At 40.9% G+C, this 72,089-nt stretch overlaps 3 protein-coding genes across 3 annotated transcripts in view; all 3 read left to right on the top strand.

The window, feature by feature from the left end:
- The first annotated feature begins 22,576 nt into the window (after positions 1–22,576).
- LOC143702903 (adhesion G-protein coupled receptor G6-like) lies at positions 22,577–35,274 on the top strand. Its single transcript, XM_077196835.1, has 7 exons — positions 22,577–22,610; positions 24,605–24,705; positions 24,794–24,921; positions 29,695–29,960; positions 30,350–30,440; positions 34,522–34,805; positions 34,995–35,274. Exons 1-7 carry the CDS (start codon positions 22,577–22,579, stop codon positions 35,138–35,140), a joined length of 1,050 nt encoding a protein of 349 aa, XP_077052950.1. The 3' UTR covers positions 35,141–35,274.
- Positions 35,275–65,238: 29,964 nt separating this feature from the next.
- cyp1c1 (cytochrome P450, family 1, subfamily C, polypeptide 1) lies at positions 65,239–68,276 on the top strand. Its single transcript, XM_077196809.1, has one exon. The coding sequence runs from the start codon at positions 65,415–65,417 to the stop codon at positions 66,993–66,995; it is 1,581 nt and encodes a 526-aa protein (XP_077052924.1). The 5' UTR covers positions 65,239–65,414; the 3' UTR covers positions 66,996–68,276.
- A 3,093-nt stretch (positions 68,277–71,369) lies between these two features.
- The window catches only part of cyp1c2 (cytochrome P450, family 1, subfamily C, polypeptide 2), a 2,322-nt gene continuing 1,602 nt past the window's right edge, over positions 71,370–72,089 (top strand). Inside the window, exon 1 of the mRNA XM_077196808.1 lies at positions 71,370–72,089. This exon is cut by the window's right edge and continues 1,602 nt beyond it. Coding sequence (XP_077052923.1) covers positions 71,518–72,089 — 572 coding nt within the window. The 5' untranslated portion in view covers positions 71,370–71,517.

Below are 72,089 nucleotides of genomic sequence, written 5' to 3'. Positions count from 1 at the left end.
CCCCCTCTTCAGTATAGCGTACATACTAGGGGTGTAACGATACATGTATTCACATTGAACCGTTCAGTACGAGGCTTTCGGTTCGGTAACGTTATTCGTACCGTTCAGTACGAGGCTTTCGGTTCGGTAACGTTATTCGGTACACATTCGAACGAACGGAACGATTCGTTGGACCATTTTTCCTGCTGACCAAAATCCACCATCACAACGTTGCGCAACATCAAATGGCAAACGTAATGAAAGCGGAACGAAACTGCGCTACTCATTATTTTGTGCTTCACGGATCGTTTATCAGTTCGGACCATCAACATCAGATATAGATATAGAATGTCATTCTATATAGATCAGTGAGAGCGAGCCGATCTTGATCAAGCGACACTGTTACACAGCGCTGAGAGATCCAGTAAACAAAGCATTTGAATTCGCCACTGAAGGAATAACATGACTGCGAGATCTAGTGAGAACCATTAAAATTTCTCTGTTATCAACGGATCAAACAGCGCTGACGTGGAAACCAGGAGAAACATTGTTCCATGAATGAACTAGTTATAGGGTTTAAGTCCACAGATCAGCAACATTCACCATGGATTTACTGTAGTATCACTCACTGTAACCCATGAAGTTTGGCAGAAATAGTAAAATGCTGTCAAGTACATCACACATCTTTTTCTAGCACTTCAAAACTCAAATATTATCATATTTACTTGACTTCAAACTTGAACTATAAACTCTTATCCATGCTGTATTTACACTGATTATTATAAACTTTAAACATTCCATAGTTGCACTGACTTTAAATTAAAAACTCTTAGCTCATTGCTATTTTTGCACTTTGGCATATTTGCACCATTGGTTTATTAGGTGCCCCATGTGGGCACATTTTTGTGTTATTATATCCTATATGTTGTATATGCATGCACCTTCCTGGCAAAGTAAATTCCTTGTCTGTACAAACATTCAGGGCGAATAAACCCCGTTATGATGCTGATTTAAATGTTATTTTTAATCTGATGACCAAAACATTATTTGTTCATCCTTCAAAGATCACCCCCATTTATAAAACTAAAAGTTTGTAGGAAAACTCACACTTATTTAAAAATAATTTTTCTTTTAATAAATAGGAAATTTCTCTGGCATTTTTCTTTTTGCTGTATTGTATCGAACCGAACCGTGACACCACTGTATCGTATCGAACCGAACCGTGAATTTGTGAACCGTTACAACCCTATTACATACATTTTGCATTCGCCAAATCTTCCTTCAGGGTTTCCGTAGCATGCTCCCTGCGGCACAGCCCATATATTTACAGTTCGCAGTTATTTTGTTTTAAATCGAATCGAATCGTAAATAGAGTTTTTGTTAAAAAAATCACAGATTTTTTTAGGGGAAAAAAATCGCCCAGCTCTAGTCCAAGCACATTAATAGAGAGGAGAAGGGAAGGAAAAGATGTGGTAGAAAAAACTGTACGAGCAATAGGGATAACCGCACCCTGGAGAGGATTGTGAAACAAAACCCATTCAAAATGTTGGGGAGATTCACAAAGAGTGGACTGCAGCTGGAGTCAGTGCTTCAAGAACCACCACGCACAGACGTATGCAAGACATGGGTTTCAGCTGTCGCATTCCTTGTGTCAAGCCACTCTTGAACAAGACACAGCATCAGAAGCGTCTCGCCTGGGCTAAAGACAAAAAGGACTGGACTGCTGCTGAGTGGTCCAAAGTTATGTTCTCTGATGAAAGTAAATTTAGCATTTCCTTTGGAAATCAAGGTCCCAGAGTCTGGAGGAAGAGAGGAGAGGCACATAATCCACGTTGCTTGAAGTCCAGTGTAAAGTTTCCACAGTCAGTGATGGTTTGGGGTGCCATGTCATCTGCTGGTGTTGGTCCACTGTGTTTTCTGAGGTCCAAGGTCAACGCAGCCGTCTACCAGGAAGTTTTAGAGCGCTTCATGCTTCCTGCTGCTGACCAACTTTATGGAGACAGATTTCATTTTCCAACAGGACTTGGCACCTGCACACAGTGCCAAAGCTACCAGTACCTGGTGTAAGGACCATGGTATCCCTGTTCTTAATTGGCCAGCAAACTCGCCTGACCTTAACCCTATAGAAAATGTATGGGGTATTGTGAAGAGGAAGATGCGATACGCCAGACCCAACAATGCAGAAGAGCTGAAGGCCACTATCAGAGCAACCTGGGCTCTCATAACACCTGAGCGGTGCCACAGACTGATCGACTCCATGCCACGCCGCATTGCTGCAGTAATTCAGGCAAAAGGAGCCCCAACTAAGTATTGAGTGCTGTACATGCTCATACTTTTCATGTTCATACTTTTCAGTTGGCCCACATTTCTAAAAATCCTTTTTTTTTGTATTGGTCTTAAGTAATATTCTAATTTTCGGAGATACTGAATTTGGGATTTTCATTTGTTGTCAGTTTTAATCATCACAATTAAATGAAATAAACATTTGAAATATATCAGTCTGTGAGTAATGAATGAATATAATATCCAAGTTTCACTTTTTGAATGGAATTACTGAAATAAATCAACTTTTTGATGATATTCTAATTATATGACCAGCACCTGTATAATGAAATGCAACTAGAGCTCGGGGAGTTTTCTGTAATCAAATGAGCCCCTGATGCGAAGTGCACCAAAACACTTCGCATCATGCAGTTTTTATAATGTCAAGGGTTACATCTTCTCTCTTTATTCTAGAGCATTTGATGTTTGTATCTATTAGCTATCTTTGAACTGATTATGCAACTGGCGTGATACATTTACCTGACATGATAAATTGTAAACATTTGATTTTATTCTAATCGACTCTGACATTATTTTCAGTAAAGAGTTAAAAAGAATAGTCAAACATTCGCACACACTTCATGATGTAGAAATATCATTAAAACCTTTTTCATTTATGGAGTCAAATGAAATAAGTGGATACATATCAGGGCTCGCATAATTTCGAAATTGCTGGTAGCCCTTTGGGCAGGCACTCTTCAGATTTTGGTAGCCTGAAATTAATTTTACTAGCCCAAATAAAAAGACAATTTTTAATGTAGATAATTGGTTAGGAGTCAAAACATTAATCAAAAACTTTTTCAAAATACAAATATCAATAAGTGTGTAGCTCCGTTGATTTAAAGTCTGACAACTCTAAAAGTGTTAATTTTCTGATGGAATAATTCACATATTGAAGTGTAGCAATAAATAATAATAATAATACCAGACTTTTTTGAGGCAAGTAAATGGTGCTCTAATAATTTTATGCTGTTTATAGCAGAATATATGATGGTAAAGTCACCTTTATTTATGTAGTACTTTTTACCATTCAGATTGGTTTGATTCAAAGCAGCTTTACAGTGATAGTGTGTTAGCACATGGATTCAAACATTCTGACACGCAAAGTAAAGCATTCATGTGAAAGTGGAGCTTTAATTTTTATTGATTATAGGCGTAATTTTTGGGTGAGACATTCCCCACCACTTTTTCTCAGGGTCGATATTGTCCCCCACCACTTTGTGAAACATTTCGAGGCACAGACGTACCCAATACAAATAAATAAAACATCTCCAGTTAACTAGCAGAGCATTAATTTAGTTCGTTATTAAATAAGAGACAATCTAGCGCTAAAATGTGTTGTTTTTTTAAATCAAGCTGAGTGCTCGTTGCCGCGGCGATCAGTTGCATGGATGTTCTCCTGTGGCTCGCGCAGTCTTCACTCGGACGCGCGCTTCAATCTACTGCCGTTGCGGAGACTCTATTCGTTCCGGTGAAATCACAAAACAAAATGCACACAAACGTGTCCCTGCTTGATATACTGTAAGCACGGTTGAGCATATTCGGTTTTGGTGAGAGAAAAAAAATCTATACGTGTGCGGATTAGAACACAGAACCTCTGACACGCTTGGCAAAAGTTTTAACCACAAGACCATTAAGGTACAAAAACAAAATTGCTGATCTTTTAGTAGAGATACAGTAAAGATATTAGTAGATCTCATTAAAAGACTAATTAAACCCAATGTAACATTACTATTTAAATTGATTTCTAGACATCGCCTCACACACACCTGTCCCACCCACTTTTTAAAACAACTTACGCCACTGATCATGTGTTTCTCTTAAAACAGGCACGGAGATTCATGAGAAATTGCGCTGCGGATAAATCAGCATGATCAAAAACTTGCGCTGTCATATTTTTCTATAAAATAACTAGTCAAATGTGAATAAAGGGAGCAATTTGATTACACCAAATCAAATTGCATCATCAGGGCTACACCATTTCAGATAGCCCGTCGGACAGGCCAGTTATGCATTTTGGTAGCCCGACTGGAAAACACAATTGCCCCGGGACGTCGGGCTAGCGATTTTGCAAGCCCTGCATATGAGAAAATGTAAATTCTGCATTTACATAGCGCTTTGGTCAGTCCTCTGCACAGTACATCCATGTGCAACAGATGGAAGAAGCCTGATAGAGTCCCAATTGGCTCGAGATCAGGTGGGTGGAGCTAGAGGTTAATAGGGAAATTAACAGGCTAAGAAGGGTGTGGCGCATGCTTTGCATCTTAAAAAAAAAAAAAATCCCCAAATCGTGCAGCATTAGTGAATACTCTCCAAAAAAGCATTTTGTAATTTTTGTGTGCGCACAATTTTTGAAGCTCTAGTTGGAGGGATTGAAATCACGGAGTCAAATATCTGTGACAAAAATCTGTGATGATCATTACTGAAACCGTCTGTTATTGTGGGAGGATTGAATTGTGCTGAATATTAGTGATGTTAGATTTATTAATGTTATAATCATCCTGCTGTCCTGTTTGTTTGAGCATTAGCATATCAGAGACACAAACTATTCTCAACCTCTTTTAGGAAACAAATTTACATCTTCAGAATGAAACTAAAGGCACATGCCTGCGGATTCAAATATTTCCTTGATCACACACACAGATGTGGAACATATTTGGTTAATGAAAATGCAAGACACGCAAACACTGTCAAAATCAGCTAATGACTTCTGCATTATTTAATGTGGTTTTAATGCGTTAGCCTATATCTCTGAGAGCCTCTCATGATTGTAATGAAGTTAGTACAATTTCTTCATCATAATGGACTTTCAGTGGCTCCAAAAACATTTATTCAAATGAGTCAAACATGTAAATATGTGAATATAATTAATTAGGTGACAAAATATCACAGAAAGTGCCATTTACTGAAAGGAAAGACAGTCACAAACTTTATGAACAACATAAAATTACGCTTTTTCTGTTAAAACAACATTTTCTGTATGGGAATCTGAATCTAACTATAGCAAAACAATCTAAATATTGTCTAATAAATATAAATATTGTATACAATTGTATACATACAGTAGTTCTCTGTGAACAAATGTGACTTGATAAACTGGACCTGAAAGTAAAGAAATACTGAAATTCACAGTTAAAGGCCATCTTTCAATTTAATTGTATAACTTAATTTATACAGAATCTTGTATGAAAATGTCAATTTAAAAAGACATACATAAGAATACATATGTTTTACAACACTCACAGGCAGAAATTGAGAAAAAAGTGTACCTATTCTAAGCTAGGCTCAAAAAAACCGCCCTTTTCCAGAGAACGCGTCATATGGCGCAACGACAGGCAAACAAGTAGGCGTTGCTGCCCTGGTTCTCAGTGTGGGTTTATGTAGTCTGAGAGGTGGTAACAGAAAATAGAGCTTGTAGTTATCGTTGAGTTGGTTTGAATTGTCACAATGGTGAATTCTTGTGTTTGTTTTGGATGCAACCACTCCAACTTGTCTGGTCATCGGGTCCACCGATTTCCAAACAAGAAACACAAAGATTTCCGTGTTTGGATACGTTTCGTCCAGGCAAAGAAAAGCAATTTCGCTGCCTCCTCGGTGACAAGACACACGGTGGTATGTGAAAAACACTTCACACCGGACAGCTACAACCAAGGAGATCTTATGGAATTTCGCATGGGATTTCGACGAAGAGAGTGGGTTAGGCTGGCAAATGGAGCAGTGCCATCGGTGCATGCAAGTCCACCAGCAAAATCTGGCGGGAGTGAAGAACGTTAACATTAGCACTAGCAGAGAATCTGCGCACCGAAAACGGGAGCTTTACACAGTAAGTCTTATAATACCTTATATGTTGCATCGAAATGTAGCTCTGCATGTAATTTCTGCAAATATATTTTTCTTGACGTTATAATGGATTAGTCTTGGCATGACTTTTGCCGACTGTAAGTTAGCTGTTCTGACTTGAGAAGTTGGCACCATGAAGGCACACCGTCAGCTTACTCTTGTTACGTTAACCCCATGAATCTCTTTAATCATAGCAATACAAATACGTATTTTTTTCCTGCGGGACGGGATAAGACAAAATCAATGCATCTCTATTATTGTGCGGTAATAAATTTGCGGGCGGGAGTGTAACACATACGTTGCGGGAACGGGTGGTAATGGTCAGAAATTCGGCGGGCGGGAGCGCAGGACTCTAAGTTACCTCCTGACACTTATTTTATTGAGTTAATAAGATGATAATGAAGTCTTTCTTCAGAACCTCCGTCTGTCGCAGCCTAATGTCGTTAGCTCCCACGTGCAGCACAACAGCTCCGACGCGCTCGTCACCGTTCAAGATCTCAGTTACCCGCGCAGTGATATCGAGAACACGAGCACCACGAAAGCAGTGACTGTGCACCTTACTTTTACCTAACGTAGCGTGGACGTGTCGGACGGTGGAATCACCGATGATCACAGCATCGCGTTCCGTTTCACGAAGGAGAATCGGTTCTGAGTGGAGATCTCGAAAACCGGGAGGGGCGAAAAGATTCTTGTCCTGGCTCGCGGCTTCCGCGGAACCACCCAGGCTTCGTGGTGGTGTGTTGGAGCCGGAGTGAATGAAACCATGGCTGATCGTGACCTGGACGCTCGGGACCAATGCTGAGAAACGCACGGAGTGGACGAGGTCAGCGTCAGCGGGTTACTAACGTTAATCACTGATCCGTGTGCATCAGCGCGTGATGTTTCAAGAGCTAAACGCCGGTCTCTCAGCTCAGCTTGTCTCTCTAGAAGGTCACGGATCTGCTTTTCTACAGCTTCTAATTCAGACTGCACCGCGAGCAATTCAGATTTATTCTCATCTGCACCAAAAGGTAAATAACATACACCTGATATGTTCGCCATTTTAACAGATGGACAGTAAGTTAGCAATGATGCAACCAGTGATGCTATTAATATTTATACTAATTTATGACTCAAGTCTTGGGTAAAAACCGTCTTTTTAGTGGTATGGGTGTAATGTAGACGCACGATAGACGGGAAAACAAACAAACTCACAGCAGGCAACGAGGCTGACAAAAGCAGTCGATCGCAGGGCGAGCAGCAGTGAAGCAGTGTCTTGCTCTACGACCAACAACCAATGTTCAAACCGTATTTGCGGTTCCAGCCGTATAATGGCCAACAGTCCGAGTTGTAACAGTGACGCACGATAGACGGGAAACAAACAAACTCACAGCAGGCAACTAGGCTGACAAAAGCGGTCGATCGCAGGGCGAGCAGCAGTGAAGCAGTGTCTCGCTCTACGACCAACAATCAATGTTCAAACCGTATTTGCGGTTCCAGCCGTATAATGGCCAACAGTCCGAGTTTTAATTATGAGTTAAATGATGGTTCAGAACAGAATAAAGAGAGAAATACGGAAAAACAGAAGGAAATACGAAACTAATACGAGGCTTAGACAGCCACGACGCAAACAAACTCACAGCTCACAGCAGGCAGCGAGGCGGACAAAAGCAATCGAGCAATCGATCATGCAATTATAGTCAGACAGTGAGACTTTACAATATTAGTTTGCTGAAGACAGAAATGAGACATGTTTGCCGGATAATGGATCTCATCTAAGGGGTCCAGCCGGTGGGTGTCATCCTACAATAGACGCAGTGTTTAAGGTTGTGGTGGTGTTGTTGTTGTTCCAGGTCCACAACATCCCCACCCCCCACCCTCACCCTAAACACAACACAAACACAAATTAACGTTTTATTTTAGTGATTTTATGATCCTAACACACCAACAAAAAGTTTGGATGAATTTAGGGTTATGCTCAGTTGTTCAGTACGATAACGATATACGTATATCACGATATAGTTATTTTTGCTTTAAATAAGGTTATGACATACATTTTTGATACCACTGAAAGTTCATAATTCTTATCCCCATTTTCAATATCATTTAAAAAAAATAATAATAGCCTAAAAAAACTCAAGCTTACTGAAGACAGACATGTGGGTAACAATGTAAACATATATGCAAATATAACTGTAAGAGAAAATCTTGGGTGTGTGACCCACAAGACATCTACTAGCTATATAATTACTCGCATAATTCTATTATTTTTTTGCAGTGAGGGGAACGAGCCTGCATCCCAATTTACACACTATCCATCCTAAGTAGTATATAAGAAAATACAGTATTTTCTTTAGTGTGATAGTTGTTTTTAAAGAACATCTCTGCTGTGAATGTTTTTGTTTAAATAATTCCAAGGATATGAAGTAGATTGATTATTATTTTAACATTATTACATTGCATTTCTATGTTTATTTGATGGCTTTTTTTATTCTGATGCGAGTGATGTACCGTTTTAACACACTTATCTCATTAAAAGGGGAAAAGTCTGTCCATCTTCATTTCTGAAAATGTGTAACATCTGAGACCCCAGCTCGGTCACATTCATATCACTAATGTTAATTACATAACTTGCAGTTCAGAAAGAAGTTAGAACTACCACTTGAGGTGTAGGAAACACTGGGACATGCCATTATGTACAGTAATAGTATGATTTGATTAGACATTTGAACTTAAATTGAAGTGTTCAAGCCATTAAACAAATTAAACAAACATCTTCCACCGTGTATTTTTCCTCTTCCACAGTCGGTGATGCACGGAGTCTTGTGATTGGTTGTCAAGCCAGCCAATCAGAATTTAGCAGCCTCATCTCTGATTGGCTGGAATTATGGCATATTGTAACGCTGGGTTGTGTTGAGCAAGCGAGCCGTCTGCGCTTATGAGCGCTCAGGGCTGGTATGAGAGGAGCAAGAAAGTGAAACTTTGCACATACAAAAGAGAACGTCTGCGCACATCCAAATACTTATTTTAAATGCAAAATTGATTTTCATTCGCTCAAAATATTTTCTTATCTGCGAGACGAACATTTCTCTGCAAAACTCAGTTCACACGCATGCGAAATGCCCTTTTGCATGCTCAAAATGTGATCTTGCGCATGCAGATTTGTAACCGAAATCTAACCCCATACAGTACTCGGGTACAAGGGCGCCGTATAGGGGGGAAAAGTTAGAACAATTCCAACAAATAGGTAAAAACTAGTGATCGACCGCTATTGATTTTTTATAACCGATACCGATACAGATTATTTACATGTGTATGTGCCCGATAACCGATATGCAGAACCGATATTTATTTACTGTTATACTTCTGTTTTTGGCACAATTATTACAACACAAATTAACTGAACAAACCATTTTATTCATAACAATCACTCCCTCCTTGCATACAAAAAAACCTTGATATTTATACACAAATAAATAGAGGGGTCTGAGTCCAAAAAATAAAGTGCACTGTTACTAAGTGTCTTTGTTTAAAAATAAAAGCTTTGATGAGGTAAAAAATAAAGCACAAAAACTATTCTAACATATTTGGATATGTTTATTTGTTTTCATAAATGGTAAACTAATCAAATTACAATAAAAACATTTATATTATTACATTATATAATTTATATCTAAATTATACATATCATTTATAAGCATCAGCAGCAACAATGTTAACAATAGGCAAAATAAATGTTAAAAGTCTAATGTTTTCATATGGAAAAAATAATTGACAGGGGAGTCATATCACCTTTGCAGAAATGTAATTCATTTTAAACAGTTTTAGAAGGTTTATGTGCCATTTAATAGGTTTAAACTAAGAGTGAGGAATAATTCACTGGGTAATATTAATTCACTGCATAATATTAGCTGGAATAGCCTATAACATCAGGAAAGTAACAAACAAAACAGCATATACATCATTGCATTTTCCAACTAGTATGTTATTAATTATTATTAATATTTTTGTCGGTCTAGATCATGAAATGCTTTATGACAAAGTGCTGTTTATCTATGCATTTACACATAACTATAACATTAGGCTATACGTTACTCAACCGCGATCGCGCGTGCAGATAATAAATAATTAATTTCCACAAAGCGGTATATTTAGATGTGTATTAGCGAAATAATTGCTATGTAGTGAATGATAATATAATCTAGGGTGTTTAAACAAGATAATCTTGTCAAAAGTTTCATTCAGTGGCCGTGCTTGAGCATTCCTGATCATCAACCCAGTGAGTGCTCAGCAATATGAACGAACTTTTTTTTCGAGACTAATGGTGTGCAAATACAACAGATAGAGAATTAAATTCAGCGCTTTTATTTTCAACATGCACTCATTCATGTCTGTTTCATTTAATTAATGTAAAGTTACGTCTTTATAGGGGAAGGACGTGACGGATTACGCTACGTGGCTCAATGAGTTCGTCTCAATTTTTTAGAACCAAGCTGCATAAATAAACTGTATCAGGCATTTATGTCTCAAATCTCATTTCTGCATGTCTGTTATGTTAAATAAAGTTGAATAATTAAAGCAAAGCAAGTAGAACATATACTTTACCTGTGCACAGAGTTGTTATTGACTGATCTCCTCAGACGCGGGCTGCAATGGCGGAATTCTCAAAACGGCCACAAGATGGCGCCGTTTATCGGAAAATCCGATATTACAAAACCGATTCCCGATTATGGGAAAATGCTTAAATATCGGGAAACATATCGGTAAACCGATACATCGGTCGATCACTAGTAAAAACTAATTTAAAATTTTTATTATATTATACACTATATAAACCATCATCATTGAGTAGGCCTATATTTCAAATAATAATAAAATGAAGGATGTCTTTGATTTTACTTATTTTGGCAATAAAAGTTAAATATCCCCATTGACCAAAAAGTAAACGTCCATATTGACTGACCACCCCCTGTATCTGCATGAAATGGTTTGGTCCTACCTTAGCGCACTCATCAGTGATGGTGTTTAGTTGCAGACAGTCAGTTGATGCACCAGAAACACAGAGACCACGATGTTGCATATGCATAGTAAAAGAAAATCTGGTTTTCAAAAAAGGAAAGAGAAAATAGAGAGAGAGGAAAGACAAAAGAGAGGGTGTCAATCTGTAACCCGGTTTTTCACCAAGAAAGATGGGTAGCCTTTAGTCTGTGAGTGGTATTAACCTGTTGTCCATAGTGAAATAAGCTAGCTAGCTGCAGGCTAGTGTTAGCCTACATTTCATCAACATTTAATCAGTGCAGGGAAATGTCTAGCAAGATATACATATTAAATCATTGTCCATGCCCCTTTTAGCAGACTTAACAACAGATGAGTCAGTAGGTGTGTGACGATAACCGCATCACCGCAATATCGCGTGAGTGAGATGCCTACCGCGGTGTGAGGTAATCACCGCACTTCTTTTTTTCTGCTGAAAGTTTTCTGTACCTTTTACTTCGTTACGTTGGGCGACGTTCCTCTCGTTACTTTATTTTAATGCAATACATGTTGTTAAATGTGTAGTTTATTCCAAGCGCGCTATATCTTTTTTTATGGGCATGAGCGATGCTCAATTCAACAATGAATGACTCTTTTGAGTCGATTCTGTTTAAAGACTTCAAACAAGTTGGCTGATCTGTCTAAATCGGTTCGCGAATCAGTTTGAATGATCTGTTCAGTTCCTCACGCACTGAATCGTCTGAAGCGCGTTCAATCAAACTCGACTCGGAGTCGTAACAGGAAGATTTAAAAACATCAAGAGCGTTGGATGAAGTGGCCGTGGACTTACAGTACAGTCTAGTGAAAGCAAATCTGCAAATGCATCATATTTTTGCCAGCCATGAAGATCTTTATTAGTTGAACATCTTGGTAAGCTGTCTGTGAATGAATGATTCCACAGGACGAGACAATCGATTTCATTTCATTCAGGTAATACATTTTACAACCAAACAGATTATTACGCGACGATAGGACTACTACAAAGTATAACATTATCCGTTTTTGGACATATACATTAATTTATAGGCTACATTAAATAAGCTTGTCCACAGTTTATGAAATGAACCCCACCCCGCGGTAATGTGTATTGCGCAGTGGCGTGCAAACTCGACTTGAAAAATGCCTTTGCCTGCCTTAGACACTGTCAGTTAACCAGTTTAAACATGCTTGCAGAAATATACATTTGATGACGTTTTTTGGAGAACAGACAGAAGAAGATCCGTCGATGTGCATTTGATCGTTGTTTGTGTTCAGATGTTCAGTACGTTAGCGGTCATGAGCGCGAGCACACGTGAAGAGTGAACGTCTCAGGTTACGTATGTAACCCTGGTTCCCTGATAGGGAACGAGACGCTGCGTTTGAGACGCGATGGGAACGCTCTGCGTGATTACGTCGTGAAGCAAGTGTAAAATCAGTCCAATGGAAGCCAACTACGACATAGGTGACGTCATAGACCAGGAAACTATATAGCAGCCCTGAATCAGACCGCGACAGCTTCTGAAAAACCTGAAGCAAGTCGATCAGGGCATGCAGGAAGTATGGCAGGCAAAAGCAGCGTCTCGTTCCCTATCAGGGAACCAGGGTTACATACGTAACCTGAGACGTTCCCTTTCAAGGGAACTCGAGCTGCGTTTGAGACGCGATAGGAACCCCATACCCACTACCCCATAGTGACAAATGCCCGTTCTGTGTGAAGTCCTGCGCACACTAAGCAAGCAAGCAACCTCGCCCCAGGAGTGGAGAGGTCAAGGTCATAAAACCTGACAAATGTATACGGAGAGGACCATCCTGCCGCATTACACACGTCAAGAAGGGAAACTCCCGAAATTAAGGCCATAGAGGCCGCCATACTCCGAGTAGAATGGGCCCGCACAGCCATAGGTGAAGGCTGTCCCGCCGCTTCATAAGCCAATGAATAGCCTCGACTATCCATTTACTCATCACCTGTTTAGATGCAGGGCATCCTCTCTTGAGTGACCCAAAACAAACAAATAATTGCTCAGATTTACACCACAGAGAAGCTCTGTGAATGTAGGCATCTAAAGCCCGGACTGGACATGACAGGTTAAGCTGTTCCTGATCTGGGGTATTAAAAGGAGGAGGATAAAAGGCATGCCGTACTATTGGGCCCACAACATTTAGTGGGACCTTAGGAATATAACCCGGTCTAGGGTAGAGGAATGCTTTCACCATACTAGGTGCAAATTCCAGACATGAAGGAGCAACCGACAGAGCATGTAAATCACCAATTCTCTTGATAGACGAAATAGCAAGGAGAAATATAATCTTTAGAGTGAGGAATTTTTCTGAAACCTCCTCGATGGGCTCGAAGGGAGCCAAGGCCAGACCCTCAAGTACAATGGCCAAATCCCAAGCCGGTGCTCTAGATTGCAGTGCAGGCCTGAGCCTCAATATACCACGGAGAAAACAAATAATAAGAGGATCTCTCCCAAGAGAAGAAGCCCCGAGAGGGGTGATAAGCAGATATAGCCGCTACGAACACCTTTAAGGTGGAGGGAGATAATCCAGCAGAGATACGGTCTTGAGGAAATCGAGAACTGTACCAACCGGGCAGTTAACAAGATTTAAAAAACGTTCTCCACGCCATGTAGAGAACAGTTTCCATTTCAATGTACATAGTTTTCTCGTGGAAGGAGCTCTGGATTGAAGGACGGTCTCAACGACCTCAGTCGAGAGACCGGATTCTATGAGCTGGGCCCCCTCAGAGGCCAAGCCCACCGTTTCCACAACTCCATTTAACACTTTTCTATTATGTGCAGGACCCATAGAGAAATATTTGGCAGAAGTTTCCACGCTGCCAGAAATTCCAATAAGAGAACCAGTCTCTCGAGACTGGCCTCTGGATTTGATTGAACAATCATTTCGGCGCCCTGAAGCGGCGAACCGGCAGGGAACAACCGAACTGACCGTTCTACAACCCTCCTCAGAGGATTGCACGGGGACGCTGACACCTCGGCGCCCTGAAGCGGCGAACCGGCAGGGAACAACCGAAGTGGCAGCGCTGCGACCCTCCTTAGAGAGTCGCACCCCAGCAGAACTCCCGGGAGCATTGATAACGGGGGGAATGTGTACAGGTGCAGCCTCGGCCACACCTGCACCATAGTGTCCAGTCCGAGAGGAGCTGGATATGTGAGGGAAAACCATAGCGAAAAGATCGACCTGAGCTTGACCAAAGATTTCCCATAGGAGCTCCACCACCACGGGGTGAAGTCTCCATTCCCCGGGCCTCAGCCCCTGCCTCAACAGGATATCTGCTCTGATTTACGAGATCGTCAGTGTGTTGTCCCGACCCTCCGCCGAGCGACCACTCATGATCACTTCCGACTTGTGAGGGAAGCATCCGTCAATAGCATAATGCGTCGACAAGAAACCCCCAACACTGGGCCTGGGCGAGGAACCAAGGTTCTTCCACATGACCGAGGCACGTAGGCATAGCCGCGTGACCTTGATCATGTGAAAACGGATTTCCCCTCGGAGAAAACCCCTTGGTCCTGAGCCACCACTGCAGGGGTCTCATGTACAGAAGGCCAAAAGTAATTACGTTGAATGCAGCTGACATGAGACCCACAGTGTGAAACTGTTTCACAGTGAGTGACTGGCCTAGATAAACCCATATTAAACCTAGAAAAGTGGTCCTCTGAGCTGGGAGGATCACACTCTTCTGGCGTTGAGTGGCAACCCCAACATCTTTAAATGAGACAGAACGACATCTCGATGCCGAACTACCATATGCTCAAATTGAGCTAGGATCAACCAATCGTCGATATAATACAATACGCAAATGCCCTGGAATCTCAAAGGAGCCAGAGCTGCATCCACGCATTTTGTAAAGGTGCGGGGTGATAAACCTAGGCCAAATGGAAGAACCCGATACTGGTATGCTTCGCCCCATTTTTAAAGCGAACCTCAGGAACTTCCTGTGATGAATAGATACTTGGAAGTACGCGTCCTTCAAGTCTATTGTGACAAACCAGTCCTCGGACTGAATCTGTGATACAATCTGTTTGAGTGTAAGCACTTCCTGCTCCATAACCAGAGCCTGCTGTAAGTCCACTACCGTAGAGAGGACCCCCTGAAATCTGGGCGGACGAGAACCGCTGTAACCCTTTTCTATTATGTGCAGGACCCATAGAGAAATATTTGGCAGAAGTTTCCACGCTGCCAGAAATTCAGATAAGGGGAACCAGTCTCTCGAGACTGGCCTCTGGATTTGCTTGAACAATCATTCCGGTGCCCTGAAGCGGCGAACCGGCAGGGAACAACCGAACCGACCGTTCTACAACCCTCCTCGGAGGATTGCACGGGGACGCTGACACCTCGGCGCCCTGAAGCGGCGAACCGGTAGGGAACACCCGAACTGGCAGCGCTGCGACCCTCCTCAGAGAGTCGCACCCCAGTGGGTGCGACGATTTCTCAAAACCGTCCCTCCTTTTATTTTTTCGACAGGACTTCTTGTCTAAGCTTTATTAGAGATGACAACAGTCCTCTTTTTATTTAGATCTTGCCTACCTCTAATAGCTTAGTTCCTACGACCCTCCTCGGAGGATCGTAGGAAAAAGCAGGCACCTCGGCACCCTGAAACGGCGAACCGGCAGGGAGACCAAACTGACTGCTCTACGACCCTCCTCGGAGGATCGTATGGGGACGCTGACACCTCGGTGCCCTGAACGGCGAACCGGCAGTGAACAACCGAACTGGCAGGGCTGCGACCCTCCTCAGAGAGTCGCACCCCAGAGGGCGCAGAGGAGAAACGATTTCTCAAAACCGTCCCTACCCAGGAGGGGACCACCCTTAGAAGCCTGATAGCCTCAGCATCAGGTCTTCTTCTTTGCACTCTATGCCAGTTTAAGGAACATAGATTGGTGAGGAAGAAACCTCTGGAACACCGCTGAAAGGTTTAGTTTTCTTGAAAGCGGAGCGTCCAGAAGAACGTCTCAGGTTACGACTGTAACCTATGTTCCCTGAGAACAGGGAACGAGACAATACGTCAACGACGCTATGGGGAACGCCTCAGGCGTGACAGGTGTCTGAAATCACTATCAAATCACGTCAATCATATTGACCGGCGACAGCCCGTGAACCATTAGCGTGAATGATTAACGTGCGACCTGGAAGTATAAAGGGGCGCCTTGCAAACATGACAAATCACCTTATCGTCTGAAGGGACTGTACGGTAGGCAAGCCCCGCGGCATGGCAGGGAGACGTATTGTCTCGTTCCCTGTTCTCAGGGAACATAGGTTACAGTCGTAACCTGAGACGTTCCCTTTCGAAGGGAACTCAACAATACGTCGACGACGCTATGGGGAACGATATACCAACGCCGCCATGCTAAGGGGAGTGCATGCCAAGTGGCAGTGACAACTGTCAGAACCAGCAACTTCAAATGAAACGCTAGAACCACTCACCCTCAGGTCACACTGGGCTGTCAGTGACAGCATTCCCTACGGTCATAGCCCAAGCTACAGCCTCACAGAAAAACCTTCATAAACATGGTTAAATGAAAGGTCTACCTGGGCCGGCTCCGGGCCTGGAACCTCAGCTTCCAATTAGAAGGGGTCCCTTCTAGGGAATGTGGCTAGGGAACCCAAGGGAACCCCAGCCAGTCACTATTCAGGGGAACGTACTCACCCCGAATTGCCACCAGGACGGCCTGACCTGGCGCCAGTACATAGACACTTAGTCTGGCCAAATCCTGTCTGTCTGAAGACAGAGCCTCTGGACAAATGCCTTAAGTAAGGCATCCAACCCGAGGGACTGCGAAGCTGGCAGTGAACCACTCGGCCCGGATCTCAGAGACGGGATATCCCGGAGAGTATGACTCAGCATAGTGCTTTCCGACCCTTGCTAGCGAGGGGAGTTTCTCTACTCGATCCACGGATCAACCCAGTGTCTGTGTTTCAAAACACTGAGGAGGCCTGTGAAGGCCTAAGGGCTGATCTAACTGGGAGGCCTCACGAGAGGCCTACGACCGTCTGACCAGACTCAGGAAGCCGCATGCTCAAAGAGACCCTCATGAGGGGAGCACACGGTCTGCCTGATAGGCAAACCAGAATGTAGGCAGAAAAGGTTCCGGGAGGGAACCTTTAGCAGAGAATGAACACTTTAGCGAGCCAGGGCGCAAGCTCGCCTTCAGCAGCTGCCTATTAAGGCTAGCTGAAACTGATAGCAAGAGACCACTAGCTTCATAAACCCAGCACCACTAGGGAGCGTTACAGGGAGGCCCGGAGAGGCCTACTACCTGATCCTTTAGGGAGGCACGTGAGGCCTACTACCTGATAACCACAGTACGTGGGATGCTCACCTTCAGGGAGGCCTGGTGAGGCCTACCACCTGGTCACCACTATCTGTGGGAACTCACTGGTAGCTTTGAGCCCTGAGTCCGGGTGAAAGTATAAGGTGGCCTGCTAAGGCCAGCCAGCTGGGGACTCGCCTATCAGGGAGGCCTGGTCGGGCCTACTAGCTAATAGCAAGTCATATTCTGCCATAAAGTACACTGTTGGAAACCATACTTCACAGCATAATTCACTAATGGGCTTCCAGTAGCGCTATAAGGTATGTCCCACAATGTTGGGACTCACCTCCGAGGAGGCCTGCCTACAGCATCCTGGTGCCTAATCACATTGCCCATGGCAGTGTACTCCGCAAGAAAGCTAGCACCCTTAAAACAAGGGGAGTACAACATACGCCACTCTGCCTCAACGGAGGCCCCAGTTAGTCAGGGGCCTACCATCTATGCATGGGCGTCAGCTCAGGGCAATGCTCTGGCTTCAGGGGAGCGTACTTCGACCAAAGAAGAAGTGAAGCTTACTTCATACTCGACCCGAGCCATAGTGGTGCGAGGTGGGATAAAACAGAACTGGGAGTGAAGTGTTCAGACCTACCCTGTATGACAGGGGAATACTCACACCTCACCCTGAGGTTACCAGGGTGCGGGCCTGCCAGTGGCTCTAGGGGTGACAGAAATGTATCTGTGCCCAACCTAGGGGAGTGGGGCTTGAATGAAAGCCAACCACCTACAACCTAGCGCTCGAGCAGTAGCTCAGCGAGGTGAGTGAAGCCTAAACTGGCGGCCTAAATCCGTAGGCCAGTTCTGCATGGCAGAGTCGGGCAGGAAACCCAGTCTTCTTCGTGAAGCGAAAGACGGCCTAACCCTGCTCAATAAAGACATATATACCACGGAGGCCTGTTTGAGGCCTACCATGTCCTTACAAACCATCCTCAGCACCACGCTGCATTACTCTAGGCACCCCAGAATGCAGAGAAGGGGGCGGGCCTTGGCCTAACGACTCCCACGGGAGGAGGCTGTTTATACAGGGATGCTAGAAACCAACATTCACACAGTGAAGGGTCAGAGGAAGAAATGCTAAAATTTTTAGCAGAGCGCCTCTATTATCCCTGGCACAGCCTAGGCCAGCTACAGAGGCGGCCCTGGTGAGGGCCAGCCTGCAAGCATAGATCAATCTGAGGGCTCGGAGGAGCCACAGCCTTACTAAAGAATATAGTCTGTATTATTCCATACAAAGGGCTGCAGAATCGCTCAGCCTAATGAAACCCAAACAGAGCTCAAGGGGCGAAATACTCAGGAAGAAGTCAACGGACCCGTGGGCCGGACATAAGATCTATCTGAAGCTCTAGCGTCAGTCAACACTCTAAGTAAAAAATTCTAAGAGAGAGACCAACTACTCTACCCTGAGGTGGCTAACAGCCCGAAGGCTAACATAGTTATCGTTCTGGCCACCTAACGGGGAACTTCAGGGCCCTAATGATCCAGGAAACTTCTCTTACCTTATACCTTGACATGACCCCATAGCTCTATACAGGGAACGAGGTCTGTAGAGAGATACATCTCGGAATTTTAATTCACAAAAAATTACTCTTAAAAGACCAGTCAGCTCACCTGCGGCGTGCAGAGTGAAGACTCGCCAGATAGTTCTTTATGACCCTGGGGTCCACCACTTTACATGCCTGAAAGAGGCGTTTCTACTAGCCAAGCCTAGGCGGGCCATTGGAACATCGTTCTTATCATAGGCCCAGCCCCAGGCCTGATGTAATGAACGTCTGGGGAGTCAGAAGAGAGGAGAGGGCTGGATTTCTTTTTAACGAAGCCCTCCGGGGAGATTATCCATCAGCGACACTGTGTGCGCTTGTGCTGGATAACCTCCCTCAGATCCCTCTTCTTGCGGGAGTCACGCCTCTTCTGCGCCCTGTTCCTCCACGGAGGGGGCGCACGAGAGGCAACACTGGCTCTCTGGCCCTGTCTACGGTCCTCGGACCGTGAAGGGCCAGGCCCTCCCGCCTGCCTGGGTGTGGAACCGGATCTCAGCGGTATGCAGGATCCTGCAGCAGGTCGGCCTGATATGCCTGCAGCATCGCCATAGTGTGCAGGGAAGCACCAGCCTGAACCGCTGTCGTGTATGCTCTGCCATTCAAACGTGCTGTTGACTTTAGCGGTTTGGATGGCAGGGTTGGAGCTCTCAGTGTCGACGCCTGCCCAGACACGAGATAGTTCGCAAACGACTCGTCAAATGGGCGGCATCGACACATACCCATGCTCTGCGATCCCCTCAACATCAGCGAAATTAACCCGCTGATGTCGGTGAATACGGGCAGAGTATGGGCTCTTCCATGCCCTCTCGATCTCCGTGTGAAGATCAGGAAGGAATGGAAGGCTCACCTGAGCTGGTGTGTATGGCAGGGGAGAAACCGATCGCCAAGCCTACCGCGAGCGGTCTCTCCTCTAGCGCGTCGCCATGGCAGCTACAGCCTGTTGGCGGCGCGCTCCACAACATCCACCAGGTCTGCACACACGGGGCAGGGTGGCTGAGAGGGTTCAGGATCTACCTGATTATAAACCTCCTCAGCCATCTCCTGCTCTTCCTGAAGAGCAGCAACTGCAGGAAACCATTGGTGCCTGCAGTTCGCCCTCGTCGGCCGTCGAATCATTTGAGAGATTTACAGGACTCTCAAGATGATCGATGAGCTCTATCTGGAAGCCCATGATGCAAGTCGCCGCTCTGCCTCGGCACGAGCGGGACCACGCGGACCAGACGTTGAACCCCCTTCACTCGAGAAGAGGGCCAGACGAGAGCGGAGCGTTTTAAGAGAAAAACGCTCACAGTTCACACAGAGGATTCCCTCGAGAACCTCTCGTGCGCGCTCTTCTCCCAGGCAGGAAAAAACACACTCGTGTGCTGTACATTTCATTTTCTTACCGTTTCATTGAGTAGCGTTTTCAAACAGACAGTCCCTGAAGACGATGAGATGATTTGTCATGTTTGCAAGGCGCCCCTTTATACTTCCAGGTCGCACGTTAATCATTCACGCTAATGGTTCACGGGCTGTCGCCGGTCAATATGATTGACGTGATTTGATAGTGATTTCAGACACCTGTCACGCCTGAGGCGTTCCCCATAGCGTCGTTGACGTATTGTTGAGTTCCCTTCGAAAGGGAACAGATATTTTTATCTTTCTTTTTCTTTATTTTTATATCAGAAAAACGTATACATATAAACATATATATATATATATATATATATATATATATATATATATATATATTCTCGAATATATTCTCGAATAGAGTCAATGCTGACATCCTCACATTCATCTATGTCCTTAAATACTTTACCCACCGGTAACGTCGGGGTTAAAAATGATGACGCCGACTCGGGAGAGAGAAAGCTCGCAAGCGTCTCTATAATCCAAGGCACTGTCATACCATGATACTTAATACCCATAACATTACTCTAGTTAAGACGTTTGGGTATTAAACACATAAAATAGAAACCGGTTTATTCCACGATCTCGACACCTCAGTGTGGAGATAGGGAAAAACCAGTAGTCCCCGACGAGGAGGCTGAGATACAGAGTTTTCCTGTTTTTTTAGATACATTTCATCTAAAAAAACTCTTTTTATTTTCACTCTCATAATGTTCAGCTGTCCAGTAAATATTTAACTAGCAACAGCATTAGAAAAACCTCCTTTAAAAAGCTCATCTTTATTCAACAGAGTTATGAGCTGCCCATTTATTGAAAAATCAAACATCTGCCTTTTTCTTAATACTTTTATTTGTTTTGTTCACTTTTTCTTAACAAAACACTAACGATACCAATTCCTCGGAACTGGAAATCGCAGCACACTGGATCTGCAGGTGAAGCTACGATAGGGCGGAGCCCGTCCCAACCCACGCTGTCAGATCCGTTTGCGAACCCCAAAATGCGAGTCGTCCCCGTGTCTAGGCAACAGCGGGACCCGCGCGGGTAACGCGAACCGAACCATTCTCCTCAAAGAACGATCGGCGAGAGCGGAGCGTCTTCATAGATAGACTCATACAATGCACACAATCAGCCCCCTCGAGGACTGACTGGGCATGCTCCACTCCCAAACAAGCAACACAAAGCTGATGTGTGTCCCCAGCCGTAATATAACGAGGGCAGGGAACAACACACCGTCTATAATCTTGCTTGCTCGCCATAATAATGATAGATTGGGCTTGACAGACAACAATAAATAGACAAGGACAGATATACAGAGAGCGCTTGCTGAAGGTACAGAAGCTGTCGCGGTCTGATTCAGGGCTGCTATATAGTTTCCTGGTCTATGACGTCACCTATGTCGTAGTGGGCTTCCATTGGACTGATTTTACACGTGCTTCACGACGTAATCACGCAGAGCGTTCCCATCGCGTCTCAAACGCAGCTCGAGTTCCCTTGAAAGGGAACTCTTTCTTCTCTGTGTCAATGGTTCCCTTTACATGCCTTTGAATGCAAAACTCTGCAGAGTCACTTTATTTCGACATTGTCTAATAATCCAAATGTAGTTATAGTTTTCCTTGTGGTTTGTTGTGGTTTTCCTGTCACGAAACCTGAAGACCGAAAAATAAAGCAGCAGGACTAGACGATTCACTTAAGCGGCCGAACAGTTGTTCAGACTATTATTGCTCTTTTATTTTGCACTTTTTAAAAAAGGTTCTTTATGTTTAGCCTAATTAATAGTTAATTGTTCTATTTACAATTTAATATAAATGTTAATATAAAAGAAAACTGCTTTATAATGATTAAAAAAGGTTGTTTAAGTTTAGCATTCATAGTTCATTATTAATATTTACAATTTAATACGAATGTTAATTTGTTTATTTGTTAATAAAGAATACTGCTTTATAATTATTCATTTCCATTGTCATTTACAAGCTACATCTTGGGGTGGCAAAGGTAAATTTACTTATGGATCTATTGATCAGTTCCCATCAACAAACCTAATGTATTTTATATATTTTATGTAATAAAATACTGGTAGTCAACGAGGTGCGAAAGCAGGAGGAGAGGAAGAGGTGTATAAAGGCCATTTCCCAGGCCAAGCAGGGAGAGTGGATGAGATGGGAGAGTGTGGAACAACGCAAGATGGGCTGGCAAGACCTTTGGTCCATGGAAGAGGGTAGGATCAGTTTCCTTATCAGGTCAACATATGATGTTCTCCCCTCACCGCAGAACCTAAACCTCTGGGTAGAAGAGGATCCCTCTTGTCCTTTGTGTTCAGTGGCCAAGAGTTGCATCGCACAGTAAAGAACTTATCTGAAGCAGCAGAGAGGAGCAGCAACTGGCTGTGGTTGAGACGGAAAGATGCTGGCTGGCTGTGTACAGGCCGCCACGTTACGGCTTCGAAGTAGGGCTGGGCGGTATATTGAGTTTGTACAATATATCGATATTTTTTATCCCCACGATATGGAATGAGGCAATACCGTTTATATCGATACAGTTGTTTGATACGAGCACATCTGAAAAATAGCGGAGGACGCAGTGTGAGCTCCTGCAGTGAAAGTACATGGTAGCCTACAATTTGTCCTAAACATGACACAAGCTTATATTAAGCGCTTTAAAATAACTTGTAAGATATAGTTAACAAGTTAAAAGCAGCTTGCCCTGTCAGATGCTCTGACAGAGACTGTTGCTGACTGACAGATAAATACTTGCGCTGTTTAATGCGTTTGAGACGTGGTGCTTTCCTCAGTGCTTAACTTACATTTCACAGGTATATTCTCCATCTGTAAATGTTAGAAAATCAAACAAATATGTCCATTTCACTGTCAGGAGAGGACGAGCTTCTGCATGTGAATCTCCGCAAAAATTCAAGCTTCCGTTAATGAGCGCTGCCGCGCGCATGCGCGCCAAACAGACAAGCACAATAGAATAGTAGCGCAATAATTCTGACTAAAATATACATAGGCTATTGCTAAAATATTTGTTGTTGGAGACAATAAATGTGCCATATGTGGGATTTTAAACCTACAAGTATATTTTTATGAAAGTGACCATTATAATGGGGTAATCAAATGCAGGCTAATATAATTAGTTTGTGCTTTTGTTTTTATTTTCATTTTTAGTTTAGCCGTATGTCATTTTAAAAACAAAAGAATTATATTTGTTTTTAGTTTGTAATGTTACAATGTAATGTGATTTTAACCACCTTTTTGCACATAATATATTGCACAGCCTAGATTGCATTCACTATATTTGTTTCCATATCCTTCAATATCAACATTGTTTGGAAATCATTGAGCAGGATGTGAAATATTTTTTTTTTTTAAATAAATACAGATTTTCTTTATCCAAATAGAAAAACCTAGAAAGTACAGAGATATATATCGTATATCGCCATTTAACCAAAAAATACCGAGATATGATTTTTTGGCCATATTGCCCAGCCCTACTTCGAAGAATTCTTGAAAAACTTGAAGAGTCTGTTGGTGTAGTTTGCATAGTTATTATTACGTTCCTGTGTATTTTGCGTGAATGAGGATTGTTGTTTGGATAGATATTGTGTTTTGCGGTAGTATGCCATACGGAACCGTTGCCACTGACTGCTTTAACGTCCGCAGTGGGGCTCGACAGCCTTAGTCAAACGGGTTGCCGCGTATGGTCGGGTTGCGGAGAGATTGTGAGATTGTGGTTTGGTCACATGTGAACTACGAGGAAGGAGCAACCTCAGCAGCAGGAGGGATGTAAAGGTCAGTAAGCTGGGCTGTGTTGAGTGGGGGACGGAGGGGGGGACTCTGGGACGCCAGAGTCACTGTCGAGCCCTCTTGAGGTGTCGTGGGCTAGTCGACAAAACACTGAGGACGGAAGGTGCCCACTTGAAGACCCTAGAGATGTCCCCTACTCAGCTCAATCCAGACGGTTGTCATGAGGGGACCGCACTGTGGTTGCAGCCGTTGTGTGTGCTGACGCGTGTTAACACTAGACAGAAGGAGAGTTACGTCACCATATGGAAAGAAGCGTAAATGGATGGAGAAGCATAGGTTACTGTAAAGCTATGTTTTAGTTGGTGCTTATCTTGGCGAAAGCCGAGTACAAATCAGCATGAAGTTTTAACATCTACTCTCGTGTAATGGAAATCATAAATTATGTAATTACGCACTTTTTTTCTCAAAGGAAATCTTACATGGACGACGTCTGGCTGTGAGACAGTTAAAATCAACAATGACACCATAAAGTGCTCGTGTTCACATCTGACGTTCTTTGCAGTGCTGATGGTGAGAAGCTTCTCAGAGTTTCATTTAAAGACCCAATGAAATCAATATTAGAGTCTTTTAGTCCACATATTTTTCTCTGATCTCTCAGTCTCCTCCAGATATAAATGCAAACATCACAGCACAGTATGTAGAATCATTGAGCTTCATCACTTCAATCGGCTGCGGCATCTCCATGTTTTTTCAGGCTGTCGGTCTGTTCATGCATTCCCTGTTACGGTAGAGTATCTTAATGTTTAACACCTAGTTTATGCTGTTAGTACTTCAAGTATTGAAGTTCAAAGTTTTTTGACCAGTTGCATTTAGGGATGCTCCGACATGAACATTTTGGCCGATACCAATAATTTTTTATATTTGAGGGTGCTTTCACACCTGCCTCATTTAGTTCGGTTGAATCGCACTAGAGTTTGTTGTCCCCCTTGGTGCAGTTCGTTTGGGCAGGTGTGAAGCAGCAATCCCACCAAAAGCGCACCAAACAAGCATCGAGGAGGTCTCGCTACGAACTCTTTTGTTTGTGGTGAGAACGTGATCCGACCTCGAACAAACCCAACTGCCAAAAAACTGCACATTTTTGGACTAAACCAGCTGCCGTAGTCATGGCATGGCATTAGCATGGCAGCTCGCGGACAAACTTGGGAGTTTTGAGGAGGTGCGGAGCCACATAGAAATTTGCTCTGATGACCATATTAGGTCCCAACTTTCAAAAACTCACAAGAACAGCCAAATCTCCATAGTAAAAAGTGGCATGTTGTCTGCCGGATTTTCCTCCTCTTTGTTTACATTTAGTCATTTAGCATACGCTTTTATCCAAAGCGACTTACAACTGAGGACTAAACACAAGTCAAGTCATCGTGAAGAGGCAAAAACAACGCAAGAAGTGCTCAAAATACAAAGTTCAGGCATTGCTCAGAGCATAAGCCAGACAAGGGAGGATTTAAAGGAAAAGGAAATAATTTTTTTATATGTTAAGTGCTCACGGAAGAGATGAGTTTTCAGTTGTCTTTTGAATGCTGTCAGGGATTCTGCGTTCCGGATTTGTAGACTTGTAGTCAAGACCGCCTAAACCAAGACCAAGACACTACCAAGACCAGAGGGTATCGAGACCAAGACAAGACCAAGACCAAGACAGACCAAGTCGAGACCAAGACCGAGACCAAGTCGAGACCGGAGGGAAAAAAAACAGACTATTGTTGAAGCTAAGCAATAACTTGTATGAATTCAAGAACAGCAGCATACTAGGGTTCAGCCGCAGTTTACATTCAATACATATTAGACGGTATTACTTCAACTACACAGGCAGAACAATACAGAGACAGACCATGTCATGTGTGTGACTGTGAGCTCACTGTAAATGTTTTTGCAGACTGGGTGAGATCAACTATGTGTAGCAATTGCATGACGGCTGTTACTGCACTATTATAGGCTACTGTTTGCATTACTGCTTAACACAATTTTCACGATTTCAATTAAATTCTTGGATTTGATTTCAATCTTGATTCAATATTGACTCATTTGGATAAATGTAGGCTACAGTAGATAGCCTGCATGTTAATATTTATCAAGAAAAAATATCTCACATAATGCTGTAAACATACAGAGAGAAATTAAATATAATGCGGTTTTCATTATAATAACAATTATGTAATAAGTTTTGTCCCCCCCACTATTTCCCAATGTAAGATTTTGTTTTGGATTGCCTGCCTATCTCTGCCGATTTTGAAGTCTCCAAATGAATCCATTCTGCAACTTTTAAATACATAATTCTATTTTTAAAAACGAAATTACAGGCTTAAGTGCAGGATCCGAAAGTTGGTAGTTTTGTCGCTATGGTTACACACACACACACACCGTTGGCGGTACGCTCAAAGTCATCTGTCAGTTGTGCAGTTACCCAAAATCTCCTGAATGAAGTTAAAACCCCTCATGTCACTGATATGTGTTTTACTAAATATTAATAAATTAAAAACTGTACATGATATGTGTTTTTTAAATCAAGTGATCAAAGTGCTCGTTGTCGCTGTGATCAGTGGTGCGGATAAGGTGTTTTCTCGTGTGGCTTGCGCACACCGCACTGTCTTCACTCGGACGCGCGCTTCAATTCGTTGCGGATACTCTCTATTCTAGACAAGACCGAGAGGTCCGAGACCAAGACAAGACCAAGACCGTCAAGGCCGTGACAAGACCGAGACCACGTAAAAGTGGTCTTGAGACCAAGACCGGTCTCGAGACATACATCACTAGGGTGGGGAGATCATTCCACCAGCATGGAGCCGTGAATGAGAATGTTCTGGAGAGTGATTTTGTGGCTCGCTGTGATGGTACCACGAGCCGTCGCTCATTGACTGATCGTAGGCTTCTGGTAGGGATGTAGACTCGTAGGAGCGAGTGAAAGTAGGAGGGAGCTGAGTCTGTGGTCGATCTGTAAGCAACCGTCAGTGCCTTGAACTTGATGCGAGCTGCGAGTGTAGCCAGTGCAGAGAGATGAGGAGAGGAGTGACGTGGGCCCTTTTGGGCTCGTTGAAGACCAGACGGGCTGCAGCATTCTGGATCATTTGTAGAGGTTTAGTTGCACATGATGGAAGTCCAGTCAGAAGAGCATTGCAGTAATCAAGCCTAGAAATAACCAGGGCCTGTTTACTTCCGGGAGTTCTGTTGGAATTTTACCGCATGTTAATTCTGACCAATCAAAGTGCAGTTATGGAAATCCGTTCAAGACACATCTGGCCAACGAGTGATGTGGATGTTGTCACGTGACTGCATTTTGGTTTCTGGTGGCCTCATCAACTGATTCGGACCAGAGCAATCAGTGTGGTGTGAAAAGGAACCAAAACGCCTGAAAAATGCTACAAAATATAATTTTTCGCCCATGGTCCGGACCAAATGAGCCGAACTACAGATGTGAAAGCACCCTGAAAGCTGATAACCGATATATTGACCGATAACTCTAAATCCAAATACTGATACAATTTAAGAGCCTGATTATAAAAACAAAAGTCTAACCATTAAAAGCCATTTCCCAAAAACTTACACATACTAAACACATAAATCATATAGGCCTAGTAGCCTAGTTTGAACAACTGTAAAATTCCTTACCTTTTTAATTGTAGACTCCTATGGCCAACTTTCATTATAAAAAAAAGAAAAGAAAATTGGTAACACTTTACAATAAGGTTTCATTTTGTTAGCATTAGTTAGCATGAACTAATAATGAATGAACAATACAACTGCAGGATTTATTAATCTTAGTTAGTTAAATCTCAAATTTTTCTGAGACATTTTTAAGATCCAACGTTGTATCGGTTAGCATTAGTTAATGCAGTGCATTTTAATAGCATTTTATTAACTAACATTAACAAAGGTTTTCGATCTCTGTTCATGCTAGTTAGACTTTGTTGTAAAGTGTTACCAAAAAAATCAATTTTCTAACTAAATAAATAAACAAATAAATGAAATACCTAAATAATGCAAACAAGGAATTGGATATCTGATATTTGAGCAGAATTTGAATGCTTCAAACTAGATCACGCAGCGATGTTATTAATAATACGGCAAAATCAAACGCTTTCTTACAGGATATCCCGTCGCTTTGTATGAACGGTGTCGCGTGATCGAGATCGGCCCTGTTCTTCTAAGATTGTGCTTTGCTGTTGGTCCGAGCTGATAAACGGTCCGCGCTGCGCAGCTCAAACGAGAAACATGGTTTCGTTCTGCTTTCGTTTGATGTTTCTCATATGCAACAGGAATGGCAGCTCTAATCAGTTTGGCAATGTGGTGGAGGCACCAGTGCGACCCCTAAAAAAAATTGTGGCACCGGCAGGAAAAAAGGTTGCACTCTGAAGCCCTGATGTACTAAAACACGGTAGGGCTGGTCTGAATACCATTTTTTGAGCTTCGAAGCTTCGTTAGTAATGAACTTCGAATATTCGAAGCTTCGGAATCTCTATATGTCTGTCTGTACGTTTCCATTCTGATTATTTCGAGAACCGTTCATCCAAACGACTTCAAAAGGGAGTGCAGTGTCGTATTTGGTGCACTATAGATAGACAGGCAAGACGCGACAAGACGCGACACATTCAGAATTAATAAACTTTTAATAAACTACAGAACAGCACGAGCGGGAAGCGGCGCGCCTCACGCGAGCAGAGCTTATATGCTCCGAGAACAACACTGCACTAGTGATATAAAACCCACACACACAGGTCTGTTCACTTAAGCAATATTTTTAATAAGGTGGTCTAATATTTTTCTCACTAACAAATTACTGACAAAGTAGGGTAGATTTAAATAAAGAAGCGGCGCGCCTCGCGCGAATATTATAAGCTCCGAGAATGGACACTGCACTAGTGATATAAAAATTGTTTCTATTATTCTATGTTCCACAGTGTCAAAGCAACGCAGCTTAACCCAAAATACAAGCTCAGGCATGCACTTCTGTCCATAAAAACTCCGCTGTTCTGCGCTCTAGCCAGAGAATACTCCCGTTACAGGAACCATTTTAGTAGTCCAAGAAGAAGCAAATATATTTATTAAGTAGCTATAACGAAGTTATATGTTAAGTATTATATTTCACCAGATTTTATAGTGTAAAACATATTCAAGCGCGAATGAGAACCGTTTCGAGGGGGATGCCAGGTGTGCAACAAAAAAAAAAACGAATATTTGTATGTCACATTTTCAAATCGAATACCAACCCACCGAACGAATATTCGAATATTCGGGTCCAGCCCTAAAACACGGGCACACAAAGAACTCACAACATTCTTTTACAGTCGTGTTTTCATTATAATTTTATGTAAACCTAAATTACAGATTTGTGCTGCACACTACACTTATTGGGTTTACGATGTTAAAATGTAAAACTGAATATTTATCGGCTGATACCGATATGGTGGCCGATATATTGTGCATCCCTAGTTGCTTTTGCTACTCTTTTGGATAAAAGCATCTGCTAAATGCATGTTACAAATACAGGTTGTTTTTATTTTTGAACAGGAAAGCCAAATCAAATCAGGCCACGAAGATCTTGATGAACATGTTTGTAGCTTTGTTTCTCCTGAATTTATCCTTTTTGTCAAACGAGAGTGTCGCCAACACAGAAGTCAAGGCTGCGTGTGTCTTCATAGCGCTGCTCATGCATTACTCCATGCTGACTACATTCACCTGGTTCTTCATTCAAGCTCTTCATATGTACTTATGGCTCATCAGACAGAACATCTCCATCACAAACTACATGAGGAAGATCACCGTGTTCGGCTGGAGTGAGTTATATGAACAAAACACCTGTTATACCTTTGCCTTAAGAAACTAAACCTTTTAAAACAAAAACCAGCAAGTCAGAGTGTAGACTCAAGTTCACCCGGAAAAAAAGTCTTATGAACTCCTGTCATGATACTTTTATGTTTTTGACCTTTACTTCAGCAGCTTGTCTTCATTAATTGTCTCTATCAATGGTATTTTAATATGAATTAGTCATTTTAGTACATCAAGTTAAATTAAATTAAATGAATATGAGAAATGTTGCCTTGGAAACTAGCTGAAATAAAATGCGTTTTTTATATTTTATTTTCAGTTAAAGTTTATTTTATTTCAAGTAATGGAAATTTTTTTTATGGTTTTAGTAACCTATAATAACCCTGATCTCTTTCAGCGTTTCCGGCTCAGATAGTCATAGCTGTTGTTTCAATAAGAGGATATAAAAAACGGATCATAAACACAACGTCTGGAAAAAACCCACGAATGTAAGTTGTTCTGATGTCATAAATGTATGAATTAATAAAACTTAGTGCCACTATTATGGAACTTTAACCTCTTGACCTCGTATACTGTCTTAAAATATTAAGAATGTTAACAAATTATACATCATTTGAAATTTATAAGGGATTATTGTCAATCTACAGTCTGTTTTACGATATAGATGCTCCAGCAACAGTAATATTGTAATTTGTGTCGGGAGTGCAAATGACAACACGCAAAATCAAAACTGGACTTCATACCTTTGTTTATGAATTAGCGATCGCGGGATGAATCCAATCCATTACACTTGGGTAAAATCTCCATGACAAGCGCCCAACAGCACTTTTTATCCACCAAAGCGTTAAATCCGTGAAATATTGATATATTGTCCATTGTTTACATAAGATTTCGACTCAACGATCTGCTCTCCATCATCGGTCTTCAATAAATTATCTATAACATCCAAGCAGTACCGTCAGATCTTGTGACATCTCTTGAGAGGCATATTCTCAAGCCATTGTCATTGTAGTAAAATTTTGATGGAATCGTCTTGGCATTGGCTAAAAGTTTTGTCCAACAACAAGTGAGCTGTTTATGTGCACAACAGTACAGATGAACAGTACAGATTTCATTTGCTTAAAAAAAAATAATTCTCATGCCCAAAAACATTTTATTCCCCTCAAGAGGACGTGTTATGCCGAGTTCACACTGCACGTCGTGCACGATTTTCAAAGTAGTTGGGTCGCTGTTCTTTTCACACTGCAGATGTCACAACGCGCACACAAAAGGTAAGGATCCAAGTGCAGTATTTATTTGGGGCAATCCAAAATCGTAGTCAGCCAGGCAAAGGTTCCAAAATCCATACAAAGCAGTCCAAAAACAAGAAACAAGGACAGGAACAGATCTCCAAAGTGCCAGTGACATTAAACAAGGACTCGACGACAATCACAGAAACAAACAGGGTATCTATACATACAGAGACTAACAAGGTGACGGGAAACAGCTGTGTGCAATAATCAGTGAGTGACAAAACAGGATGATGGGAAATGTAGTCTGAGTGAAGGACACCGTGGTGGAAAAGGACCTCTGGTGGATACCCAGGGAAACATAAACCAGACACTGTGACAGCACGACTATCTGGGGTAACATTCAGTCGCTGCTGTGTTGACACTGACGATGGGTCGGTGACCGGAGGTTTTTCACTGCACGACTTTACAAAAGAAAGAATCCGCCACAAATTCTGTCTGGTCCACAAACTATGTTTCACAACCAAACACACGCGAGAAGTGATGAGGAAATAACGCAAGATCCTGCGTACGTGAGACCAGGTTTTTTCGTGTGAGACTGAAATTGTTATTTAAAATAAATGCCTGCAAGAAGATTGCGATTCAAATTTTCTGTGCGCTGATTTGCAGCGAAAAGGAGGGGGAAAAAACAGTTTATGCAGGAGGGAATGATTTGGGAGACGCAGGGAGCAAGGAGTGTGTTCTGCAAAGAGAATCTCACAAAACCTGTCGGCGAGCAAAAATCAGGCCTAAAATCTTTCAGTGTGAACTCGGCATTAGAGAAGAAGCGAGGAGAGGAAAGATTTGGAGAGAGAAGTCAGCGGCAGAATCAGCGATGCTCGTTCTTTAGACGCCATTAGCGGAATATCTATGCATGTATTGAGACAATCGATTGTTTTGGGAGACCAAATGCTGTCTTTTGTCTGAATGATTGGCCATAATTGCGATAATAGTTCATGTATAGGCTCCAAACGATTGCTTTTGGAGCCTGATTGCTGTTTGAATAGACCATCAATATAGCGATTGGTTACCAAAGCATAGTGATGTAGCATCTGTTTTTATGTATATATACGACGATCAACGGCTGGCAATCAACATACTTTCCATGTATGGAGACAAAAACTGACTGTTAAGACTGTAAAAAGGCTTTTTTTTGTATACAGCTAAGTTTTTTGTGAATTTAGTAATGAAAGCCCTACAAATCATGTGCACGATTTCAATTATTTTCAATAAAAACACTAACTTTTAACATCATGAAATAGTTTGTAATTCTTAAAAAAAAAAATTAAAGAATTGTTTAGTATGTGGCACATGTAAAAGTAACTGTAAAAGCTTTCTCTAGTCCTCAGGGGCCGTATTCACAAAGAATTTTAAGGCTAAAAGTAGCTCCTAACTGGCGAATTTAGGACCAATCCTAAAAATAATGGGCGTGTCACTCCTAACTTTAGGACTCCTAATTTTTTTCACTAAGAGTAATTCACGAAGCATTTTAGCCCTAAAAGTAGCACCTAAGTCTGGGACAGCTTAAAAGAACTCAAGAGGACTCCTAACTCACCAAGACCTATTCACATAGGATTGTAGCGCATACCACCGCCTCTCGCAGTCATCCGGGGTCCGCGACACAAGCGGGAATGCTGCATTGATCTGCAAACAAATCCTCTCACATGTCTCACGCTTAGTTTTACTTGATATCCCAGTGTCGAATTTCCCTTTTATTTATTTATTTATTTATTTTTCAGCACCAACTGGGCCAGCAGCAGTAACTGATCCTGCGTCCAGTTGGGCTTTCTTTTCCGTTTTGGCGAGTTCATAATCCACCGTCATTCAACTATTACATTACTTCAATAGGAGCAACATTTCCTTGCTTTAAGTAGTCTATTTAGGCTTTGGAAGCTTGTTTCCGCCACAGAATGAAAAATAAAAAAGGTAATTGCGACTTTTTATCTCACAATTGCGACTTTATTTCTCACAATTCTGAATTCATATCTCGCAAATGTGAGATAAAAAGTTGCAATTATTATTATTTTTTTTTATTCAGTGGCGGAAACAAGCTTCCATACTAATAGGATGTCAATTAACCAAGCAAGTGTTAATGCAAGTGTCGTTTTTCATTATTAGGCAAGTGGCGGTTTCATTAGGGTATTAGGCTACCTTAATTTAATTTAATTCACCACTTTTCTCTCTCTCTCTCTGCCTTTTTAGAATTACACTTCACTGGGGCCTGCACAAACATGTCATTATATATGCATTTCGATGACATTACTATTATTATTTTGTGTAGGACACAGACATATTTAGATGTCGTAATTCCATGATTTGTTGCGTCTGTTATGTTCCGCATGATGGCCCTGTCATCTAACAACCAATCACCGTGATCATTGCGAGGAAACTCGTGCATGAGAATTGACGTCATCCATAGCAACGAAGACTCACTCTTAGTTTAGGAGTTGTCATTTTCCCTTACTAAGAGTAGGTCTGAAAGGCGTGAATAACTTTTAAGAGAAAACTCCTAGCTAAAATATTTTAGTGTGATTTAGGAGTACTCCCAGTTGGTAAAATAAAATTCTTTGTGAATACGGCCCCAGATCATTTTCTTACCGAGGGGCACTTTGGAGCTCCTAGTGGCCATTCTTGAAAAAGGCACTAGTCAGAGAAAAACCTTGCAGGAACCTCATTTTTTGTTATATCATCCTCAAACTTGAAATATAACTTCTTGAGACTTGTGGCTTTGGGCCCATTGTATTTCTAGCTGTCACAGGCATATTAATTATTCTTTTTTTATGATAAAAAGATGTTATGCACAAAACATTTTCATTCCATTATATTCCAGCTTGTCTAACTGTTTTTTGTTTTTTTTACTTAAGTATTGTTTTTGAATAAAGCTCCATTTGTCTTCTTTCGAATGATACAACTATGCTAATACTCCAAAGGATTTAGGAAAGACAACCATTTGAGTTCAAGCATGTCATTTTCCTGTGTTGGGCTCAAAAGGGGGGTCCGAATCAAGAGGTTAATAAGTCATTGTGAATTCATTGGGTTTAGTTGCCGTGTTTCAGCGCATTACGGAAAGAGCAAGAGTTACACATTCTGACTAACACACTTCTGAGGCGGCATTGGTGACACACGTGGTATTAGTCGATTAATTGATTCTTAATTTAAACGATGATCGTTTATGGGAATTTGTGTAAATTGACGTCCCAACAAACAGCTCTATTACACTGCATGAACAGTAATATCTGATAAAGCATAATGGGGCACTTTAAGTGTCTTCTGATTATATTTCGCTCTCTTCTAATTATAGGTACTGGATTACAGATCCGTTAATTCACTACATAGTGAACATTGGCTACTACGCTTTAGTCTTCATCTTCACGACTGTAATCTTCATCATGATCGTCTCTAATATTCTCCAAGCTCGACACATAAAAGCGGCTGACGGCAAGAGAAAGACGTTCAGAAAGCAGCTCATGATGGTGTCGAGTTTGTTCCTGCTCTTCGGCCTGACGTGGGCTGTGGCGTTCTTCAATTATGGACCGATGCTCATCCCCTCATATTACATCTTCACTGTGTTGAACTCGTTTCAGGGTGAGAAACAATCACATGCATCATTACATTTGGTTTAGTAGAATGCTTCTATTTTTCTAACAGATTTCAGCAAATTATTTGAATTACCCTAATTCATGAGTGATTTTGAATTGATTTTTCAAAATATATAATTCATTATAAGAGGTTATATTGGGAGTTTAAATAATTTTTCTCTGATTTTTTTTCCAGGGTTTTTCCTCTTCCTGTATTACTACCACATCCACAAAGACATAGAAGGTCATTTCTCTGATGATCCAGAAAGGTCCGCCTCCAACACAACCATCGTTCAATCCAGAGTTAATGCTGTGGAAAACGTTTATAATGAGCCTTTTTAAGACAGAAACCCATGTTGTCTCTTAGACAGCAAGTCGAAAGTAAAACAAAAGATTCAGAATACTAGTTGTGTTTAATAATAATATGTGTCTAATATGTTGTACGGTGAGGGGATGTAATAACTCATAATGGGATCATAAGTTGTCATGGAACGGGTAAGGAAAAAAGTGTGAGGACTCAAGTGCAGGAGAAATTATATTTATTTACAAAAGAAAACATAAACACAAAACAAAACCCACGAGGGGGAAAACATAACTATTAAATATAAGACAAAAACAGAACATGAAACTTACTGGAGGATCGAAGGGAACAGGGAACAGGGAGCAGGGAACAGGGAACAGGGAACATTAGACAACGATCCGACAAAGACTGCAAACAAGAGGAGACTTAAGAAGGGAACAAATCAAGAGGGGACAGGTGGAAGAACTCAAACAATAATCAGGTAACGAGGGGGCGGGATCAGACAAGGACAAGGGCACATGGCCCAAAATAACAAAACACCCATGTGCAACACAAGACAGGACAGGCATGTGACATTACCCCCTCCCTACGGAGCGGCTACTAGACGCTCCATAAGACCAGGGCGGGACAGGAAGGAAACACCGGGGCGGGACGGGAGGGAAACACCGGGGCGGGACGGGAGGAAAACGCCGGGGCGGGACGGGAGGGAAACGCCGGGGCGGGACGGGATGGACAGGCCGGGGCGGGACGGGGAGGGACAGGCCGGGGCGGGACAGACCGGGGAGGGACAGACCGGGCGGGACGGGAGGGACAGACCGGGGCGGGACGGGAGGGACAGACCGGGGCGGGACGGGAGGGACAGACCGGGGCGGGACGGGAGGGACAGACCGGGGCGGGGCGGGAGGGACAGAACGCTTAGTCCTGGTAGGCCAGGGCGAAGCAGACAGTCCATCGGGCGGCCAGGGCGAAGCAGACAGTCCATCGGGCGGCCAGGGCGAAGCAGACAGTCCATCGGGCGGCCAGGGCGAAGCAGACAGTCCATCGGGCGGCCAGGGAGAAGCAGACAGTCCATCGGGCGGCCAGGGCGAAGCACACAGTCCATCGGGCGGCCAGGGCGAAGCAGACAGTCCATCGGGCGGCCAGGGCGAAGCAGACAGTCCATCGGGCGGCCAGGGCGAAGCAGACAGTCCATCGGGCGGCCAGGGCGAAGCAGACGACCCATCGGGCGGCCAGGGAGAAGCAGACGACCCATCGGGCGGCCAGGGAGAAGCAGACGACCCATCGGGCGGCCAGGGAGAAGCAGACGACCCATCGGGCGGCCAGGGAGAAGCAGACGACCCCTCGGGCGGCCAGGGTGGTGAAGACCCCTCGGGCGGCCAGGGCGGTGAAGACCCCTCGGGCGGCCAGGGCGGTGAAGACCCCTCGGGCGGCCAGGGCGGTGAAGACCCCTCGGGCGGCCAGGGCGGTGAAGACCCCTCGGGCGGCCAGGGCGGTGAAGACCCCTCGGGCGGCCAGGGCGGTGAAGACCCCTCGGGCGGCCAGGGCGGTGAAGACCCCTCGGGCGGCCAGGGCGGTGAAGACCCCTCGGGCGGCCAGGGCGGTGAAGACCCCTCGGGCGGCCATGGCGGTGAAGACCCCTCGGGCGGCCATGGCGGTGAAGACCCCTCGGGCGGCCATGGCGGTGAAGACCCCACGGGCGGCCATGGCGGTGAAGACCCCTCGGGCGGCCATAGCGGTGGAGGCTCTGGAACAGACACTGGCACCGGCTCAGGAACAGCAGACACCGGCTCAGGAACAGCAGACACCGGCTCAGGAACAGCAGACACCGGCTCAGGAACAGCAGACACCGGCTCAGGAACAGCAGACACCGGCTCAGGAACAGCAGACACCGGCTCAGGAACAGCAGACACCGGCTCAGGAACAGCAGACACCGGCTCAGGAACAGCAGACACCGGCTCAGGAACAGCAGACACCGGCTCAGGAACAGCAGACACCGGCTCAGGTACAGCAGACACCGGCTCAGGTACAGCAGACACCGGCTCAGGAACAGACACAAGAACTGTAACAGTCACAACAACAGACACAAACACAGAAACAAACACAGAAACAAAAACTGGCTCTGGCGCTGGAACAGGCACTGGCTCTAGAACAGACATTGGCTCCAGCTCTGGAACAGGCATTGGCTCTGCCTCCGGCTCTGGAACAGGCATTGGCTCTGCCTCCGGCTCTGGAACAGGCACTGGCTCTGCCTCCGGCTCTGGAACAGGCTCCGGCTCTGGAACAGGCACTGGCTCTGGAACAGGCTCCGGCTCTGCCTCCGGCTCTGGAACAGGCACCGGCTCTGCCTCCGGCTCTGGAACAGGCACTGGCTCTGCCTCCGGCTCTGGAACAGGCACTGGCTCTGCCTCCGGCTCTGGAACAGGCACTGGCTCTGCCTCCGGCTCTGGAACAGGCACTGGCTCTGCCTCCGGCTCTGGAACAGGCACTGGCTCTGCCTCCGGCTCTGGAACAGGCACTGGCTCTGCCTCCGGCTCTGGAACAGGCACTGGCTCTGCCTCCGGCTCTGGAACAGGCACTGGCTCTGCCTCCGGCTCTGGAACAGGCACTGGCTCTGCCTCCGGCTCTGGAACAGGCACTGGCTCTGCCTCCGGCTCTGGAACAGGCACTGGCTCTGCCTCCGGCTCTGGAACAGGCACTGGCTCTGCCTCCGGCTCTGGAACAGGCACTGGCTCTGCCTCCGGCTCTGGAACAGGCATTGGCTCTGCCTCCGGCTCTGGAACAGGCTTTGGCTCTGCCTCCGGCTCTGGAACAGGCATTGGCTCTGCCTCCGGCTCTGGAACAGGCATTGGCTCTGCCTCCGGCTCTGGAACAGGCATTGGCTCTGCCTCCGGCTCTGGAACAGGCATTGGCTCTGCCTCCGGCTCTGGAACAGGCATTGGCTCTGCCCCCGGCTCTGGAACAGGCATTGGCTCTGCCCCCGGCTCTGTAACAGGCATTGGCTCTGCCTCCGGCTCTGGAACAGGCATTGGCTCTGCCTCCGGCTCTGGAACAGGCATTGGCTCTGCCTCCGGCTCTGGAACAGGCATTGGCTCTGCCTCCGGCTCTGGAACAGCAGACACTGGCTCCAGCTCTGGGACAGGAGACACTGGCTCCGGCTCTGGGACATCAGACACGGGCATGTCCAGGATCCGAGCCAGATGCTCCAGATAGTCCATAAGTGCCTTGGCGGCAACACGAATGGGCATTTCCTGATCTGTCTCAGACTGGGCAGATGGGACGTGCACAGTTTCTGACTGGGCAAACGGAGCGTAAACAGTCTCTCGCTGGGCAGACGTGACGTGAACAGTCTCTCGCTGGGCAGACGTGACGTGAACAGTCTCTCGCTGGGCAGACGTGACGTGAACAGTCTCTCGCTGGGCAGACGTGACGCGAACAGTCTCTCGCTGGGCAGACGTGACGCGAACAGTCTCTCGCTGGGCAGACGTGACGCGAACAGTCTCTCGCTGGGCAGACGTGACGCGAACAGTCTCTCGCTGGGCAGACGTGACGTGAACAGTCTCTGACTGGGCAGACGCAACGTGAACAGTCTCTGACTTGGCCCCTCTTCTCCGCTGAGTCCTCATTAGGTCGGATCGTTATGTCATGGAACGGGTAAGGAAAAAAGTGTGAGGACTCAAGTGCAGGAGAAATTATATTTATTTACAACAGAAAACATAAACACAAAAGAAAACCCACGAGGGGGAAAACATAACTAATAAATATAAGACAAAAACAGAACATGAAACTTACTGGAGGATCACAGGGAACAGGGAACAGGGAACAGGGAACAGGGAGCAGGGAGCAGGGAACATTAGACAACGATCCGACAAAGACTGCAAACAAGAGGAGACTTAAGAAGGGAACAAATCAAGAGGGGACAGGTGGAAGAACTCAAACAATAATCAGGTAACGAGGGGGAGGGATCAGACAAGGACAAGAGCACATGGCCCAAAATAACAAAACACCCATGTGCAACACAAGACAGGACAGGCATGTGACATAAGTGGGATCATTAGCTTTTAAGACAAATTTAAACAAAAGTTAATTTAACACGTACATGAACATCATCACTGGAAGCTACTTTACAAGTTGTATTTATCTCGTATTGTAAGTTCAGGGTAACTGATATATATAATATATAACTAATATTCTTTGACTGACTTTTGAATATTTCAATTGTGCAATGATCATTATTTTATTCATTATTTCTTGATGTAGTTATAAAGATGTCAAGTAAAAAGAATTTTGTTTCAAATAATTATAATGCAGTTTTCATCTAGACTTTTGCTTTAAGTCTGAAGGCTAAACAAAAGTGAAAATTATATTGCTTCTTTTACAGTGCATTAATATGATAATATTTACTCTTGCCTCCCATAATGGCATGAATTTGTATATTATATTCAATATTTTGATTCAGTCTTTCTACATATAAATATATCAGTGGTAGGCTACTACACGTTTCTTATTGCAGGTTTGTTCTCAGTAGTTATGTATTTGATATGCATTTATGATAGTGATATAAGCTTGTGTAACACTAGAGGGCGCTGTGAGATTGTACAGTGTAACTCACGGTGTCTGAGGCTGGAGTTGAAGATGTAAATGAGATAATCTATAATCGGCTCTGTGTGACACATGTAGTTGCAATTACAACCAGCTATTGACTCAATACTTGTGATTCACATTGACTAATAAACTTCCTCTATCCAGTTGAATGAGTTGAGCCTTCCACCTGTTAACAACATGTTTTTATGAAATAAAAAATAAATGCTATTCTTTTGAACTCTATTCATTAAATAATCCTGAAAAAAATATGCATTGTATTTTCCACAAAAATATGACGCAACAACCGTATTTAACATTGATTTTAACATGTGACACTGAAGACTGGAGTACTGATGCTGAAACACTGATTTGCTGATACAATTTGCTGATACACTGATACAGTATACAGATGTGTGTTCAGATCATAATAACTGACGCTGATACACTGATACAGTACACTGATAGAGTCTGTCGACAACAAGACAAATGAAAGAGTGAAAGAACGTTTACTTTGGTGCGTCCAGTTTAAACAGCTGGTTTAAGTCTCTGTACAGACTTTAGAAGGATTCTAGAGTCCGAAAAAAGTGGATGCTTTATTTTAATGGCGTCCCGGATCGCATCTGAGGATTATATGTGTGTTCAGAGCATTTAACTGAGGCACAGAGTAATGGAGAGTACGGAAAGAAACTTTAGTTGACAAGATTAAGCTGCGACTGCATGAATCTGACAGCAGCTGCATCACAAACCGATAAGTGAATGATGTCATAATGCTTTGTCTGTAAATGGCATTTTTATATGGATGTTTTCAAAACACTTACTCGCGTGCAATAGCGAGCAGGCGTTGATATTGTTTCCAGTGCAATGACGATAACCAATCATAACAGTGGCGTTTACTGACAAGCCTTAAGGAGCCGCGCCTTAAAATTTGAGACAGAGGGTTGAAAAGAATCGTATTTCCACACTTATTCGTTTTGTTTATTTGTTTTGTTTGTTTTTTGTTGCAAAAATATATATATATTAACATAAGTGAACCTCAAGAAACACATTAAAACAATTAAAAAATCCATGTCATGACATCTTTCAATTCTAATAGGCCTAATATTTCACTGTTTTTACGGTATTTTGGATCAAATAAATGCAGCCTTGGTGAACAGAAGAGTCTCTTCCAGAAACAACAAAATAATCTTACCAACCCTGAGCCTAGAGACCTGACGACTCCAGAGGACTCTTTTCATTATGCACACTACATTGACATCCACGGTCAGAACAAGATAATACGTTTACTGGCAAAAAACAACTGTTTATTCTTAGTAAAGCATCAAGAACAGAAGTTTTGTGCATTCATCAAAACCTAACACTGATGAGTTCGAGACCACAGTGTCCGGCCGGCCAGAGATGTTTGTTTGCTCAGATTATAAACGCTCATCTGCCTGGACAAGATATGGCAGATCTCTGCCTGTGTGGCTTGAGTTCTTCTCCAAATCATCTCGCTGGAGACAGGGAAACACCAGGAAAAGAACTGCGGTCGCTGAGACTCTCAGAAATGTTTACATGGATCAGATTTTCAGTCTGATGTGGCAGGAGCAGAACAGTGTCAGGAAATAGTTGGGGAAAGACATTATCCGTGGCATGTCTATTGAGCAACATGCAGTGAAGTTTTTTAATACGAGACATGATTGGGTCTGAACGCCGCTGAAGGCCTCATTTCGAGAACTAAACCGGTGGAGTGATGCGCACAGAATAAACGCTGTTTATCTGCAGATGATTAGCATAATAGTCTGAATTGTTCTTGGTGCCAAACCGCAAGTGAAGTGGGTAATTACTGCCATACGTAAACGCCTCAGGGTTTGATCTTTTTGACAAGAGCACAATGTGTTTGATAAAGCAACAGTAGCAAGTCAATGCTTAACCAAATACTCTATTCATAATATTTTACATTTATAAAGGTAACTTTGTCTGAAATTAACATTTAATAATAAGCGAGTACATCATGAAACCATCTTCCAAATCGTGTTTTTGCCTCCCTCTAAATCAGAACTGTAAGCCTAATAATCATTTATATTCTAGGGCTGCATTTAACTCAACTTTAACTAACTAATATAATGATATTGGCGTTATTTTTATATTTAACCGCATTAATACTTGATGTAGCTACCTTAACATGACCGTCTTTCAGCTATAGATTATTGTATTGTTATTTTTGTGTGTGTACGTATTTTTTTATATTTTATTTTTAATAGACATTAAGAAAATAATTTAATATTTGGTTATATTTTTTTTTTTTACTCAAAAAAGAAAAGTTTTTTTACTGTATGCTCCGAGCATACAGGCCTATAGAATGATGCACAAAATAAATGAATAAATAAAGGAAAGAAATGCAGGCTATAGGCTAAGCAGTAGTGATGGGAGAAACAAGGCTTTTCGAAGCTACGAATCAATCGAACCAATTGCTTCGCAAACCGATTCCCTGTTTTGAAGCATTCGAAATGCTACGCTGGTGACCCCTGCTGGTCAGAACTCTGTAAAGCAACAAAACTCAGGCCAAACATGCATAAAAACACCTTTTACAAACACACTGCAAATATTTTATTGAATGTAAAAATCTATCAAATCCAATTAACTAATTAGCCTACTTAATAAGATTAAATGTCAAGTGTCTGTATAATACGCATTTATACAAATGTATAAAACGGATCAAAGAGCAGGTAAAACCCATAGACAATTGTTCAGTGGTTCGCCTCTGGGAGTTTCATGGGTTCACAGAGATCATCGCCCATAACTAATTAGCAGTGGAAGGTGTCTAGCAGCTCGAAAAAACAAAACAAAACTTTGAACCGAAAACAGTTTGCAAGCTAAAAGTGCGAAATCAAACACGAATCAACATTGCATAGCATCACATTGGCTGTTAATCGACAAGGATCACAGAGCAATGATTATATTGGTAACAACGCAAAACTCTAAACCAGTTACTGCTTTAGTCATTTGTCTATATGAAGAATAGCCTTGCCAAGTTACAGTTCCCACCGTTGTTATCTGATATGAACATCAATCGTTATGTCTGTCACTGTTGCCAAACTTCTGTAAAGACATATTCCATTGAAAACAATTGTTTTCGCAAAGTCAAATCAACAGCAGTATATAACAGTATATAACTTAAGCCACTTACCTGCTCATAAGACGTATTTTCGGATATCTTTAGTACGCTAAGTGCGGAAAGCCCTTATGGAGATGTGTTTTATGCAAATGCCTAACCTCAAAATTTACTAACATCAGAACGACGTTAAGAACAAATTAATGTGTGTACGAAAGTGTTGTGAATTAGGCAGAGATTTTTCGTGAGAAGTTCTCCTGTGCGTACAAATACGAAATAATCCAAGCAATTATTAGTGAATGAGACCCCAATGTTCCTCCGCAAATTACATGTAGTTTTATGCTTCAACCACTAGAGGGCCAAAGGTGCCATAGTGTTGCTTCAAGGAAATGTTTTAAAATGCAATACAATCTCAACTGTTAAAATGCACTTCAACTTTTGAATCTGTGTAGATTTATTATCATTTAGATGCAAATGTCACCAATGGGCCAATTTATAACACTTTATTAACACTTTATAGCTCAAATAATAAATGTATGTTCAAAATAATTAAAATAAGCACATTAACTTCACATTTCAGCATTGAAACCCTCCAGCATTGTACGTGCTGTACTGTACACATAATTATTTTTTTTAAAGCGCAATGAAAATCTTAGGCTATCTGTGATGTTTGACAGCATGTCACAGATACTTTCAATATAGAACTAGTTTTGCAGAGCAATTCCCGCTCTTTTTACTGCTCAGTCAAGCACATTTCACAAACATTGCAGTCCTAATGTACATTTACTAGCGATATAACACCAAATATAGAACAATATTCACCAAACGAACGAGTTAAATCACAAGAAACTGTCACATAAGGTATCTAGCAGTTCGAAACCACAATAAAAGCAAACGAACTGAAAACAGTTTGCAAGCAAAAGTACGAAATAAAACACGAATCAACATTGCATCAAGTTAGCTGTGCATTGGCTAAAATCACAAAGGAATGTATAGGCTATGTTGGTAACCATCCCAATCTCTAAACCAGTTGGTCTATATATGAATAGCCTTGCCAAGTTACAGTTCCCGCCGTTATTATCTGATATCAACAATGTCTGCCAGTGTTGCCAAACTTCTGTAAAGTCATATTCAATTCAAAACAATTTTTTTTACAAGCCAAAACAACAGCAGCATATATTAAGCCACTTACCTGCTCATAAGACGTATTTTCGGATATCTTTCTGTCGTTGGTGCAGTTTTCGATGTCATTTTTTTGAAACGCTTCAGATTCATCCGCGCGGAACACCGAGCGAAGCCGAAGCACAACTCACGCAAGGACCAAAACAATGTTCCTCCGCCAGTTGTGCGTAGTTTCATGCTTTATGCCAAAGGCTTGAGTTTTGATTCAAGTAAATGTTAAAATGCAATACAATTCAAACTGTTTAAATGCACTTAGACTTTTTTGGTTTGTTATGTAACTATATTTATTATAATTTGTATGCGAATGTAACCAGTAGGCCAGTATAGACACTTCATAGCTCAAATTAAAAAAAAAAAATTCTCAAAATCATTACAATAAGCGTATTAACATTTCAGAATTAAAACCCTCCAACATGCATGTCATTTGTAAGTGCATGTAGTGTAAACATAATTTATTGTTTTTATAAAATGAGCAATTCAATTATTTTCTGTGATTGACAGAACTAGTGTTGAAGCCAGAGTTGAGGCAGCTGATAATGTGACTGTAAAGTTTGTTTCTTCCAGGTGAGAATGAAAGCATCAAAGATATGCTTTTTTTTTTTTTTACTAGATTGATCACAAAGCCTCAAACTGTGCATCCGATTTTAGGTTTCCCAGATTTGGCATAGAACTGAATGGTGCATGAAACTGTGATTTGCTCCAAAATGTAAATAGCAGAGAAGATTGTGATTAAATGATAGTTGCCAGGACCGATAGAGCGGGTTCCCCTGATGGTCCTGTTACGCTGCACAGCCTCAAATGTGCATCTGTGGTCTGGAGGACGTCCAAACAGCGTCTCAGTGCTGGCAGACTCTTCCAGATTCCTGCAAATGCTCATTAGATGAGAGAGTTTATAGGCATGAGTGTTGCTACTTACTTAGTTCCTCCCAAACACTAGAAAATGTATCTAATTTTTAAAAGGCTGCCTTTGATAGTCATAATTTGCCTTCAAATTTCAATTTGAACAGACTTTGAACTTGGCATGAGTCTGCTTGTTTGTCTTTCCAGCTTTCATCATTAAAATATACATGAATTATGTCATTTAAAAACAATAAAATATCATAAATGTGATCCAAACCACCTTATATTACAGACTGTTTTGTGTGGAAGTAAATGTGACTTTCAGAAGATACTAATGCTTTTCAAAGTATATGCAAAGTGACAGTAAAGACATTTATACTGTTGCAAAAGATTCCATTTCAAATAAATGCGGTTCTATTTAGAACGTTCTATTCATCAAAGAATCCTGATGGATAAAATGTATCAGTTTCTACAAAAATCTGAAGCAGCACAACCGTTTTCAACACTGATAATAATCATACATGTTTCTCGAGCATCAAATCATCATATTATAGTGATTTCTGAAGGATCATGTGACACTGAAGACTGGAGTAATGATGCTGAAAATTCAGCTTTGATCACAGGAATTAATTACACTTTACTATATATTCACATAGATGTTTTAAATTGTAATAATATTTCAACAAAAAAAAATCAAATAAATGCACAAAAATACACAATTTTTTTGCACAAAAATATATTGTGCAAATATAGGTGCACAAAAATACTTCATCATCTTACATATGAGCTAAAGAAATTAATCTAAAGGTTATGCACATTTTTTATTTAAATCTAATATTTCAGTGTGACTGATTTGCTACAGCAAACATTTGCAAATTGTTATCCACACTTCTAATAAAAAAATATTACAAAACTCGTTGCTACAATGCTTGAATGTTGTCGGTATTTGCAAGCTGATAGTTTTCTATACACTCAACTTTAAATCTAAAACACATGCAATAGCACTAAATCATATAAGTTTAGCTTAATTCAATGTGCAATTTGGTATGTCAAATGTGTCTAATGTCTCTTAAACACATATTGAGTTATGCTGCGCTTTCGTCCCAGTAAAACACACTCCTCCTCGTACGTCCTTGAAATGATTTATTCCCCTGTAAGTTGTGAAACTGTTTCTAGTGTCTGGTTTTGTGTCGAGGTCTGTGCTCAGGGCAGCGCTTGCGTGACTGCAGATCCTGACGTGTGTGTGTGTGTGTGTGTGTGTGTGTGTGTGTGTGTGTGTAATCCACCGCACAGGGGCATCTGGGAAGCCATCATTCATTTTTATATTACCCTAATGACGTGGATCTCTTAACAGGGGTCATTCAAATGAACGACTGATTCGAGAGGCGCTTTACTGCTCGTGACTGAACGCAGACTGAGATTAAGAGTTCAGCACAAGTTCTGTGCGAGTATTTAGGCCTAAATTAATCTGAATTGCATATAAAAATCCATCTGTTTTTAACATAAAGTAATAAACTGGATGTGATGCATATTTGTCAGACATATGTAATTGAAACATGTCAGATTTCTGTAATTGCACTGATAAGCCAGGTTTAAATATTAATCATCAATAAAACCAATTTGTTTCAATCTCATGCATTTTAACTAACTGGATATTGCTTGTTCCACAGCAATCCATATTTAAGCATGTTCATACCTTTTAAATGAATAAATTTAAATGTTTTCAGATTTATGCTGATCCTATTTGCATTTTGAAAATGTGATTATTTAAATAAAATAAAAAAGATGCAAATATTTAAACTAAATAAACTGTCAACATTTTTACCTAATTTGTATGTATTACTGACAAATATGCATCAAATTAAGTTTGTTTGTTAAAACAAGAGTAACTCAAATTTGACATGCAATATAACTAAATCATACATTTATAAAATCATTTATATTAATAAATACAAATAAATGCAAATACCTAAAACATAAATGTAGAGTAAAATTTCCTTTAAGTAACTTTTTTAAAAGCAGTATTACATCAAGATAAATGCATTGTAACAGAATGTCATTCTTTAGAGTCGTTAATGCCTTTAAAATACCTGTTGAACTGTTTCACCAAGTTCAATGTTCAGAGTCACGCTAGTCGTGCAAAATGACTTTTTTTAAAGTAGCTTTTACTGGTTATTGAGCACATGAAGCGTCCCGTGCAAACGGCTCATTGAACGCCAGCGGGGTCAGAGGTGCTTCAGGGTCAAAGGTCAGAGTGAGCTAATGTAAGCCAGAGGTCTGGTGCTCGTGATGTGTCGTGTGTGTGTGAAAGCGTTCAGACGGTGAGCGTGACCCCAGTTTCATGCTTGTGATCTTCTGCTGATCTTCTCACGAGAGCCTCTTCATCCTCATCTCAACACAAACCCATGTTGAACTAATTCATTCCCTCGCTCCGATTTAAGTAAAACAAGGGAACGATGCACATGATTGACTTACAGTGAGGTAAGGGATTAGTAAATTGAGCTGATGTATTAGTAAGTCATGGGAACGAATTGTTAATTCATGGCCACAATATACATAATTTTTTGTTCCTGCATGCATGTGCGGGACCATCATTTTTTTAATGTATTTTTTTTATTTTATAGTATCTAATTTTAATTTAAATAACTATTTTATATATATATATATATATATATATATATATATATATATATATATATATATATATATATATATATATATATATATATTATGATCTAGTTTTTTTAATTATTATTAAAATTTATTTTATATTACATTTTTATCATATATATATATATATAATTATTTCATTATTTTATATTTACTTTTTTATTTTAAACAATTATTTTAATATTTTATATGATCTACTTTTTATTTTATATAATATATCATCTATTTTTAATTATTGTTTTATATGTAATATGAATATTTTTTATTTTAAATATTTGTTTTTAAATGCTTTATTATATGTATTTTTTTTGTATTTTAATATATTACAGTACAAATTTTATATTCTTATACTACTTATTTATATTTTAAATATATATAAATTATTATCATTGTATTTATTATTATTTATAATCATTATTTAATAAATACATTTCCTGAGAATAAGATTTCATCTTGAGGTCAGTATCTTAACAGGACAGATCTGTTCCTAGTTTAACAGTGTTTTATGTTGTGTGTCAGTCAGTCGTATATCCGTCTCTCCTTCATGCAGAACTCACACACAATGCAGTACCGGTACATGTCAACATCTTAGAAAAATAATCAAACATCATAAATCCGTCTGTCTAATAAAAATAATACCACGTCTGTCTCATAGAGCACATTAATCATATTACGCAGGTTCTTATAAACATCTTTTTACATTAGTGCTTTTATTCAAAGTCGTCATTATAAGACCACCCACTTTTTCCTGAGAACAGAGAGATTTTAAGGAGTTTTTAAGAACAATTCTTATTTGTCTTTGGGATGTGGTTGAAGTGGGCCGTTGGGCATCATAGCAAAACAAAATGTGTTTCCATTGAAACTATTGTTAGACTAACCGCATCTGTGGCATCAGGACAATCACCTATTTATGATCAAAACATTTCAACATTCAGATTATGGTCCACTTTAGACATTCCACTAACTATAAGTAACTTTAAAACAACATGTCAACAAACTCTCATTAGAGCATTAGTAGACTTTTAGTAGACAAGTTGAGATGTCAAGTCAAGTCACCTTCATTTGTAACAATTTGGACTGTTATGCGCTTTTAACAATATGGACTGTTTCAAAGCAGGTTTACAGTGATAATAGGAAAATAAAGTAACAGAGATTGTTTTGGCTTTACAGCAGCTCTAGAATAAAGTTATTGTCCAGCTAAAGTGAGTTTTGATTAATTATTTTCCGTTGCAACGATCATTAGTTATTAAATTAGGTGCCGCTAACACGACACCGTTCTAACAGAAAACCCTTAATGCGATCCGGCCGCTCATTTGCAAACCATGAAATAGATTCCAAGGTACAAACCTTGAAAAATGTATAATACAGAATTTTTTATCGCTTCCGCGTAGCCACGTGAACCATAAACCCAACAATGTTTTATCTGTGCAGAGGTAAAGGGAAGGAGGCCTTCACAGGGGAGAGACTAGTGACACTTCAGGACTGCGATGTCGTCATGTACAGGCGCAGGTCCTTCATCAGATCTGGATACGGCCTGAATCCGGCGGACTGCGGTAAACCTCTGGATAAACAGAAAGACTAATATTAGCATCCTTCTTATGATGTAACAAGTGCATCAGGATTTATGGGAAGTGTTCCCGGTTCCGGCTGATCTAATCTATGCAGCCTAACATTTAATTATAGAAGTCTATAATGTTTTATGTGTATGCTAAGCCAAAGAGATGTGTTTTTAGTCTAGCTTTGAACTGACAGACTGTGTCTGCTTCCCGGACAATGTTAGGAAGACTGTTCCAAAGTTTTGGTGCTAAATAGGAAAAGGATCTACGGCCAGCAGTCGATTTAGATATTCTAGGTATTATCAACTGGCCAGAACTTTGAGATCGCAATAGACGTGAAGGACTATAATGCGTTAAGAGCTCGCTCAAGTACTGGGGAGCTAAACCATTTAGTGCTTTGTAAGTAATCAGCAATATTTAAATATGTATACGATGTTTAATAGGGAGCCAATGCAGTGTTGACAGAACCGGGCTAATATGGTCATACTTCCTGGTTCTGGTAAGAACTCTAGCGGCTACGTTTTAGACAAGCTGTAGTTTGTTTATAAAGTCATCCAGTTTTTTATATCAGCTATGCATTCTGTTAATTTTGCGGATTCGTAAGTTTCGTCAGGGCTTGAAGAAATATAGAGCTGAGTATCATCACCATAACAGTGAAAACTAATGTCATGTTTCCTAATGATATCTCCTAACGGTAGCATGTAGAGAGTGAACAGCAACGGCCCTGGTACTGAGCCTTGTGGTACGCCATACTGAACTTGTGATCGATAAGAGATCTCTTCATTTACTGCTAAATCTTTTCATTTACTGCTACAAACTGATTACGGTCAGATAAGTATGATTTAAACCATGCTAGTGCAACTCCACTAATGCCAACATAATTTTCGAGTAATAGAGAGATACAACCACGATCGCATGATAAGAGCAAATCATTTGTGACTCTAATGAGAGCTGTCTCAGTACTATGGTACGGTCTAAATCCTGATTGGAAATCCTCACAGATACCATTTCTTTCTAAAAAGGAACACAGTTGTGAGGATACTGCTTTTTCTAATATCTTTGATAGAAAAGGTAGATTTGAGATCGGCCTGTAATTGACTAATTCTGTAGGATCAAGTTGCGTTTTTTTAACAAGCGCTTTAATCATAGCCAGCTTAAAACTTTTTGGTACGTATGGTAATGATAAAGATGAATTAATTATATTAGGAAGAGGATCTATGACCTCTGGAAGCATCTCTTTCAGTAGTTTAGTAAGTATAGGGTCTAACATGCATGTTGTCGATTTAGATGATTTAACGAGTTTAGAAAATTCTTCCTCTCCTATAGCAATAAATGAATTTAATTTTTCGTCAGTGAGACTACAATGTACTGTCTGATGCGATACTGTAGTAGACGGTTGCATAGTTATAATTTTCTCCCTGATATTATCAATCTTGTAAGTAAAGAATTTCATAAAGTCATTACTGCTGTGCTGCTGGGAAACGTCTGGGCCTGAAGCTTTATTTTTTGTTAGTTTAGCCTCTGTTTCAAATAAATAATGTAATGTACTTACAAAGTTACTCATAGTAGAATGTCTAAAGTGGACCATCGAAATAAAGTGTTGCCCAACATTCTGCTAGAAGAAAACATATGCATATGATCATAACTTGCATAGAGGAATAATGTTCCACTTTTAGGATACGGCTGCTGCGTGCGCCTTGTAAAGCCGTGGCATTAGGAGGAAGTAATGAGTGAATAGACATGGGGTCAAAGGTCAACCCACAACACACACCTCAAAGTGCCAGACGTTTCATCTGACTGTCACAAACTCTGTGATTTATTACACTCGGCTCCTGGTTTCCAGTGTCATTCTGTCCAGTTTAATGGATTGGATTATAGTGCGCGCACACACACACACACACACGCACACACACACACACACACACACACACACACACACACACACACACACACACACACACACACACACACACAAACACACACACACACACACACATATATCTGCTACATCTCTCTTAACTTGTGGCAACTATTAACAATAAAATGCTATTGTTTTCAGACCAAAAATTTATGCATTTTGCAGATGTTTTTATCCAAAAAGACTTACACTGCATTCAAGGCCATTACATCAGTTCATGCATTTACAAGAAATCCAACCGTTTGAGCTTCAGGAATGAACAGCACGTGCAATGTACATTTTCTAGCATAGACCCATACATGCAAGGAAACTTGCAATGCTATACTGTAGATGTTCATCCTCAAGATATGAGCAAGAATATTTGATATCACAGGCATAAATGAAAATGAATAAAATATTTAAATATGCAATTATATGCAGACAGCTGACGTTTGTAGAACTTCAATATCAAGAACATTATTGCGCAATTACTCAAACACAGATGTGAATGCTTGGCGAGTGGACTGTAAGTGTGTGTGTGTGTGGGGGGGAATACATGATCCCATTAAATATACTTACACGCTGTTTTGTGTTGCTGTAGTTATTTAGGTAGCTGGTATAAACATGACAACAGTTTAATGAACTTAAACTAACTACTCTTAGCCTGACGAGCCAGACCCACATCAAGATGTTGGGTCTGGGAACTCACCATTGGCAGGGCTCAATCGGGGCGGGATAAACGGTTGTCTTTCAAAGTCCCTCTGCACGCAATAGGATAGCGCTACAACCAACCAGAGCAAGGAAGAAGGTTGAACTATGTTATAATGACCATTAATATATTTTAACTTATGTTTTATATACTAGTATTTAACCAAAGCTATAGATTGTGAAATTAAACATTTCTCGTTCTTAGTGTTTTTTTTTAGTTAGCTTAGATAGTAGCATAGCATACAGCTATCCGAAATTATTAGAGATAACGTTTTTCTCACCATCTACGATATTTTTCGATGACAAATATGATACAGGCATAATTCTGTTAAAGAATTAATTATGACATGACATGCTTGTAATTAAAACAAATTATATTATGCCCTATTGCTTAATAATAATTAACAATGCCGCAAAACATACCGAAACATGTTTTTTCTTTAACTATATAAATAATCAGGATAAAAATAAAAGATTATTACATGAATTAAATCACGAGAACAGCTTTAGATAAGGCTTACTACTGGGGTCCTAAGCTGGGACTCATCACTTCGCTGGGACTCAACACTTCACCACACCGTTCTTTGTTCTTTTCTCAAAGATAAGCTTAACTCCAAGTCTTCCAGAGTCGCGGCCAAAGCCGATTTGAGAGACCGCTGTTTGCCAGCAGCACCAGCATCTTCTTTGTTTTCAAGTAGCAGGGAATTCACACCGAACCATCGCAACTTTGCCAAGCCCGCCCACCGACTCTATACATGATGTGATTGGCCTGACTAGAGTTTGTTTTTTCTAGCTCGCAAGCCTACAGAGAGTTGCTAGATGGCACTGGCTGCAAGATCAAGTTTGCTGCCGCTAGGGTGCGTCTAGATAGGCTAAACTACTCCATGATCGGCTTCAATCAATGACAGTTATAGCGCCTCTTGTGGCAAACACTGAGAATGCAAGACACACGTGTTATTGTGAACTGCATAATACTAACAAAAAACAAAAAATGTTGTCTTTCATGGGTAGAAGTGCTTGAAATAATGTTCTTGTGTAGATTCAAAATAATTTGCATTAGGCTTTTTTCATATATAAAAGTGAACGTGCTTCACAATTCAGCAGTTTTCTGGATAATTAAGCCTCATAAAATCCTCTGCACGTGAAAGCAGCAGATTAAAGCCAAACTCTTCATTAGGATTTTTAAAAGATTTAATGATGTTTCAAACTGGACTTACCAATTCAGTGAATCTAATGCACTTTTGATAAAGTGAGTCCAAGAGTTAGTCACCAAATGAACTTCCTTTAATCAATATTTATTGCTCGATCGTGCCAAGAAACCACATGACTGGCTGATTTTCCTCTGGATCAGAGTCAGTTCGTCCTCTCACTGGATCTGGCTGAAGACGCTGTGTAAGGACGCTGTTTAAACATGGAAAAAGGATGAAAACCCGGTCCAAAAAAAGTTGGAAAACTGAAATTAAGCTTCTAACATCATCCTGCTGATAATGAGGCTTTTAGACAATCACAGAGCAATTCAGAACAACCTACTCTGTTATTTTCTTGATTCTTGATATTATACTTTACAAGCAAAAAATCATCTCTTTTAGAGTTTGGCAAACGACCTGAACAATCAGTTTGGGTCGTAAAAACACTTAAACTCTTGAATGACTCGCCATTTGAACAGCAAACCACCTCAGACGTACATGCAACCGTTACTGTTCATTTCTTCTGAAGGACGACTGTTTATTGCTTTATTGTATGAATTATACTATGCTGATGATACCATGGTATTATTTAAAGTCAAGTTACTCTTCCTTCGAGTAACTTTGAGGTTTTGAGTCGTGCCTCTAGCATGTTTTAAATGTTAGTCTCAAACAGCTAGTTCAAATTACACATGGAAACTGTAAAAAAATGTTTTTTAAAAGGCAAGTTTTCAGATGCGTTTAATATATTGAACTTTATACAATTATTTATTAAAACATTTTCTTTTTTGTCAATTAAATAGCCTTTGTTTCTTATTTATTGACTTTATTGATTTAAAATGTCATAAGATAATCTTCTTAAATCACTGTCAATGAAAACATAAAGCAGAATAAAATCTGTGACAACTAGCCCCGGTCTTCTCTACCACATGCATCAGAAAGTTTTTTTATAAGTTCTATTATAAATAAATAAATAATTTATTAGACAAACAAATAAACAGGCAAAAAACGTACAAATAAATAAACAAACTTATCCTAAAAATATAAACAGTGTAAACAAGTGTGACAACTTTCCCCGGTCTACTCTACAACATGCATGGGAAAGACACACTTAATTTGCAAAGTTCTAAAATAAATAAAGTATTAATTAATGAATAAATTAAACAAAGAAACAAACAAACAAACAAGCTTTTCCTGAAAATATAAAACAAGCATGACTAGTCCTCCTCTATAACATGCATAAGAAAGACTTTTTTTTTTTTACAAAGTTCTGAATAAATAAATAACCAAATAAATAAACTTATCCTGAAATTATAAACAAAAATGGTGAAAACTTGCCCCGGTCTCCTCTACAACCAGCAATGGAAAGGCCTATTTAATTTGCAAAGTTCTAAAAATAAATAAAAAATAAAGATCTAAAAAATAAAGTATTAATTAATTAAACAAAGAAAACCAGACCAGTCAGTATGCATGGGAAAGAGTGAATCTATCATCCTCATCTCTGATGAACTCTGCGTGACCCCCGTCCAGTGCGTTTCCCCGTGACCGGGCACCGCGAGGTCAGACGCGCGCGAGCACGCAGCAACGCTCCCACCCTGCACCCTTCACATGGGCGTCGCGCCAAAACAAGCAGTGTGCCGCTAACGAGGGTGTGAACACGCCGCTTGGGGGTCGGTGGAGAACTGGGAGCGACAGACGGGATCCGCAGAGAGACACGCACTGAAAACAGAAAGAGAAAACTCTTGTCACGCAGACGGAGACACGCACGAGACCATCCGGAGCCAGTCTAATAATAACAGCCACGTGACGAAGTGTGATTATCTTGGCGGAAAGTATCTGTTCCAAGAGCTTTTAAACTAATTAACATCTATAATTAAATAGTTATTTATTTAAATAAAATATTATTTAACATCACTGAATCAACTTAAATACATTCATTTAAATACCAACAAAACAATTTTTATGGAATAAATCAGTTTTAAAAATAGCTCTTTAAGATAACAGTTGCACTTGCAGGTTTACACTTTTTACAGTAAGTGTTTATTTTTTAACATTTTATTTGTTTTTGACGCACATTGAGTGTGTTGTATGAATGTAATCTAGACCATGATGTCATTATCATGTGACCTTCCAGCATCAGTTGTCGCTTCACTGTCATTCGCAATAGTAAAGACACTTCAGAATCTCACTGGAAGTAGCAGATCATCCGGGTCCTTCACCTACTCTTGTATGAGCAGGCCTACTGTGAATTCAGACATACTTCTTTAGTCACATACTGTTTTTCGCCTACTGTATAGGGAAGTATGCGATTTTTGACGCAGTCATTATTTCAAAATGAAAACCTTGAGTCTGGAGTTGAATATATCATGATGACTCACGAGTGTTTGCACTAAATCTGTGCAGATTTGGCTTACACAAACTTCCCCAGCAAAGTGAGTAAATATAATAAGTAACAAGTCAAATTAACTCGTGATTTGACAGCGTTATCCGCCACAGTTTTACCCGCATTTAGCCCCGTTCACGCGACAAAGTTGAGATCTGTTTAACTTTATGCAAATGAAGAGCGACTTTCGGGAGCGACAACCAATAGGAGTGGAGCGGCAAACTGATTCGCTGTCATTGGATGTCATTCATAAAGGCAACCAGTAGTGGGAACGCCCACTAGCGACCTCATCGACAGCCACTGGCGACATGAAGCGACGTTGTCGCTTGTAGTGTGAGCAGGGCTTTTGGCGGGTGTTAATTTCAAACCCTGCTAATGAGCGACACTTGCGCGATGCAGCGGTCTTGTATATCTCTATTATTTCACTTTCTGGGAAATTGGGCAAAATATGAGTATTAAACTGTAAGTTTCTGTAATGTGGCTCTTTTTCCCTCCATCATAAATTAGTTTGTCTCAGAGCGTCAGACGAAACACAATAAATGCTGTCATGTTCTCTTGCGTTCGGATGCTGGTGTTCGGGAACACACTCGTGTGTGTGAGACGCTTCTGGAGGGAATTAAACCAAATCATTCTGATCACACACTTTGACTTTCAGAAACACCAAACCAATATTTGAGATGCTGCGTCGCCATTGGTCCACTGGTTACTCCAGTTATCCAATCACAGCTGACGCTGAGGCAAAGTCACATGAGGTTTCAGGGATTTATTCAGTAAATGTGTTTACATCGTAGTTTATGCACGTCTTATCGGATAAAAAACGTATCTGCCTCAATTGAGCGCTTATGGTTTTTATGCACATCTTTCGTTTCCCAACAGTGTTTTTAATGCAATATCCCAAAAAGGCACATATATGTGAAACATAACTAGTGAGTCCTAGAAGCCAGGTGTCAAGAAAACAATGATCCATTATAGATATTTACGTTTATATTTACAGACACTTTTCTCAAAAGCGATGAGGAACATCACAACGTTTCCCCCAAAATAATGGCCATTGAAATTATTTACAAAGAAAACAGACATTCTTGGAAAGAAAATGAGTGAATCGAGTACTAATGTACATCTTGTTGTGAACTGAACACTTCAGTGAGTCTCTGCAAGAGTCATAAGAACTGAATCTCTTCACCAGACCAAAATATTTCCATATCCTAATAGATGTCCAGAACTGCTAGACGAAACAGTAGACTCAGGGAATACTGAATGACATCTGAAAGCGATTGTAAATTGAATCTGAAAGGACTCCAGTGAGCTTGCTGTCTTAACCACATGTTGGGCAACGCTGGAGAATCATTTCATCCCGAGGAAATGGTTCATTATGTAAAGTGTCCCAGAGAGACATTTAATTGCAGCGTAATAACGGGAGAATCAGTCGCTCCTTCAGGAATGAGTAGCAGTTCGACGAGACAAAGAAAATTGGGGAAATCAGAGCTGGAGCCGGAGACGTGATCGGAGAAAGTGATCGAGGAGTTGATTCTGACAGGACCGAGTTCAGACCGAGAGCCACTTTAATCTTCATGCATCATCCTTTAACTGAGGGGACTTTCTTTCTTCTTCTAGGAGGATTTTAAAGAACTCCTTTGTTAAACAAACATTATAGTTTTAAAAAACTACATTGCGTCTCTTTCATTTATTACCACTGATTTTAAGGCGAGACACTAGTCGATACGTCTAAATTATGACTTTAAGTCATATTTATGACATGAAAAGTCGAAATTATGCATGCTAAGGTATTTATGAGATAAAAAAAATTATGACTAAGACATTAGATAAAACGTTGAAATTATGACATACTAAGATATTTATGAGATAAAAAGTCGAAATTATGCCATACTAAGATATTTATGACATAAAAAGTTCAAATTATGACAAACTAAAACATTAGATAAAAAGTTGAAATTATGACAAACACAGATATTTATGAAATAAAAAGTTAAAATGATGATAAACTAAGATATTACATAAAAAGTTGAAAAACTAAGATATTTATGAGATAAAAAGTTGAAATTATGACAAACTAAGACATTAGATAAAAAGTTGAAATTATGACAAACTAAGACATTTATGAGATAAAAAGTCGAAATTATGCCATACTAAGATATTTATGACATAAAAAGTTCAAATTATGACAAACTAAGACATTAGATAAAAAGTCTAAATTATGCCATACTAAGATATTTATGAAATAAAAAGTTAAAATGATGTCAAACTAAGACATTAGATAAAAAGTTGAAAAACTAATATATTTATGAGATAAAAAAGTTGAAATTATGACAAACTAAGACATTTATGAGATAAAAAGTTGAAATTATGCCATACTAAGATATTTATGACATAAAAAGTTCAAATTATGACAAACTAAGACATTAGATACAAAGTTGAAATTATGACAAACAAAGATATTTATGAGATAAAAAGTTGAAATTATGACAAACTAAGACATTTATGAGATAAAAAGTTGAAATTATGACAAACTAAGACATTAGATAAAAAGTTGAAATTATGCCATACTAAGATTTTTATGAAATAAAAAGTTAAAATGATGTCAAACTAAGACATTAGATAAAAAGTTGAAAAACTAATATATTTATGAGATAAAAAGTTGAATTTATGACAAACTAAGACATTTATGAGATACAAAGTCAAAATTATGAAAAACTGAGACATTTATGAGATAAAAAGTTGAAATTCTGACAAACTAAGTCATTTGTGAGATGTGAAGTTTAAATTCTGATATACTAAGTCATAACTATGACATAAAAAGTAAAAATTAGGACTTTTTGTCCAAATTTGTCCAATTGTGTCAAAAAGTTGGATTTATGAGATAAAGGGTAAATAATGACATACTTTTGTCATAATTATGAAAGTCTAAATTCTGAGTATACAATCTATAGTAACTTTGAGAAATTCAACTTTTATTGTCATCATTTGCGACTTCGTATGTGATATTTTCGACTTTTTATCTCATAAATAAGACTTATTATAATTCTGATATCAAAGCATGATTGTTCCTCACGTGGCTGAAACGAGTTTTCGCAGGTCCGGTCTTAAAGAGCGCTGAAAGATTGAGTTTTCCACTGGGATTTTGTCTTCAGAGCGTCTGGAATGAGGAAATGTGTGATTGTAATGAGCATCCTTACGAGTCGTTACTGTGTGTCACACATAAGCAGCAGATTTATAGCCTGTAAACAAGATTATAAACAGGAGAAACTCACAGCTAGGAATCCACTGATGAGTAATGAGTAACCTCACCGCACACTCGCATCCCAGACTGAAGATCAGATCTCTTCCCATGATCCCTTGAGAAACACAGCGGAGAAGCGTAGAATGAAACGGGCCGCTTTTGGAGCAGGTTTCGACTCTAATTGCACTTCTCCATCTACATGATTGCATGTAAATGACTGTGGTTTGTCAGCGTGATATTCAGCATTAGAGACAAACACGACTACACCACCGCAAAGACCACCCGCATTTACACACACCCGCGAGACACACACCAGTCCTGATATCAGTTCACTGAAACCTGACAAAGTAAGAGATTTCAAAACAGAAACACACATGCACTGTACAGAATCAGCTGAGAGGCTTTTACCTGAACATGGAGAGTGAAATTTGGGCAACAAGCTAAAATCTACATGTTGTGAGATATGTATTTATTGCCCTTAAAAAAGTACAATAAATAAGTAAATAATCACTGGAAAAGCATCTAATTATTTTTTTAATAATTTATGTTGCTTGCCATTGTTTCATCAGAATGCACGGCTACTTGCATTTTCTGTAAAGCTGCTCTGAAACGATGTATTGTGAAAATAACAATGTGAATATTACAAATAAATGTGAATTGAATTGAATTTTGACTGTGTATGTCATCATTTCCACTTTCAACTTTGTATGTCATGATTTTGACTTTTTATTTAACTCATATTTATGACTTACCTGGGATTTTTTACGACAAAGTTTTAAATCGTAATTTTGACTTAGTATGTCATCATTTTCTTTGCCATAATTTTGACTTTAAGTCATAATTGGGACTTTGCAAGTCCTAATTTTGACAGTGTCATAATTTGACTTTTTGTCACAATTTTTACATTTTAAGTGATAATTTTGACTCTTGTCAAAATTTTGATGTCATATATTTCACTTTTTAAGTAAAAATTGTAACTTATTAAGTCATAATTTGGACTTTTTGTCATAATTTTGATGTAGTATGTAATCATTTAAACTTTTGTATGTCAGAATTTCGACGACTTATTTCGTTTAATGTCTTTAGGGCATGATTTCTTTTTCTTATGTGGTGGAAATAGGCTTCCATATATAAATGAATTGAATTGTATTCTACAAGAACACAATTCTAGTTGTACCCACGTTTTTAAAACTGTTTTTGTGGTATAAAACCATTCATCAATAAATTTAAAGACCTTAAAAATGTTTTTAAAAATTACTTAAGCTCCCAATAATACAGATCAAAATGAATGTGGCGAATGACGGCCGAGGGACGTGAGAGAACGGCGCGAGGCCGGTGGTGCGATTGCTAATGAGCAACACCTGTGAAGCACACCGGCCTCGCATCTCTCACAGAGGAGCGGAAGCATAAAGGAGGAGCGACGACGTTGATGATCGAGAGAGGAACAGGCCTGTATTTTAGTTGTGTTGTGTTCTGTTTTTGTATTTGTATTTTACTTTTGTAAAATACTTTTTGTATTTTACAGTTATATTTATTTTCGGTAGCCAGCAGTCATCCGCAAGGGGCTGCTGGCGGTATTTTGGCTTGTTTGTTTTATGTTAAATAAAGTATATTTTGATTGTTCGCCGGTTCCCGCCTCCTTCTTCCCTGAACATTGCTACACTGGTGCCGAAGCCCGGGAAGGGGGAGGAACGCGCTGTCAGAGAGTCCTCGCCGCTGTGGGGAATCCGCGGTGCCATCGAGCATGGTGCGCGAGTCGCGCCGCTCGCCGTGGCCCGGAGCCTGCTGACATCCGCCGGGCAGGGGAGGAGCGACCATGGACGCTCGAGGCGGTGCGCTGGAGTGAGTTACCGGTGGGACGGTCGAGCTCGCTGCCGGCCGCCTGGGAGATGGAGGGGTGGCTGCCGTCCGGTAGGGAGCGGGGGAGTCGCCGCTGCTCGCCGTGGGCCGGAGCCTGCTGCCGTCCACCAGAAAAAGGGGAGGAGCAGGGAGCGGGGGACTCCTGCCGGCTGCCCTAGGAACCCAAGGAGCCGTCGCCGTCCACCGGGGGCCATCCAGCGTCACCGCCAGGCACCGCGGAGGAGATCGCCCAGCTGGTGGGGGACCAGATGGCAGCGCGTTGTGGGAACCGGACCAAGTTTTTTTGTTTTTTTTCCACTTCACACACACACACACACACACTTACTCGCACTCACACACACACACACACACACACTTACTCGCACTCACACACACACACACACACACACACACACATCTGCCAAGTCACATTATTAGCATAAGGGAAATGTTCAAACCGCTCATCATTGACAATATCATATTATAGTAACTGATCTCACTCAGACGTCAGGCCACATCAGATCACTGACGCCACACGGTCCGTTCTGATTGGAGAAACACATGCTTCTCAACACTGATTGGCTGATCGGATCTCGTACCCAAAGTCAAGCCGAGGTCAGAGTAGAAGGAGATTTGTGGTTTCATGTACCTGGCGAATAATGTTCCCTCAGGAAACTGCAATAATTCAATAAACTTACTGGGTTTAGTGAAAGATAGCCTGAGTTTTGGAATCTGGGATATTTTTTCTGATGCTATTTATGTAATAAAAACAAAATGTACATCCACATAATAAAAGTATAGTGCACGACGACAGCAGATTTCTGCATTTTAGGCATATTCAGCTCACTTCATCTCCTCTCTCTCAGTGTGTGTGTGTGTGTGTCAGAGCCCTTCATCTCCTCTCTCAGTGTGTGTGTGTGTGTGTGTGTGTGTGTGTGTGTGTGTGTGTGTGTGTGTGTGTGTGTGTGTGTGTGTGTGTGTGTGTGTGTGTGTGTGTGTGTGTGTGTGTGTGTGTGTGTGTGTGTGTCAGTGCACTTCATCTCCTCTCTCTCAGTGTGTGTGTGTGTATGTGTTTCTGGCACTGCATCATATACTCAGTTCTGGATCAGCGCTGGTGTCTAATCTGAGTTCATGTTCCTACATTTTCAGCACGTCCCTTTTCCCTGAATCCCGAACGGCCCGTCGGACCACCAGCCTCTTCCTCAGCGTTTTCACAGAGCGTTTTTGAAGTTTACAAATAGATGACAGATATGGTTTTCGTTCTCGAGCCAAACAAACACAGTTGTAATGCAAATGAACGGCCAGAATACATTACAAGTTTTCTTTTAATCATTTAACAATAACTTTATTCTAGAGCTCCTGCAAAGCCAATACAATCTCTGTTACTTTAATTTCCTATTATCACTGTAAAGCTGCAATCTATATAGTTAAAAGTGCAGTATAAATGAAGGAGACTCCTCCTCCTCCTCCTCCCGAGGCCGTGCGTGACAGTAGCTCTCTGAAAAGTGGAAGTGATTGTAGTAAACAGTGATTAGCTCCAGACCGTGAGACTCGCATCCACACGCTCACGGCTGCCAAGACCTTGACCTTCCCGACCTCACGGGGTCACGGCCAGCCTTTCACAGCCAGGCTAAAGAGAGTAATCGCACGACAGCCTCACGCAACACACACACACACACACACACACACACAGGCTCCGCAGCAAAGCTGGCTCTCATTAGTGGGAACGCTGACGGGATTCTCCTGCAGGGAAACACGGGATGTGATTCTGGCAGTGATTCTGAACTCTGGAAGAGTGATGTTTGAGTCGTCAAAATAACAATTACTCAGTAATGCAACACTGTTATAGAAATCCTTGATTTTTGATGTTGTAATATATTGCAAATAATAAGTCAAATCAACTTTCAATCAAAATCTTGTCATATTAAAATGTCAGAGAACAATTTTCACATACTTTTTTAGATTTAAGAAGATAATGATATAGATATTCATTTGTATTATATGTATATTACTTACAAAACACGATATTACAGTAATATTAACTAATATTGATATATTATTAATATATTAACTAAAATTTTGATGTTATAATATAATGTTGCAAATATTACAGTCAATCAAAATCTTGAGTTTTTAAAAGCCATATATTAAAATTGCATTTGTAAGATCCATGAATTTTTTTTTCACTTTTTTGATTTTAAGTAGCTACTTATTATATACAGCATATACTGCTTGCATATTACTGTAACTAATATCACACTAATATCATAATATTGTTACACCAAGCCATGATCTTTGAAGTCATAATATAAAAGAGTACACTATATTTAATTAAAATATTACTTAAAAGCTTTTGTGGTTGGTGCAAAATCAATCAAAAATTGCTTTAAAATAATTTTTAAAAACCATGTATTAAAATGTCACTATGAGGACAATTTTCCTTTACTTTTTTAGATTTAAGAAGATAATGTGTAAAACTTATACTTGAAGTCTTTAATTATCACAAGGGTATGTTATAATAATTACTTATTAAAGATATAATGCATTACAGCGTGCATTATATCTTCTTTCATATGTAATTGCAACCAACATTAAAATGCATTACAATATTTGCAGACTACTAATCTAAAATTGATTGTTTGCCATGTGTTTTAATGCAATGCACTTTCTAAAGTTATAATAATGAATATTATGATGTATGCAACTGTGGTTACAGTTATTCATGATTTCATACAATGTATTATAAGGTGCATTTAAAATGTACAAATAACTGTGCAAATAACTCTCTATTCCCTGGACAGCACAGAATGAAATGTAATCCTGTTTCTGTGAAGAAGTTTATTCTCTCCTAGGGAGCAGAAACTGTGTTTCTCAAATCCAGGCGGATTGGAACTGATTGTATTTGGCAGCTTCTCCTTCCTCTCCTCTCAGGGAAGAGATGGTTTGCATCAAGGAAAGTGTGCTATCAGAAATCAACGCTACTGTCTCTCGGACACTAGAAACACTGCAGCGCTGCAATTAGACTCATTAGATCCTGCAAAAATAAACTCCTCCTGGTGAGGAAACAAGGAACATTTATCTCCTGCTTGGCGCTCGGAAGAGAAGCGTTTTACATCAAGAACATTCAGTTCTAGAGCTTCAAGCCTTGATACAACTGAGTGAACTTCACGAAATAAAGCTGCAAATAAAAGGGCACAATGAGAGAATATTAAATTCCATTTTCCAAGAAACTTTCATTTAACCCTGCCATGATACAGACCAAAAGCAAACATGCACAAAGAGAAACACACAACAAATGAAAAACAAAAGCAAATGCAGCTTCTTCATATGCCTTTAAAACTATCAAGACATATTTAATTTCATGTCCTTTCTCTCTGAAAAAAGTGTCTGTTCTGATGTATTCTGATGGTGGATCTTGCACGTTATGAAGGCATGCTTGCAATTAAGCAATCTCTCAATGACTGCATACCCAAAAACACATGTGAAAATGTATCCTGAAATTGTGGGAGGAAAATAGCCGAAAGAGACCCTGATGCGCTTTTCGATGAGATCAGAAACTCTGGGACATGAAGCACAATCTCAAACTATGCTCTTACAGATCATTAATAATCTTTATTTCTATCCCTCTGCTTCACAATGTTGACATTTGTCCTAAAAAGCAACTGTTTTTTAATACTTGGAATTTATTGCATAATGAATTATGCTGCAAGGACATTAAATGATTTATTATAATTTTGTGTGGAATTGTGCATCATGGAATCACTATATGTGCAATACATTTTTGTGTAACAATTTATTTAAAGCCTTTACTTATAATGCTATATAATGCTTATAATGTTTTTTTGTGAAGCGACCTTGGGTTCTTGAAAGGCGCTATAAAAAATAAACATATTATTATTATTATTAATCCATTATAAAGGTATTCATAGTGTACCTTATATTATTTGCAGATTCCTCATTACATCTGAAATTGGTTGTTTGTCATGTGCTTTAATGCATTATACTTTCTACAGGTTGTTCAATGAACAGATACAAATTATAATTTATTATAACTGTGCTTAATATTATTCATGAGATCATAAGATGCATTATAAGGTGCATTAAAATATTTTTATAATGCATAAATGTTTAAGTAAAGTGTTACCCAATCTGTACATTAAATTGTCCATATATTGTTTATTATGCTATAACTCCATTACTGAAATTTATATTCATTATAATATGGTATAACGGTTACGGACCTAAAGACATTTATAATATAAAGGGACACACATTCTCTCTCTCTCTCTCTCTCTCTCTCTCTCTCTCTCTCTCTCTCTCTCTCTCTCTCTCTCTCTCTCACACACACACACACACACACACACCAGGGATAACCTGGAATTTCACTGTCTTGTGTTGCATAACTCCTTGTGCATGCAAGCATACTTTTCCATTTTTAGGGTTTATGTAGAGTGGGTCTGCAAAACAGAGCACCTATTTATTATGAAACATTCCCCAAGCCAGAAGTTTTGAAGTATGTGATGCCGTCTGTGAACGCATCCATCTTAAAATAACATTTTCGTAATCCTGTGCAAACCAGAGCAGAAATAACGATTGCAGCTTCAGCGCGCAACGACTAGAATCAAGAGCGCGCGCGCGTCAAATAAGGCGATGCGAAGAGTTCAGATGCGCAGTCACACAAAACGATTAAATGGATCACTTATTTGAGTTGAATTGACAACTGCAACTATAATACGGAGATTGGCACAAACCATAAAAAGTATTGCACAGTGAAGTTCTCAGCATCTCCGCAATGATTATCAGAAGAACCTCAGACAGAGCGCGTGCAAACGAAACAAAGATGATTCACGCGCTAGTTTCAGTGCAGATCTTCTGAGTCTCCAGAATGGGAGGAGTGGTATATCCTCGGGTCCGGCCCCCTGTCCTGCAAACATTTATAAAAGACATGAATCCCACCAGCCAGCTCAGAAAACACAGTGAGCTTCACCTGGAAAAGCAATGCAAGCGTAGAAAACTGAATCAATGCAAGATAAAAGAAAGTAGATTTTAGACTACAGGAGAGTTGCTTTTGATTTTAAAGAGACATTTTGATTTTTGTGTAAGATTGAGCATCATTTAAGCAAGAATAAAGCATTTGATCAGAAGAATGGCTCTGCCTGAAGCCGAGTTTGGACTGAAGAGCAGCAGCATCATGAAGGAATGGAGCGGACAGGTTCAGCCGGCTCTCATAGCATCCTTCATCATCCTCTTCTTCCTCGAGGCCTGTCTGTGGGTCAGAAATCTCACGTTTAAGAAGAGGCTTCCGGGCCCGTTCGCCTGGCCGTTAGTGGGCAACGCCATGCAGCTCGGCCAGATGCCACACATCACCTTCTCAAAGCTGGCCAAGAAGTACGGAAACGTCTACCAGATCCGACTCGGCCGCAACGACATCGTGGTTCTGAACGGAGACGTGGCAATACGCGAGGCATTGCTTCAACACAGCGCTGAGTTCGCCGGACGGCCCAATTTCGAATCTTTCCGGATGATTTCCGGTGGTCGGAGCTTGACGTTTAACAGTTACAGCACCCAGTGGAAGATGCATCGTAAAGTGGCTCAGTCGACGCTGAGAGCGTTCTCATTGGCCAACAGTCAAACTAAAAGAACTTTTGAGCAACATGTCGTGGGTGAAGCGTTGGATCTGGTCCAGATGTTCCTGAGACTCAGCGCTGATGGACGACACTTCAATCCCGCGCACGAGTTCACCGTCGCCGCCGCTAACGTCATCTGTGCGCTTTGCTTTGGGAAACGCTACGGTCACGACGACCCCGAGTTCAGGACTCTCCTGAAACGAGTGGATAAGTTCGGAGAAACCGTCGGCGCCGGGAGCCTTGTAGACGTCATGCCTTGGCTTCAGTCGTTCCCGAATCCTGTGAGAAGAGTCTATCAGAACTTCAAGATCATTAATGAAGAGTTCTTTGCTTATGTGAAGGATAAAGTGGTCCAGCATCGAGACACGTATGACCCTGACGTGACCCGTGACATGAGCGACGCCATCATCGGTGTGATCGAACACGGGAAAGACAGCCTCCTGAGTAAAGAGTTTGTTGAGGCTACGGTCACTGATCTAATCGGTGCGGGCCAAGACACCATGTCAACAATAATGCAATGGATCGTCCTGCTTTTAGTCAAACACCCATCGATTCAGAGCAAACTTCAAGAGCAGATTGATAAAGTAGTGGGTCGTGATAGACTGCCTTCAATAGAAGACAGAAGCAACCTTGCGTACCTGGACGCTTTTATATACGAAACCATGCGCTTCACGAGCTTCGTCCCCGTCACCATCCCACACTCCACCACCTCAGACGTCTCCATCGAAGGCCTCCACATCCCTAAAGACACCGTGGTGTTCATCAACCAGTGGTCCGTCAACCACGACCCTCAGAAGTGGAGCGATCCTCACGTCTTCAACCCGTCGAGATTCCTGGACGACAGCGGAGCGCTGGATAAAGACCTGACCAACAGCGTGATGATCTTCTCCATCGGGAAGAGAAGATGCATTGGAGATCAGATTGCAAAAGTGGAGGTTTTCCTGATCGCTGCGATCTTGTTGCACCAGTGCTGGTTTGAGAAAAACCCTTCTCAGGATCTGTCCATGGACTGCTCGTACGGGTTAACACTGAAGCCGCTCCACTACACCATCTCAGCGAAGCTCAGAGGAAAACTTTTTGGCTTGGTTTCGCCGGCATGAGCAAAAACAGCCAGCTTGATCTTGTGACTAAAGGCCAGAAAAGACTAAACATAATGAAATGTATTCCACATAACAATGAGTATAAGTAAAGCTGCACTGAATGCTGTCTAATAATTGCATATTTAATATTTAATGAATATTTACACAGTTTTGTTTGCAATGATTCAATGAATTGATTTAATCACCTCCATAGAAAGATTCTTCAAATCTGCTAAATGTTTTGGTAACACTTTACAATAAACATTAGTTAACTACCGTACTTGACATAAACTAATAATGAACTGCACTTCTACAGCATTTATTAATCTTAGTTAATATTCATTTCAAAATTTACTAATACATTATTAAAATTAGAGGTTGTATTTGTTAACATTAGTTAATGCACTGTGAACTAACATGAACAAACAATATTTTGATTAACTAACATTAACAAAGATTAATAAATACTGTAACAAATGTATTGCTCATTGTTAGTTAATATATTTACTAATGTTAACTAATGAAAACTTATTGTAAAGTGTTACCAACGTTTTTTATGTTTATATAAATCATCAATGCTTCAAAATAATGTTTTGCCGATCACAATATGAGATGTTTATGGTCAAATGCTAAGCCATTGTCACTGTAGACACATCAATTATTATGTAATGTTATGCAACTGATAATTATTGAGTCAATTATTAATAGCAGCTGTTACTTCCTATGAACTTGACTCAGATTTGTTATAGCAGTGCATTTAATAATGCTTGCATAAAACTGTAAACGATGTGATTGTGTACTTCAGGTATTTTAAGTATTAGGCATTTAAGCATTTATTTATACCCATTATACTGTTTCTATAAATTATATTCTCTATAAAATGCACAGCCATTTATTCACTGAGATTCTTAAAAAGGCTGAAATTGCAGTCGCTTTAATTTGCAATCGATGCTTTGCTGAGTCTCGATATTGCTCAGCATTTCAGCCAATGAAAGACTTCAGTCTCACGCTGGATCAACTTCCTCATGTCGTCATTGTGAAGGTTCTCTCACATGCACAAATAATAAATCCTCACAAATCAAGTACAAAAACAGGAGCATATAGCACATATTCCTATATTACACTGCGTATATTGAGGTAAATGTTCACACTGAATGTTTTTTAAGCTCTGTAACTGAAGTGCATGTATTCAGGAATGCAGCTTTTTGAAGAAAAACTAGAATGTCCAGGTTTTGTTTGTTTTTTACTCTTGGAAAATAAGCTACGAGTGGAATAATAAAGTGCTGTTTTATTACCTGTGAAGATGCACTCAGTCTCTTTCTGTTGTGATGCTCAAAACGATTCACATTTCATAAGAGAATACATGCACATGCTTTCATACATACAAATAAACATGCAAGTAAAAAAATAAATCAAGCATATCAAACCAAACAAGAAACGCATCTAAATGACAGTTTTATTATATGAACTGTCTGCATCTGTCTTCACTTATGCAAATGTCTCTGTATTTCCTTATTGGCCAATATTTCTGTTTACATGCAGGCTCTGAGATATTTCTGTAAAACCACAGCTTTAAAGTCAAATTATCTTATTAAATTTATATAACAGTCATTACTCTAACTGCTGCTCACTCTGCTACGGTACATATTTAACTCCATTGTTTGTATCTGTTCTTTGTCTGAAGCATTAAAAAACCCTCAAATTTTCATGAGTACAGACTGAATTCCTCTAGTGACTTGATTTCACTGGTATTCGTTTGGCATCACATCACGGATTCCAATCAAAACGAAATCCCAGCAATTAGAGCAGACTTACAGAGCTCGTTTACTATGCTAGACAATGTATTCAGTAAAAAAAAGAAGCATTTTTTGGTTTACGGTTTTATTCATCTTAATCAGACATTTCAGTACTTTACAGCAAGACAAATAAAAAATATTCTCTTAAAAAATATATAGAAAGCAACAACCATCATTAAACGAAGGTCCACGTCCAATTAGCATGAATATATGCTATTCTCTTACTCTGTCACGTGTGTACACACACACACACACACACACACACACACATACACACGCAAGTAAACACACACACACTCACACACACACACACACACACACACACACACACACACACACTTACTTTCACACATAGACACACACACACACACTTACTCTCACACATAGACACACACACACACACACAAACACACACTCTCTCTCTCTCTCTCTTACGCTCACACATTCACTTACAGACACAGACTCTCTCTCTCACACACACACACACACAGACACACACACACTCTCTCTCACGTCCACACACACACACACACACACACACACACACATACACACACGCCAGTACACACACACACACACACTTACTCTCACACATAGACACACACACACACACTCTCTCTCTCTCTCTCTTACGCTCACACATTCACTTACAGACACAGACTGTCTCTCTCTCTCTCACACACACACACACACACTCTCTCTCACGTGCACACACACACACACACACACACACACACACACTTACTCTCACACATAGACACATACACACACAGACACACACACACACTCTCTCTCTCTTACGCTCACAAACTCACTTAGACACACAGACACACACACACACACTCTCGCACACAGACACACACACACACACACACTCTCTCTCTCACGTGTGCGCGCACACACACATACACACACTCTCTCTCTCTTACACTCACACATTCACTCACAGACACAGACTCTCTCTCACACACACAGACACACACACACACACTCTCTCTCTCTTACGCTCACACATTCACTCACAGACACAGACTCTTTCTCTCACACATAGACACACACACACACACACACACTCTCTCTCTCTTACGCTCACACATTCACTCAGACACACACACACACACACACACACACACTTACTCTCACACACAGACACACAGACACACACACACACACACACACACTCTCTCACGCGTGCGCGCGCACTCACACACACACACTCTCTCTTACGCTCACACATTCACTCAAAGACACAGACTCTCTCTCACACACAGACACACACACACACACACACACACATAAACAAACACACACACTCTCTCTCACTCGTGCGCGCACACACACACACACACACACACTCTCTCTCTCTCTTTCGCTCACACATTCACTCACAGACACAGACTCTCTCTCTCACACACAGACACACACACACACACACTCTCTCTCTCTTTCGCTCACACATTCACTCACAGACACAGACTCTCTCTCTCACACACAGACACACACACACACACACTCTCTCTTTCGCTCACACATTCACTCACAGACACAGACTCTCTCTCTCACACACAGACACACACACACAGAAACAAACACACACACTCTCTCTCACTCGTGCGCGCACACACACACACACACACACACACACACACACAAACACACACACAAACACACAGTGCACCAAAATGTATTTAGACAGCTTTTAGATGAGAAAATATCAAAGCAAGTGTCTGTATTTGTGTCTCAAACACTGCAGGATCTTTTCTTTACACTAATGTTCACTTTTCTTCTTCATGTTTAAAGTCTGCATGCGTTTGAATTGGTGTTTTGGTGATAATTAGTGGATGTTTGATCTTTGAAGTCAGTTCTCCTCAAGTTCACAAAGGTGAAACTATCAACATCATCCACTGACGACAATCAAACACAATAGTGACTGATTAATGACAATATTGTGTTCAGTTGAGCTGCTTACAGTTGATCTGAACTCATTTCACAACTGATGAACTCAGATACTCTTACAGTTAATCAAACAACACTGAACCCAGTTGAGCTGAATAATGACACCATTGTCTTCAGTAGAACAGCTCAATTTAATTTGTTTCCTAATTGATCAATTTCACAACATTCACGTTATTATTTTCCCGTTTTATTAAAGCAAAGCTGCTTTGAAACAATCAGCATTGTATTATCAGTTCAAACTTCACAAATGTATTTTTAATGTACTGCAAAAGTCTCTGAAATGTCCAATATACACTGAAGGCCTATCAGTTAGAAATAGCTTTTAATCATTGATACAGTGGCATGTTATCTGTTTTATTGTCTGTTATTTTATTTTTTATTGTGTTTATGTTTGTGCTATGTACAGCACATTGGTCAACAGTTGTTGTTTTAAATAGCGCTTTATAAATAAAGTGACATTGCCATTGACATATATGATATGCAAGTGTTATACTTGTTGGGAATGCCGTGTGTGTCCAGGCGTTTGACTCTGGCTGTAATGGGTGGAGAGTCCGAGAGAGTCGGGGGAAAGAAAACAAACCTGTGGCCCAAACTCCTCCTCCTCGAGAGATATATAACAGTGTCAAGACTGAAATCTGCATTCTTCTAATTTGGCCATCTCTGGAAAGACATTGCAGCTCTGCGAAACCCCTGTAACCCAACAGCAGCTTCTCAAATTCCCAAAACCCTTTACTCGCCATTCAAGATGAAGAGCTACTAATATAGTTTACACAAAAGAGCTTGGGAATATCATGGCACTGTCAGACACAGAGTTCGGGATGAAGGGCATCCTTAAGGAATGGAGTGGACAAATCCAGCCGGCCCTCGTTGCCTCGTTCGTCTTCCTCTGCTGTCTGGAGGCTTGTTTTTGGGTCAGGAATCTCACTCTGAAAAAGAGGCTTCCAGGGCCGTTTGCTTGGCCGTTAGTGGGCAACGCCATGCAACTCGGACAAATGCCACACATCACCTTCTCAAACCTGGCGAAGAAGTACGGAAACGTCTACCAGATCCGCCTGGGAAGCAGCGACATCGTGGTTTTGAACGGAGACACGGCGATACGGGAGGCATTGCTTCAACACAGCGCTGAGTTCGCCGGACGGCCCAATTTCGTGTCTTTCCAGTCGGTTTCGGGCGGGACTAGCATGACGTTCACTAGTTACAGCAAACAATGGAAGATGCACCGTAAGATCGCGCAGTCCACCATTCGTGCCTTTTCTTCTGCGAACAGCCAAACGAAAAAATCCTTCGAGAAGCACATCGCAGCGGAGGCGGAAGACATGATCGAAACGTTTCTGAGCTTGAGTTCAAACGAGCAATACTTCAA

This window comes from Siphateles boraxobius, unplaced genomic scaffold (genome assembly GCF_051911475.1).
Source record: "Siphateles boraxobius isolate OS27281-9 unplaced genomic scaffold, OSU_SipBor_1 36, whole genome shotgun sequence".
Lineage (NCBI taxonomy): Eukaryota > Metazoa > Chordata > Actinopteri > Cypriniformes > Leuciscidae > Siphateles > Siphateles boraxobius.
The sequence above is the reverse complement of the archived record's forward strand: the minus strand, read 5'-3'. Positions and strand labels throughout refer to the sequence as shown.

What these genes read in the sequence shown, in the direction of transcription:
- cyp1c1 (XM_077196809.1), top strand. Translation starts at nt 65,415, where the DNA reads ATGGCTCTGCCTGAAGCCGAGTTTGGACTGAAGAGCAGCAGCATCATG.
- LOC143702903 (XM_077196835.1), top strand. Translation starts at nt 22,577, where the DNA reads ATGGGCTGGCAAGACCTTTGGTCCATGGAAGAGG. An exon ending in TTCATGCATTCCCTGTTACG is followed by an intron (nt 24,922 to 29,694) that starts GTAGAGTATCTT and finishes ATTTTTGAACAG; the next exon opens with GAAAGCCAAATCAAATCAGG. An exon ending in TGTGTTGAACTCGTTTCAGG is followed by an intron (nt 34,806 to 34,994) that starts GTGAGAAACAAT and finishes TTTTTTTTCCAG; the next exon opens with GGTTTTTCCTCTTCCTGTAT.